Source organism: Rosa rugosa, chromosome 4, assembly GCF_958449725.1.
Source record: "Rosa rugosa chromosome 4, drRosRugo1.1, whole genome shotgun sequence".
Classification (NCBI taxonomy): Eukaryota; Viridiplantae; Streptophyta; class Magnoliopsida; order Rosales; family Rosaceae; genus Rosa; species Rosa rugosa.
This window is the reverse complement of record NC_084823.1, coordinates 45,717,710-45,787,765: the sequence shown is the minus strand read 5'-3', so window position 1 is coordinate 45,787,765 and position 70,056 is coordinate 45,717,710. Positions and strand designations below refer to the sequence as shown.

Below are 70,056 nucleotides of genomic sequence, written 5' to 3'. Positions count from 1 at the left end.
CACACACTTTTGACAAAACAGTACAGCCCAGATCATCTCTTGTAGATTCTGATGATGTGCACATATCACTTTTCTTCAGTCGAATAATATCTATTTTTAGATAGCAATTGCATACCATAAGATTCACATTTCTTGACTTTTACTATAATGTTTGGAATATATATCCATCATATTCCATGCTGGTCGATCTACTCCTACTAGAAAGTTCAGGGTACGTGGATCGGTGGATTAGAAACGTGGTTGTTTTATTTGAACACAAAGTGCTAATTCCTATAGTTTATTAGCATGGGGATTTGCTTAGTTGACTAGTTTAGATTCGGTCAAAGATCATTAGGGATTTTGAGTCGCCCAGTTCTCAACCAGCTTATGCACTAACCAACAAGTGGTACACCGTGCACTCCAAGATGCATGTGAGCTTTTCACTTTCATTCAGCAGTGAATAATATAAGAATGAGAGGAGGTGACCCTCATCCTGATCATTTAGTCTGATCTCAGAAACTGCTTCCTTCTGGGGTGATATATATATATATATATATATATATATATATATATATATATAGCCCTTCTTGGATGCGGACGTCCGCACTTTTTGCTTTGGTGCGGATTTCCAGTTTTTCCCCACTTTCCGATCATATTTTCACATCTTAGCCGTTCCGTTTTTAGGTCCTAATGTATAGATCACTTCTGTAAATTTTCAGCCAATTTGATGATCGTTAAGGCATCCAAAACTGCAATTTACCATTATAAACACGAACGGTTCCGGTTCGACAGATTCGGTTCGTTCATGTAAATTGCAGTTTTGGATGCCTTAACGATCATCAATTTGGCTGAAATTTTGTAGAGATGATCTATACATTAGGACCTAAAAATTGAACGGTTAAGATGTGAAAATATGATTGGAAAGTGGGAAAAAATGGCAAATCCGCACCTTTTTGCTTTGGTGCGGATATCCGCACCTGAGCAAGTTTCTATATATATATATATATATATATATATATCAATATCAGTACAATCTCATATGAGAATGTTTCCTTATGAGATAAGGATGACTCCTATGAATATGAGTTTGGATATCATATTAATAACTTTGTAAGTTTGAATATCATATTGACGGTCTTCAAAAGCTCAAAGTATCGAGACACTATTAGTGCAAAAAACCCTACGATTAATTCTTTGTTCTTGTGATAAGAGTGTAAAGGCATCTTGGTTCTTGAACAGTCGTTGACGGCATCTTCTTGGCTTGGGAAAAGTGCTAATGAGTGACGTGAAGTAGTCAAAAATGGTGTAGGGTTGGTCATGACCCCGAGACACAAGGCCAATGCCAGTTCTGGGCGTGTAACTATTACGTTGGATTTGCAAACGCACCAATATTTGTCTTGGCATATAGTTATAGACTTATAGCATCCTAGCTAGTATATATGGTCACATTCAAAAATGAACCGAAAGCTAGCCTGAACCGCTGAATAATTTGAAAATATAATGTTGAATGAAGAAGACAATGAAATTTGAAAAGATGGGGAACGATGTGATCCAAAGCACAGTCGGAGTCGGCTGCTAAATTTGCTAATAGCATCAGAACGGCCGGAAGATTTTTTTTTTTTTTTTTAATTTAAATTTTCAACAAAAAAACAATCCACTAATGGCAAAAATCATCCCCTAGCTCAGAAATCAATCTGCCTAACGTTGAAGTTGTATTACTCTCTCGGTACCAAAACCACTATCAAGTGCTTGCGCCACATTTACAGTCCGCTAATGCCAAAAATCATCCCCTAGATCAGAAATCAATCTGCCTAATGTTGAAGTTGTGTACTCTCTCAGTACCAACACTACTATCAAGTGTTTGCGCCACATTTACAGTATACTTTCATGTACTATCTGAAAACACCACATGCATTTACATTCACTTATTAGTACCGTGCTTCACCTTATGAGCCTGTAAAGCACCAGCAGTACCGAATTTCTTCTTGCAGAAACCGCACGGGAAAGCCTGCGAGCTGAATGTACTGCTACTGGTAGTCGCGTCCTTCTTACCCTTCTTGCTGGCTGCCAATTTTTTTTCACAGTACTCCCCTACCCCTACAACATCTTCCTTCCAGAGCGGGAAGGACAGCAGATCCTTCTCAGGCCCATCAATGTCTTGATGAAACAGGAGCTTCCCAACAAAATGGCATATATCATCCACCGCCATCGAACGCGACAATGGATCAGGAAATAGTACGAGAGACAACATTGATATGGGCACACATTCCTCCTCAGCCATGTAGCAAGCAAGCCTCCACACCACCTCGGAGTACTCCTCCAAGGTAAATTCAACATCCTGAGACTTCAGCTTGTTGTAATTGAATTTGACTTTCTGGACAAGTGCATCAACAACATTGGATACTTCATCTTTAGAAACAGAAGCTGATTCACTCTTGGAAGCAATCTCCAGCTTTTCCGGACCAACCATTTTGGCATTGACAGCAGTTTCATCTTTAAAAACAGAAGCTGATTCACTCTTAGAAGCCATCTCCAGCTTTTCCGGACCAACCATTTTGGCATTGACAGCAGTTTCATCTTTAGAAACAGAAGCTGATTCACTCTTAGAAGCCATCTCCAGCTTTTCCAGACCAACCATTTTGGCATTGACAGCAGTTTCATCTTTAGAAACAGAAGCTGATTCACTCTTAGAAGCCATCTCTTCATCTTTAGAAACAGAAGCTGATTCATTCTTAGAAGCCATCTCCTGTTTTTTCAGACCAACCATTTTGGCATTGACAGCAGACATAGCAACCAACATCTTATCAGAATAACTCTTCGATCCTGCACTTGTGGCTTTGGTGCTGGTAGAGATAGACTCCAATTTTGAAATGAATTCCTCAATGACTCCAATGTCCAATTTTGCAACAAATTGCTTAATGTCTCCAATGCTAGGAATTTCAGTATCCATGATGATCTCCGATTTAGATGCTAGGGATTTGGAGATCGGGTGAGAGCGAGAGAACTGAGAGAGATGTTCGTGAGATATTGAGAGTGTGATATTCAGAACGGCCGGAAGATCTTACAAACCATTGGCCAGTAAGTTAAAACCACATGTCATTTCACTGGTTTATGTTTTGATAAAAACAATTAAAGAAAATCTATGGGGCATCCAAGAGCTAAGCTAGGTTTATAGCTGTGGTCGTCTTTCCAGACTTCCAATATGAACTTTTGCTGCAGCCTCGGCCTAAGTTTTTTGGTGAAGAGAACTCTTTCTGAGGGTGAAAATGTGTGCATAGTGATTATATCTTAGAGCCCTATTGACGTTCTTGTAATATTTGTACTCGTCGGTAGTTCTTTTGGTATGAGTATGAGTTTTGTAATAGCTTTATGCCGTCCTTAAACAATTCTAAACAAAAAGAATATGTACGTTAGCATAACGTTCTAAACAGGAAAAATGGTCCCTACGGTACCTGAACTTTTCCTCCTTAAAATTGCCACCTGGCAACCTCCGTAACGGAGCAAACGGCCATATGTACCAATTCTCGGTTGGGCAAAGAACCTCAGGTACCGTATTGATATTTTTTAAAGTTCAAGTACCAAAAGTTATAAGGAGGAAAAGTTCGGATACCGTACGAACCATTTTCCCTTCTAAACATGCAATTTGGCCTACAATGTTAACTGCATGTCTAAGTTAAAATACTACATAATCAAATTAAGATCTCGATCAATATATGAGAAAGAGTATACAAGCAGCTAAAATTGATCAAATTGAATATTTCAAAGAGTACCGAGAGATATATAATTAATTAAGGGTAACATGACACATTTTTTGTTTGAGTTAAAAAAGTAAACCATTTTGCAATTCAGCAAACAGTACAATAACGATTTATCTAGAAGGATTGCTAGAAAAGCAGTTACATAGAGCACATTATCCTAACACACCCTTCACGCGAGTATACTACACACAGCACACCCACATTTTTTTAAATAAGTCCGAGACAAAAAAAAACCTAGAACTCCGAAGAGGAATAATTAAAAGGAAACAACGAAGCTTCTACTTTCCTCGTTGATCTTTCCCACTCAAATAGAAACAGCAAGAGATGAAGTTTTCTCAGTTGAAGTAATCACATCCCCAACTGGGTCCATAACCTCCACTGGTAACATTATCCTCCCCAATTGAAACAGTTTCAATTGTAGAAGGCTCAACCACCATAATCTCCTCAAAAGACATATCCTTTTCCACTTTTTCATTAAGCACTATCTCCTCCTTATCATCAAGTAATTTTTTTGAGACAACTTTCTCAAGTAACTTCAGAAAGTGCTTCCAACACCATTCAGGGCATGACTTCACATTCAAATCCCCCTTCTCTGTTTTGATCTTATTTTTGGAGCCTTTAGGCTTGCTAATTTTCTTCTTCTCCTTTTGAGGAGATATTGTCAACCTACCTTGTTCTTGGAGGAGAAAGAAGCACCCCCTCCGCAATAGGTAGGTCAGGGGCAGGCAGTGCCAGGAACTTATTACCTTGTCACATCAGCGCCACATCCGCTGCACGCCTTTTGCCATTTAGCTCCACCCCCATCTGCCATAAACAGGCGCATGCATAAACATTACTCTGTTTCTACATAAATTGATCCAAAAGATTACCTCCCACCAATAAAACCCTGCTTGGACTCCAGCACTGGAGGCACCAGACTTGATCACCAACTTGCACAACAACCCCATTGCTTGCAAACCTGAGTTCAGATGCTCTAAGAAGAAAACCGACTGTCCCTTGTGCAACGCAGCTAGTTGCACAACCTCATGCCCCAACAGGCCTATCCCTTTCAAAACCCTAGCACCCGCGAGAGAAAAAATGGTCAAGCCGACCATTGCTGCCATCGGAGGCATTGCTTTCAGGGTTTCCTTTTCCTTTAGAAACAATTGGTCACAACCTTCAACATCATCACCTATAAAAAATATAAAAAATAAAAAATAAAAACCTTCAACATCATGTTTAAAGAGTCCACAATCCTAACACATACCCTTCACCCTCTCGCACATAAAGGAGAGTTTAACCTCCACTGCAGCTGGCACGGAAACGTGAACTAGCAAGAAACTCTAAATCAGTGCTGAGTGTCGACCACCATCCTAATCCGCTGCTCCTCGTCCTTCCAACTCAGCGTAATGAACCGGATCACCTGCCCAATAAAAGTTCCGATGAGCAAGAGAGACAGTTTGTTACGTAAACTTGAAAGCAGTCCCTTTATTGTAAGCCAGATCTCCAACTACTTAAGAGTATTTAGGGATTCAGAGGGCTTGTTCAGGGGTGCTTTTGCACATAGAATTATTGTTTCTAGTGCAATTGAGGCAGAACTTTCGGCGGTTATGGAAGCTATAAGGGTGGCCTTGGAGAGGGGCTGGCAGCAGCTTTGGCTAGAAACAGACTCTGTTCTAGTAGTCCACTACTTCAAGGCACCTCAGTTGGTTCCTTGGAAGTTAAGAGTGGCATGGGCTAATTGTGTGCAATGTGTGCAACTCATGCAATTTAAAGTAAGTCACATCTACAGGGAAGGAAATGCTTTGGCTGACAAATTGGCTGACTTTGGAGCTACCAATATGGGTTCTATTTGGTACATTACCGTCCCTTCTTTTGTTACAGGCCTCTATGGACGTGATTTGACATCAGGCACTAACTACCGTTTTAGGTAGATGATTAGTTTCTTCTTTAACTATTGTAATTGTTCTTTTTAGTTGTTCTTTCTCTGTATTAGTAATTGGTACTTTCAGTTGTACTTGTTCAGCTTGTGTTTTCTTATGGCAAGGTATTGGCTTAGCCCCCCTTGCTATGTATCTTTTCTTTATTTATTAATAAATTCGGGTAAGAGCGCTGAGTTAGCTCTTATTCCGCTTCTATATAAAAAAAAAAAAAAAGAGGGACAAAATCAACTGCTGCAATTCCATCATATAGTGCCAGAACCAACACATAATTTCTATAAAACCACGGCCCGCCATTGAGGAAATGGTTCTGATCAGCCTCACGATCAAACTAAAATACAAAGCGTTTGCCCACCACTCTTATAGACAGGCATGCGCCATACAATAGGCATCATTCCAATGAAACAAGGAATGTTAGGCCGCCGCGTAAACAACCTTCTCACCATGTAATGGTGGTTGTCCTGCAGCGCTGCTTCCCCAGTCAAACCAACAAGGTCGACGTGCGCATTATCAAATAAGGCAAAAGCAGCCACAAGACTGCAAATTGGGTCTATCATGAAGAAGGATGGAGGTTTTTCGAAGACGGTTTTGTCAACGATAAAACCCTAACAAAGCATTTGTGCGGATAGGTCAGAAAAAAAAATTTCATGAGTTGTACCAATTGCTGCATTATACTATATTATTATAAGGACTGATTAGTTGTAAACATTAGAATTCAGTTAATTCCTGATCGCTAATTGTAACTTGTTCCCAGAAGACCAGAACCAAAAGCAAGAAAAATTGTAGCATGACTCGAAACATGACACTATTCAGACTTGATCAGAATACAAATATACAATTTAACTAATCTTATATTATTTAAACACAATACAAACTTCACTATACACCGTTTTTTACTTTTTTATGTTGGGAGTAAATTATTGTACTATATACTGTATTATTATCTCGTAGGGAGAATTCCACAAATAGTTACTCAACTATGACTCTCATTCGACGCTTTGGTAACTCAATTTTTAAATATATCACTTTAGTCATTCAACTATTAATATGTCAATCATTTTAGTTACCCAAATGGCATTTTATCTCATTTTCACTTCTCCCAATCATTCTAATACAGATTTCTCAATTTTTCACAATTGGTTAGACGAAAATATCATTAATATTGTTGCAAATTAACGAAGTGACTAAAGTGAATAACAGAGTTAAAGTTATATTTAAAAGATGAGTGACCAAAGTGTCGAATAGATAAAAATTAAGTAATCATTTGTGATATTCTCCCTATCTCGTATGAGTTTTAATTATTAAAAAAATGCACACATACTACCATCGATGTCCATTACGTCCTACCCTTTTGTCACTAAGCATTGTCCTTGACTGCAATATTAATTAAGATTCGCTCCCACTCGATCGCTCTAGAACTATCATCTATACGACGCAATTGAGAGGAAGTACGTGTTTGACTATGATATGACTGATGAAGTGATGATGCAGCTACAGTATATATATTCACATCAGACATCCTATTCTTACTGCTCAGTGATCACCAGAATCAAATCCAAGCTGCAATTAATTAAAAATAAATTTAGATTATGCACAGTAATCCAGATTTTGGGGGAAATTTTTGTACAAGGGAAAGGCGTTAGCATAATATGATAATATATAGCATCCATATTTTATTCGATGTATTTTTCTTGCCTTGTTATCTGTTTTTATCCGATGGGGTTGGGATGGCCGGCCTGGTGAATAATCCAGCCACTTTTTACCTCTTTCTCAGCATCATAACTCTGAAATTTGAAACATCGATCTTTTCAATTAACAGTTTTCCCTGCACCAAAAGCATTAGCTGTAAGTAAGAAATCTAGGTAAACAAATTCTTCCTATGGTTAACATTTGTAACACACAATAACACAATAGAACTGCATCAGATCAGTAGCGTTTATTATTGTTTCCAGCAGTACTCAGATTCACTAAATGTTGGTAGATAACATACTCACAACTTTAAAGTTTAAAAGAGCGTAAAAGATTTTTTTATTTTTTTTTGGACCTGTTTTTTGTATGGTTAGGTTGATACCATATTGCCATTCTTCTTCATATTTTTGTACTCTACAAAATGGTAAGAAACTGTTTTATTATCAAACACTTTTATATATACTTGGGAAGAAGAAAGAATAAAAAAAACCCTAGGGAACTTTTCAAAAAGGAGAGGTTCTTGCGTGGGGCCAATAAGTGCCCAAGCAGGGGGGTATTTTAAGTATTTCACATTTAAAAATCAGGACAATTTCGGAACAAAGACAAAAAATTCTGAGACTTGATTTGGCAGCCGCACCTAAGAATTAGTCTTCAAAAAGTATCCTAGCCGTTATAGCATATATATTTTTTTTTATGACAATGGGTTATAGCATATATTGGTTTTTTATCTATACAAATTCACATATTAAAGGTCAATGTATGTATCATATATAGGTGCTTTTTCAAAAACTAAAGGGAAAGTTTTTAAAGCATGGTAACAATAATATATATAATTGATAATTTTCTTAAAAATGATTTCTCTTTCGTAATTGTGATTTCTAATATGATATCCGAGTCTTAATCATGAAAGTTTAATTTTGTTAATCTAACTATTTCTCTCTTTTTTTTGTTAAGAGATGTTAACTTGATCAGTGGAAGAATCTTTTTTTCTTAGTTGGGTGAGATTTGGTTCCACCTATCATTCATAATTTTTGTAATCGGGACCGAATAGGTATGCCTAATTTTTGTTTCTGTTGATGATATAGAGATGTTTGGTATTGTTCCCTCTCTCTATAATTTATTTCTCTTTATTCAAATAAATTATCCTCATTTCGTTGAGGTTAACATAAAAAAAAATGGTAACTTGATATATTAATTAAGAGAGAGTATTCAATGCACCGAGTGCACTTGCATTAATAAAAATAGATGGTTGGATAACATCAAATGTATCTTTTATTATAAAATAAAATTGACTATAAATCTACTGAAATGCTGGATTTACTGGTTCATTTACACCATCTGTGCATAGAAGAATTTTTCATTAACCACAACCGACAATCACTATTTCTGCCTTGTTACTGTCCAATGACATAATGGCATAACGACTTTATCAAAGCCAATGTCTCAAAACAACCACTAAAGAGTAAAACAGCTAGGGTTAAATATGTGAATCGTGACGGAAATAACTTGAGCAATTTTCTTGGATTTCACCCTCCCCCCATATTTTTAATGGCTCTCCTTTTTGTCTCGTGCTCATGAATCTCGATCCTATTAAACAAACAAGAGACTAACTCACAATTTGACAATACAATCAAAAGAAGAGCAAATTTGGAAGCTCAGAGACCCCATCTATGCAAACACAAACGTGTCCCCCTTTCATCGCTAAAATTAATACACGTGAATTCTTAATTAAATAAACAAATAAATCGAAATATATCATGCAAAATCTTCATAAATTACCAAATTAATTGATTTATATGAATAATCCCATCAAAGTGTGTCTCTAGAAAACCAGCAATGACTTTTCTGGCAAGGTTGTCTCTCTCATTCAGAATATAAAATGGAAAACCAGCCTCTCACTCATTGAGAGCTACTCGTGTCCTCCTTATGCGACCAATTATATAGGACAAAGGTTGTAGATTCATGCAATAATATGGATGTATATATACGATACGCAGACGTATATACTGTACACATACAAATACCATTTTTCTTTCTATCCACACAAGCACGTACAGCTACAGGTATTTATCATATATCGTTACGTGAATATCTATACAAGGGAGTGATTAGTTGTGTGTGTGTGTGTGTATATGGCTAGCTGTTGAAATGTTGTGAACAAAAGAGAGAACTTTTCTTATATTGGAAAGACCAACCACACATTTTCTCTGGCTATAAATATCTGCTCCCCTAACCTGCTTAAGGTTTAACAATTTACAGAGAGAGAGGATGAAGATTGTTCCTTTCTTCAAATCTTTGTCAAGGTCGGTTCATGAAGAACAAAATGATCATGATGACCAGGAATCAAAAGCAGGTATCGATAGCAGTGGCCCTAGTGGGGCTTGCACATCGATATCATTAACAGTATGGAGAAAATCTCTTGTAATTAGCTGTAAAGGGTTCACAGTGATCGATTCCAATGGAGATCTGGTTTATCGGGTCGACAATTATGTCGGTCATCCTCAAGAAGTCACTCTCATGGATGGCTCTGGGAAATCGGTCCTCACAATGCGTCGTAACAAGGTAAACTAACTACTTGGTACATAGCAAAATCATGTCTTATTACATATCGAACGATTTAACATGTTATATGTTATCAAACTATGAATCGACAGTGTCTAACAAGAGGAACTTTTTACTTGGTACATCTTGAATAAAAGCAATATAAAGAGCAACGGGTCTGATCTTGACTGTTTCTATCTCATGTTTGATTGGCAGAAGTTTAGTCTGGTAGAGAGCTGGTTCGTGTACGAAGGAGACGTGGGAGACTTTTTCACAGCAAGAACAACTAGAGCAGCACCAAAGTGTTGGCCAGTTTTTTGCGTGAGGAAGAACAAGAACATGTTAAATGCCAATCCCAGTACACTTGCCCATGTATATCGTGAAGCATCGGGTAGTCATAAAAGATGTGCTTATGTGATTGAAGGGTCTTACACGCATCGATCATGCAAGGTATTGGAGGAGTTCTCGAGGAATGTGGTGGCTGAGATTAAGAGGAAGGAAGCAAATGTTGGAGGAGTTTCTTATGGGCTGGAGGTTTTCCATTTGGTTGTGCATCCTGGATTTGATCCTGGATTTGCAATGGCGCTTGTGCTATTATTAGATCAAATGTTTTAATTTATTAGGCTTTTATCATTATTATTTATATATTTTCTTGAAGAACATATTGGACTATGATTTCAGGAAAGTAATGCGTATCTAATTTATAGTGTAGCGTCTCACTCTACTGACTATACGAATACATTGTAATATGATCAAAACCATTTATCTTTTTATATACATTAAATCTTGTTAGAAACATATTAGTATACAATAAATCATTATAGAGATTCGAAGCACCATGTATTCATGAGCTAGGCTGATATGATTGTTTCATGTGGCATATAATTGTTTTTAATTGATTCAATTCACATAATTTTTTTTATCTCCCGTAATGAACAAACCCAAGTATTGATTATGTATTGGACGAGACCACCATTTGGTAATACACGTGATAGCTCGGAACTATACAATAATTCATCCACATACAATTTGTTTGCTTGATAAAGTTATAATATTGAAATTATGAAGTTGATAATTATATGTTTAAATGTCTGATTTTTTTTTTCTTCTATTTTTTTTTGGCCAAATGATCCATAAAAGGATTGCAAAATTGATGTGTAGACTTCATTAGTGGAGAATCAATTGTGTGTGTGTGTGTGTATTGTACATTCCAATGTAACATGGTTGAAATACAAACCGTTCAAAATTATTTTACCATTCGGATGATGCGGCCATTTTTGCTAAATCACAAATCCATGCTAGATATGACATATAATTTCATAACGGAATTAAATATGTCTTTGTACGTACTCCTTCTAAACAAGAATTTGTTAAATTTAAAATTTATAGTTAATTTCGATCACCATACAATTTAATTCAATAATTGAAACCAATATGTAGGTTGGTCTATAAGAACTACCTCTAAAGAAAAATTAGCAAAACTCATAACTGTTTGATCATTGAAACTAAGCAAACAAATATAGTCTCTGAAACAAGAAGGTTAATTTGAGAGTTGGAGGGGATCCACATCCACTAAATCGATCAACTTCCTATACTAAAATAAGAATGATGGTAATCAAATGACTAAACAATAATAATACGTCTAGCTTTTACAAGAATAAATGCTGGCAAATGGAACTACTGACGAATTCCGAAATTCCGTTTAAATAATTGCAATATACCCCAGGTCCAAACCCCTAGATTCCAAAACCCACACTCATAACTCGGCGCCAGAATTCTGATCGGGAACCTTGTTTTGGAATTAGTGTAATTATTAAAGATGCTGAGACTGCAATTCGGATTTTGGACTTTATCCTGCCTTGATAGACCAGATCTTTTTTTTTTGTTTTTGATAGATCAGATCTTTTAAAATCACAACAATTACCATAAGCTGTAATTCAAAAGGACCCCCTATGTTTTTAGCTGTTGTAGAGACTAGGATATTGAAAATGGGTATGATGCTAGTTTCGCGGTGTTCTCTAACAGAAGGCTCAGTATTCTCAGAAATGAACATGCTAGTTTTCAACCACAAACATTCGCAGATTGCGGAAGATTGGAAGTTTGGAACCTGTCTAAAAGAGACTTCGAAATTTGAATGCTCTTCATGGCAAAGAATTCACCACTACTGCGTTCTATCCTTTCTTACAACATAAGATTTTCTATTCATCATTTCTTACAACAATTTCATTCTGCCTAATTACCTAACCAATTGCCGCATTCCTTTCCGCCTGCAGCACATGGTGATATATACAGATCAATTTTTCCCAATAACCCAACTTTCAGAATCAATGAAAACCCTAGTCACAAGGGAATGTATTCATCAGTCTGGCCGGTCTCTTCCCCTGCTCCATTCCATTGTCAATAAATTCCTCAACTTGTCTCGCTTATGGGAAGCCTTCTCCGGAACCTTTGAAGGAGGGGGCATCATATATGAATGCTTCGCCACATCAGAAGTCGAATGTCTAATACTCCCAATTGATTCTTTACCTGATTTGCTAGGTAATGACCTACTTGATCTTGGTGTAGACCAACTTATTGGTTCTTTCCTAACGCTACTGAAGTTATTGTAATCCTTTCTATCATCACTCAAAGAGAGCTTGGGCTTCTTTGGGGGCAGCATCAGCATCCGGTCCATGCTTCTTCTTGTGAGATTGTCAGACCCAGATACTGCAATTGATGATCCATATACATCATCAGGTTTCTCAACTGCTTTCAACTTGCGAGCTTTCATGGCCTTTTGTGAAGGCTTCTTTGACCATCGTAGGATTCCATCTGGATTTCGAATGAAGGGATTTGTTGCCATGCCACAAAGTGTTTGAGCAGCATCTAATATATTTGAACTATGCTCATCTGTCACAAGCAAAAACACCTGATTGAGAAAAGTGAAATAGCACAGCTGGACAGGTAGAAAATGAAAATCAGGTGCCTGTGTATCAAGATATTGCAAAATTCATTCCTAAAAGATGCGCAATCATCATGCAAGTTTAAAATTGATAGAGTTGACATCCAGTTCCTATTTCCTAACTACATCCATTTAATCATATCCCATCACCTCTTTACAATTCCATTTTATACTGAGTCATCTGGCTCAAATTATGATCAGATTGATTAGGAATCTACAAATAAAAGGGTAAAATCTAGGCCACAACTAGATCATCTGATCCTGAGACGTGGTATAAAAAATAGTAGGCCTACATTGAATGGTTTGTAATTACCTCACCCACCACCCAAAGCATCCCAAAACACGTGCATACATATACGAAAAAGAAGTTTAAAGTAATAGGCTACTATCAGGAAGAAACTGTACCATTACTATTTCCTGAGTGATTCACCTTCCCTCCCGAGTCTGCATTACCAAACAAAATAATTATAAAAAACAATCCGTCCCAAAATGATGCTTTTAAGGAATATAATATAAAAATGGCAAAAACTCGCGTCCTAGTACTTAAATGAAATTCGTGAAAGCATTTTCAAGAAAAAGTAATAATACCTAAAACAGCATATGTTTCATTCAAACATGTTGCAGGAGCTGATGAATCCAACTCACACTGAGGTAGAACAGATATGGTTGGGGAAATTTTATCTGTTGAAGAAGCCATTTTCAGTCTTGCGGAAGGAACTAGACTCTGATCATAAGTCATTGACTCCAAGTCAGTAAAATTACTAGTGGTAATTCCCAATGAAGTAACAGTATTCCTCTCTATTTTTAGCCATCGACCTTGACATGAGCCCCTACTTGTAGACAATTTTGCTGTATCCGAACTGCTTCTACAATGCCAACTAGAAGTATTTGACCACGGGAAAGGTGGCAAACTTGCTTGCCGAGACATTTGCTTGCCTGAGCATGGATCAGGAGTACTTTTTGAAAATAAACCAGGCTTCATGGCATCCAGAAGCAAAGATTCCAAATCCTTGTGAGGAGGAAGATCCAAGCGTTCCAAAATATCATTAGGATGACTTAATGGCATATCAAGGGGATTAGCAGGACTATCAGGCCTGCTACAAGAATCATGTACCTATACAAAAGATAAGAGAAAGTACATCATCAATCATTAGTAAACTTGCAGTAGAAGACTAATTAGGCTCTTAGTCGGAAACTAACTAAAATCCCTGTCACTGGAGCCTGAGAGTCTCAACTAAATGTGCAAGCATTCATACAGGTGCCAAGACTTCAGTCAGGCCAGCAGACCCATACTGGTAACAGAAGATCTATCCAAACAACTATTACAAAGAGGCCCATGGTGAATAATTGTTTACATCTTCCATGTAAGCCATCAATGTTCTAATTTATCAAACCAGCTATCTAAAGTACAATAAATTTTCTTCAGGGGTACAATAAATTTTCTTCAGGGGTAACAAATATCTTAGATATGCACTGACTACTAACCTTTTTAGATGAAGACAGATCTGTTATGGATGATTCTCCTTTATCACCATTAACACCATTAGCTACAACAGCAGCTGTGCCTAACGGCAAAGATGACATTTTCATTTCGGAATGGCTATCTACTTCAGCATTATGTTGGGGCTGAACAGACCTCGGGCGCTGAAGGATAGAACAAGCCTTTCTAATTGAATGCAAAAAACTACCGTTAACATTCACTGGTTTCTTTCCTTTGTCCTTACCCAAACTGAGATGTTTGTATGTGCCATCAAGAAGCTCATTCAGTGGCAGATCATCTACATGCTTTGTGACATCATGATTATCTGACTTAAGGCCATGTACTCCTGCCATCCATTTCAATGAGGAATTTAGAATAATTGATGAGTACACTCCATTTAATAAAGCAAAGTCTACATCTAGAAACAGAACTTATCATTTTGAGATGTCATACCAAAGAAATTGTTCCCTCCTGCAGCCGAACTGAAGCTTGCCAAACCTGCCTTCACAGAGAAGGAATCGTTTTTAGTCTTTACAGGAAGTTTGTGATTTCTCTTATCACCTCGCTTGCTTGTAAATTTGGTCTTTTGTTTCGCCAATTGAGTCTTATCTGGAAGTGTATAATACAGAAGTGACAAAAAATGCATCTTAGCACAAAATCTTAAAGGCCATGAAGAAAAATCCAATGTATCTACGCTTGCTTTTAAAAGGGACAGTAATGTGGTTAAGTATGAAAAGTTGAAAACTATTATCTTAGCAAATCAGAACATAAATTCTTGAAGGGAACACTTCAAAACTGGTCTCTCCAATTTCCAACCACCTAACCAAAGGAACACTTTACTTACTATAGCGTAGCAAGAAAGAGATCCTCAAAGATAAATGGGCGCATAGAAACTAGCACTACAAAAGGTTGAAGAAACTAGTTGGAAGTCATTTTTCTTTTTAAGGAATATGTTCCTGAATCCTAGCACAATGAAGCTTAAAAGATAAAAAAATAAAATAGAAGAAGAGATAACCGAATTGAATGAGGAATAATAATTGCACCCAAAAAATGAATATGGACCTGAAGATGAACTTCCACAATATCTTCCAAACTGCTTGAGAATGTTAACATAGAAATTTCTGTCCCAATTGTTGGATAAATTTCTGTCTCAATTGTTGGAGAAAAGTTGGAAGTTCCTATTGGTTTGATTATCTACCAAAATTCCACTGCACAGGTTCAGTGAATTGAAAATGTTCCAGGTCAAATCTTAACAGGGGTTAAATTAATCCCCATGTATAGTAGAAAACCTTATAAGTTTACCAACTAGTATTCCTAAAAAATATCATAACTACATAAACATTGTGTACCATTAGACATTGATTGAGATCAACACATTCACGTAGACACTTAAATGTGACAATGAGGCAGTTTGTAATTTCTAGCTCAGACACTTCAGGGTTTTTAACAAATATATACATATTCATATACACAGTTGCAGTGTGACTCCCCTCTCAGTGCTGCTGAGCACAAAACATTGTAGGCTGATAGATCAAATGAATCTAAAAGTGGGTACTGAACTCAAGCCTAGTGCTTAAAGTAATTTGTTGCAATCAAATCTTGTCCATAAACAAGGTTGAGACACTTGAAGTTACTCCAGTTTTTGGGTACCATATTGGACCGAAGGGTTTCCTTATCCGGGTTTGTACAACATCAACGAAAAGTTAGAATTGTCATTGTGTTGTACCTGTTTGAGCATTGGATTATTACAAGTAATTAAATTATAAGTTTAGCTTCTTTTCTCCCTTTTTTTTTTTCTTTCTTTCTATTTTTTAGCCACTGTACAGGAACTTTTAACTTTCACCATAAGAACTGTACATAAAAAACTTTCCAGTGAGGAAGAGGTTATATACATCCACTAAACAATGGCAGACAAATTTTTAAACATATTTCCACGTTCTTGTAGGTGCTGACAGATTGCTCTTTATAGCATTTAAGTGACTAATAAATGCATACCATTTAGAGTTTTCACATAAGAGGCTAAAAAAAGACCTATAAAACATATTTCCACATTCTGGGGTTGATGACACATATGAAGAGACCACAGATAGCATTGAGCATCTTAAAAAGACTTTTCAATCATTATAAATATATTTAGACTCAATGATGGTAAGAACACATTTACATCACATAGATAATTCAAAATGACAGTAGTAAGCATTATATTACCTGCAGAATTGCACTTTGCAAGATATGAGCCGAGCTTATCTGGCATGTCCTTTATCCCATCAACTCCAGTTAAGCTATCTGAATCTTCTAGTTGACTGAGTCGTGGTCTCTTAAAAGGAAAACTACCTGTTTTCGACACCTTCACTGATTTCCGTTGTAATTGTACACTTTCAATGCCATGATTTAACAAAAACCCATTTCTGCCCCTGGCATGAAGGTGCCTGGACAAGTCTTCACCCTGATAGCTGCGATGCTGACCATCAAGCTTAGATGATTCAGACTTTGAAGAACCAATTGTTACATCTGAGAACATACCCAAATTTCTCAGCGCATAGAATCAATGTTTGAACGACAAAATGAAAAATGAGCAATGCACGTAAAATCAAGCAGTCTTTAAACAAAGTGAAGAGGATATCAGTTAAAGACCCAAATAACAAAATACCTAGACTCAGGTAACAATCTTGCAATAAATATATACTATGGTTGGACTCCATACAGCAGTAACTGATCTAATGAGGCAAATCAAAGGCAAATGCTTGAATTGGAAGATCTATAAAGCAATAATTCATTTCCTTTTCCTCCTTTTTTTTTTTTTCTTGTTTAATACAAGTTCTAGCCAAAAAAAACAATATGTTTGGAAACATCACATACTCCCTAATCAGAAATGATCAAACCAAAGTTTGCATATCAAATAACCGATAACGCGTCTAATTTGACTAATAAAAATAATTAATCAAAACAACAAAATCAAAATCGGAGGCCGGAGAAATTACCTTTATAACTTCGAGATGAGCTGCACAGCTCCGGGCTTACAAGCCGGCCGACGTCACACGGCTCCAGCTCCTTGACCGTAACTCCAGCTCTGAGAAATCCTTTCATGTGATAAGTCAATTCAACCGAATCCATCACCGGAAGACGATCCTAAAACATCAATAGTCAACAAAGTTACAATAAGAGCCGGCGAAATCGCCTCGAAGTCCAAATCATGGCCGGAGCGATCAAAGATGAGCTGAACAGGACCATGAGGGCGAATTTTGGATCGGAAACGAGGTGAGATTGGAGGATTTGGTGAGAGAGAGAGAGTGTGGGAAGAGCAGAGTGTTTGGCTGAGAAAAAATCAGGTTGCGGCTGAGTGGAGGCGATGTTGAGGTTTCTAGGGCAACGACCGCAAATGGGGAAGAAAGAGAAGTATTTATACTTTTCGGGAAAGGGTGAGGTGGGTTTGGTTACGAGTCGTTGGGTGGGGAATATTCCGGTGCGGGTTTGCGTCAACGGTGATCCAATAGCTGTTGGCTTGGACACGTTGTTTGACGTGGCATTATCCAATTACCAGGTGCATTACAAACGAAGGAACTATTATCTAAGGACCACCAATAAGAACCCAACATGTGTCGCGTTAGGTAGTCTAGCATCGCACCTCTCAAAGTATCGCTAAACGCGTTACACCTAGCTTGTCCAAACAAGGAAAAGTGAAAATCAAAGAACATGCTCGAACGGGATTGGAATCGACGGTCCGTTTAAAGTTTCTAAATTTCTTTGTTTGGGTTCGAGTTCGGGTCTTATATTCTCCTTCTCAGTGTAGTCTCAATTCCGAAATTAAAATTATTGGCTAACCTGAACAGATTTGTGAGCAAGTCAACAGTCCGAGCATATCCGGTTCACTATAGTGAATCTTCACTAGCGGATCAACCACACCACCAAAACAGGTGACTTGATTTTTACTCCGCCCTGCGCCACCTTTTGGTCCCTTCTAGCCGTTGTCTGAGCTCCACCGTCCTCTATAACCACCAACGGCGGAATCTCGAAGAAGAGAACCAAAACGGGTTGTAACCGGGTTCTTCCTCCTCTGGCCACCTCAAGCCCTGCCACCACTTGGGTTGTGTTCCTCTCTTCCTTGTGGTTCCAACGCCACCAACCATGAATATCGAATTGATCCCACGACGGTGGATCGAAGAGGAGAAACTGAAACAGGTTGTAGCTTGGTTTTTCCTCCTCCGGCCACCTCAAGCTCTGCCACCACTTGGGTTGTGTTCCTCTCTTCTTTACTGTTCCAACGCCACCAACAACGCACAACAAATAGATTTGTGGAGGGAGAAAGCATAATTGAAAACTTTTGGCCAAATACCATTCGAAGTAAAATATTCCTCATTCTTTATTCATATCTTGACTAAGATCCAATTGTGAGAGTTATATGTGAGGTGAGATGAAGCCAACGCCACCCGTTTCATCCTTTTGGACAGTGGTTGATCGGCAGTGAGCGGTCACCGTAGGTGGACTGAATAATTTTCGATATTATTTTGATAGCCTTGGCCACATATAAACAAAATTCAAACCCCACATTTTCGAACTCTCATTCTTTCTCAACCACCGTAACATGCGCAGTTCATCTTCTTCCTTCTTCATTTCATCCTCCCCTTCTTATTTATTAGCCACAACAAAAAATCAAAATCATTCGTTCTTTTCTCTTATTGCATGTTGTAGGTACAATTCTTGTACATATCGTATTGGCATTCCCATACAAAACTATGACAAAGCCCTTTACTGATCTCGGAGAGTCACATGTAAATGCATCTGCATATGCATGGGATTGCAACGTGTGTTGCAATCCCCGAGTCAGCTGTCAGTTTTATGTGAAGTCCGATTTTGGAAAGTAGGTTTTAGGTTTTATGTATTTATGTCTTTAAAAGATTTTTCTGAGTGTTAAAATCGTGGTGTTGATGCCCTAGGGTTTTTAGGACTTGTCTATTCCTAATTGATTTTCTTTAAGATTTATTGGATTTCATATATGGAAAGTTACTTTCCTAATTAAAAGACAATTAGGGTAGAATCTTTGCTGGAGATGTTTTGTCGTTGGTGCTTGATATATATTCAGAAAATATGCACGGCAGAGGTGTGGATCTTTGGAGGCAAGAATTTTGATAGAGTCTTGCATGATTGTTTGAGTTTGTGCCTTCACAAAGAGTCAAAACACTTGGTCCATGTATAAGTGTTTGTGATCATAGTTTCATATGCATAATACTCTCTCGAGATCAGTAGGGAGACTGTGAAGAAAGAAGAACAAGACTTGAAGATCGTGCAAAGCAAAAGGAGTTCAAGAAGGAAGACAAATTTTGGAGTAGACTTTGTCTTATCTTTGTAGCCAAGCTTGTGCAATTCAAGTCTGTAAAAGAACATATCCTTTATAATAAGATGATTCTTATTTTGGGCTCTCAAGAGTAAGAGCCCCGCAGTGTTTTTAATCTCAGAGGTTGAGGTTTTCACTGCGTAACCAAAATTTGTGTTCTGTTTGTCTATTTTGGTTTCTGCTGCCCAGTAAGGATTGATCCATAGCCTGCAATCCCCGTTTTCCAGAAAATGTATTCTGTCCTTGTATTTTCATTTGGCATCAGAGCGGGTTCTAAAATTTTTTTAGTTGATCCGTAGTCAAGGATGGAACGTGAATATAACAGAGCCTCTAGTTCTATAAATTGCCCGCCATTGTTTGATGGTGAAGACTATTCACAATGGAAGATTATGATGAGGGCTTTTCTCTATTCTCAGGATGAAAACATATGGAATGTTGTTGAGAATGGATGGGAACAACCAACAAAGGCAGAAGAATCAAAGAAAGTGGAACATCTGCAAGAATTCTTAAACCTAGGAAGGAGTGGACTGAAGTTGAAGTTCATGATCGAAATTGTGATTTTAAGGCTAAAAATTCACTATTCACAGCTTTGTCCAAGAAGGAAAGGATGAGAATTAGCCACTGTGACACAGCCAAACAAGCTTGGGATCTACTCCAAGTTACTTATGAGGGAAACAAGAAAGTTAGAGGTCAAAAGCTTCAAAGACTCGTATTGGAATTTGAGAACATGACCATGGGGGAAGATGAATCAATTGATGATTTTCACGCTCGACTTCTCAATGTGACAAACCAATGCCATAGCCTTGATGATCCATTTGAGGAGCACCGAATAGTCAAGAAATTTCTCAGGGCTCTTCCTTCAAAATTTCAAGCCAAGCAAATTGCCATAGAGGAGACTCAAGACCTGGACACCTATTCTCTTGACGAACTGATAGGTAATCTCAAAACCTTTGAGATGAGGATCAAGCCCGAGAAAAATGTAAAAAATATTGCTTTCTCTTCTGTTAAAAAGAAAGATGATGTTGATGATGATTATGTGGATTTATCGTTGTTGACAAAAGAGTTCAAAAATTTTCTGAAAAACAAAAAATCATTTGGAAACTCTTCGAAAATTTTGGCTAACAAACCTAAATGCTTTGAGTGTGGTGGAATTGGTCACCTTGCTGCCGATTGTGGCAATAAAAGGTATAATTTGCATGGAAACAAGGCTCTAAAATCTACTTGGAGTGATAGTGATGAAGGCTCTCAATCAGATGGTGAAGAGGTAAATCTTGCTCTTATTTCCTCTCTTAATATTGTTGTATCTGATGATTCTGACTTAGAAGATGATACCCTTGATGAAGAAACAAATGTCAAGTGTAAGCAATTATATCATGCTTCGAAAATTGTTCTTCGGAAAAATTATACACTTGAAAAAGAAATTGATTCTTTAAGAGAAGAAAAAGAGAAAATTGAGCTACATTTTGAAACTTCTGTAAAAGAATGGAATGTTGAGCGTACTAACCTTGTTGATAAGATAAAATTTTTGCAGGATGAGGTTAAGTCTGAAGTTGGGGACAAGGAACATGGTGATCTCATTAATAAAATTAAAGTTTTGCAGGTTGAAGTCAAGGCTCAATCCACTTTAAATGTTTCACTAACCCTTGAAAATGAGAAATTGCAGGATGAGTTGCTTAAAGTCAAGGAAAGCTTCAACAAGTTCTCCATAAGGTCTGAAAAGGTCTCCAAGATGATAGGATTTGGTAAAACTCACGGCAACAAAGAAGGGTTAGGGTTTGAAGGTGAGTCGTGCAAGCCTTTGACCTTTGTAAAAGGTGTGGAAGGTGAAAATTCGTTGGGTCAATCACATGCTTCAGAAGACATTGATTCTGGTCCCAAATTGCCCAAAAGACCAGAACGTAAATTGGACCTTCAAACCTATAAAAAGGTTGCTCAGGTAAGTCCTGACAAACTTTGTCAGCCCAGGTATATTCACAACTCCAAAAACTTTGTTCCTACTTGTCATTATTGTGGAAAATTAGGACACATACGTCCTAGATGCATTATACTTCGCAGAACTACTCAAAATCAGAGGAAAACGATGGGTATTAACTCACATGTCTCGCTGCAAGCTGAGTTGAAAGAAGGTCTGAATCTGATCGCCAGGATTGCAAAGCTGGCTTCAATCCCCGTGGATCTGGAAACAAAAACGAAGAAGAAACAAATCTGGATTAAAAAAGGTTCAAATAATCGTTTTTCTACTCATATGGATAATCTTGATAATATGCTTGAGCGTGCTTTTGTTCCTACTGATCACAAATTGGCTAATTCGTTTACTAGGCCTTTAGACATATCTCAATTTGAATCACTTAGAAGCACCGTTGGTGGATGCTCTAAGTATTGATACTCTCACTTCATTTGATCCATTTTGCATGCATTCATGGTGTATGTCTTCATGATAGTATAGGTGCATTTTCTTTACGTTTCTGCATTGTTGGGTTCAGTTTCTGGAAATTTAGGATTGAAAAATAGTGGTTTGTATCCCCGAGTGTCTGACAGATTATTTTGAACTTAGATTGACAAGGGCCATACTCTTTTCTTTAAATGTGTGTGCAATAAGGTGCCTAGCACGTTTTGAATTTGCTTTTGCGTCACTCTGTAATTATGAGCTTGAACAACATATTTTCTATCACCTTGAATCCTCACATGCACACATACTCTAAGTGGTGGTAAGTCTTAATTGATGGTTGGCTTGTTCTCATTGCTCAGGTACGAAATTACTCTTGTTGGTTGCTCCTTGTTATATAACAAAAAAAAAATGTGTAGTTGGTTAATGGAGCATGGCCAGACTATTCCCAAAGTAAACAGACCTCGGTCGTGACGAACGATATGAGGATTGGGAAGAAACGGGAATGGTTTGGTCACCCCGGTGGATTGTGAAACTATTGACTCAAATAGATGTGCTCTTTGGGATGTCCTTGTTACATCTAGTACCCTAAAGCCATCTGACTTGGGAGTTGCTAGCATAATACTTGTTACATGGGTCGTAGTCTTCTTGAGCAAAAATGTTACTTTGTGTGAAAGGCCAAAAGAAAAATTCAAAATCATGCCCACACGGTGTTATAAGGGGGAATAAAGTTTATGTGCTTAAATGTGTTTCGTATGTGAGCCTTGCTTTTCAGGTTTCCACAAATATTACACACCCCATCTTGAGATATGTTCACTATTCACAATAAGAGGTATAGAATACTCGATCACTCTCTATCTTACCTTGTGATTGTAGGAATCCATTCACTCGTGTGAACTTATTTTGTTGCACTCTTGTTTATGGTTAAGTGGTATTGTTCTTGTTGGAAAAGCTATGCGAATTAGATCTGTTCTTAGCATTTGGATACAACCCACTCATTGTGTGTTTGCATTTCATTCTTGCATCTCTCATCACATGATCACACTTAGGGGGAGTATTAATACTTGGACTATCTTCCTCGTGTCTACTAAGCAACATCTCTTTGTGATTCTCTTTTTACATAGCTTCCGCTACATAAGTTGCCTTTGTCATTCCTATTCAAAAGGGGGGAGAAATATGATGTTCAATGTGTTGTGTGATCTGTTGGATTTACATGCTTTGTTTAATCAGTGATATCATTACCAATTGTGTGATAAGTGTTTCAGGAAAATTATGGATGATGGATTGTGATGTCTCTCTTGTACTTGTTGAGGGGGAGTTTGCATGGATTAGATGTGTTTTGTATAGGAATGCCAAAGGGGGAGATTGTAGGTACAATTCTTGTACATATCGTATTGGTATTCCCATACAAAACTATGACAAAGCCTTTTACTGATCTCGGAGAGTCACATGTAAATGCATCTGCATATGCATGGGATTGCAACGTGTGTTGCAATCCCCGAGTCAGCTGTCAGTTTTATGTGGAGTCCGATTATGGAAAGTAGGTTTTAGGTTTTATGTATTTATGTCTTTAAAAGATTTTTCTGAGTGTTAAAATTGTGGTGTTGATGCCCTAGGGTTTTTAGGACTTGTCTATTCCTAATTGATTTTCTTTAAGATTTATTGGATTTCATATATGGAAAGTTACTTTCCTAATTAAAAGACAATTAGGGTAGAATCTTTGCTGGAGATGTTTTGCCGTTGGTGCTTGATATATATTCAGAAAATATGCACAGCAGAGGTGTGGATCTTTGGAGGTAAGAATTTTGATAGAGTCTTGCATGATTGTTTGAGTTTGTGCCTTCACAAAGAGTCAAAACACTTGGTCCATGTATAAGTGTTTGTGATCATAGTTTCATATGCATAATACTCTCTCGAGATCAGTAGGGAGACTGTGAAGAAAGAAGAACAAGACTTGAAGATCGTGCAAAGCAAAAGGAGTTCAAGAAGGAAGACAAATTTTGGAGTAGACTTTGTCTTATCTTTGTAGCCAAGCTTGTGCAATTCAAGTCTGTAAAAGAACATATCCTTTATAATAAGATGATTCTTATTTTGGGCTCTCAAGAGTAAGAGCCCCGCAGTGTTTTTAATCTCAGAAGTTGAGGTTTTCACTGCGTAACCAAAATTTGTGTTATGTTTGTCTATTTTGGTTTCTGCTGCCCAGTAAGGATTGATCCATAGCCTGCAATCCCCGTTTTCCAGAAAACGTATTCTGTCCTTGTATTTTCACATGTCTCATCGCTTAGCCAAAAATTTTGAGGCAAATTGCTTCACGATGAAGCTTTTAGGGGTGACCAGTTCAAGAATAGATTGATGTAGATCTAAGTTTTGAAGTCTAATATATAGGTTTTGAGATTGGATATGAAAAAAACTGGGTTTTTGCGAGATTTGACTTTAAAAATCCAAATTACATATGAGTTTTCACATCTTCGAAATGCACATAATTGAAACTGAAGAATCAAGAATCCCAAACTAATTATTTCGGTTTGATTTTTCTCGGTTTCATAAATTGAAAATATACAAACCGAACTGAAATTGAAGTTGTTGGTTTGGTGTCAGTCCCACCCATTTTTGAGACTGGTCCGACCCAAACTCAACCCTAGTTACTAACATCTTGTATTATCATGTATTAAGAAATGAATTTCCTGCATTTCTATGTATTATATACGCTTTTATGTAATGTACTTACATCTGATGTTCAAATTCTCATGGTAGCTAAATTATACTCTCAACCAAAATCAACTCGAGTGCCATTTTTCTTTAAACTCAAGTAATTACGTTATAACAACATTATAATTCCAACATTGTATAGGTCATGGGTTCGATTCTCACTGACATATGTAAGGGTGGGGTGGGTTAAGGGTTTTTTTGTATAAAAAAAAAAAAAAAAAAAAAAAAAAAAAAGTAATTACGTTATAACAACATCTGCTAATGAAACCTCTTTAGTCAACTATAGCACATGATGATAGTTTGAATACGGATAATATCACTCCCTCACAGGATAAAAATTGGATGCAGATTTTAATGATTTAAATTTGTTTCCATTTTTGTTATACCTATTAAAGATGTCATTCCAAAATCAAGACAATTACCGGGTTATGATCGTTCTCTAACCACACCAACTTGCTTTCCTATAACAATGAAGATTGTTTCCAATCGGATTACTGCTCTATACATAAGTGTTCTAGATCAAATGTCTTATATATAAATCTTTGTTTTTTGTTTTTAACTTATTGACACCGATCCAGAGTACCATATACTTTTGAACAAGAAGTTAGGTCTCTTGGTCCCTAATAGGGTAGTTAGTGGCTTAATGTTGGGTTGAAGCTTGTGTATTCTAGATATAAGTGCTCTTTCTAGTTTCTATCCATCATAGCTCTGTAATAACAAAGATAGGTCCATTTTGATTAGTCTCTACGCTTCACAGTAAACTTGTAGACGAAGATTTTATCTAATATTAAAATAACAATGAAAGATTAGGAGGTTTTCAACATCTAATTTTGCAAGCATAAACATCTATACCTAAAGATCGCTAAAGTCCAAAAGGAAATGCTTCTACTTAGCAAATAATCAACAACCAAGGACTAAAAGAAGTGAAACAAAAGAAATCAACAACCAAAGATTATGATTTGGGAAAACATAGTTATGTTTTTTCCCAATAGTTATGTGGATGTATTACTCCATCCTTAAGTTCAAATCATTGCCTAATCCTCTAATTCATTCCAGTATTCCACTAGTTAACAACCTTTGCTATTCGTATTTCAAGCATTGTGGCTCAATTGGGAAAATCTAAATAAATATAGAGTATGGAATTATATTTATGATTAGAAAAATCTAACAAAATGCAAATAAATTCTAAATTCTTAGGTTAGTCAACGATTTAAATTTGGTCAACATTAATATAAAATTTAAAATAATCCAATCTCAAATCTCATCAAATAAATTAATTCTCATTATTCAAAAAAAAAAATCATGGCTTTTGGCTCAATGTCTCCTCCTTGTATTCAACAGTTTCATTAATCAGTGCTTGAGGGCAGCCGCACCACCCTTTATTCAAAAAAAAAAAAAAAAAAAATCAAATAAATTCTCATTGCTAAGAAAAAATGCTCTATCTCTGGTAGGCGTCTCCTAGGGTTTCTTAGTGGCTCCTCGGTATGAAGGTGGCGGTTGTTCATACCTCTTATATCATATGCCAATAATACCAATAAAACAATACTAGTTTCGAAATACCCACCAGCGGGGTCTACCGGAACCACCGCGATGTGACAGCTCAGGTTGGCCCATCCCCAGCGTAGACATATTCCAAAGAGAGCATGTCTCTCCCACATCTGAAATGAACAGGATTCAATGTCCTCTACCGCCTATATAAGGCCAAAAACCTTCCAGAATAGGTAAGTTCTCTGATCTAATTTTTCTCTCGATATTGTCAACTTCTACTGACTTAAGCATCAGAGAGTTTTAGGTCGGCAAACCCGGTCTCTCTCTGACTTTTGTGATTGTGAGAAGAGAAAGAGTCGAGACCAGACAGACTCGTGATTCCAAACCCTGTTAGCAACCAGCTTTCGGGAGACCCAGAAACAATGGTGATGGTTCTTCACGTTGTCATCTCCAAAAATGAATGGTCCTCGGTCTCTCTCTTATTATGTGTGGCTTTGGAGCTCGTGGATCTCTGTTTGCAGTGTCTATATGGGTTGAGAACATAGGCGGTGTGGTGGCTTAGGTTGCTATGCCTTGCTGCAGTGGGGTTGACTGCGATGGTAGCGGTGATTGTCAACGTCAAATCCTGCCCTATGTTGTGGATTTGATTTCTTGTTGGGTTGTTGACTAAAGTTGGGGTTGGCGATGAAGTGATGGTGGCTACAGGGTCCTAATGTTTGGGCATGGTGGACTGGCCACCATTGGGGTGTTCATAGAGGTCTATCTCCCACGACGGTTGTTAGACCTTAATTTACATAGATATGCATTCCTTAAATATTGAATTTAGCTTGTTTTTGAGTCTATTTTAGCTTTCACTAAATAATTTTCTTATTTATCTAGGAATACTGCAAGAGTGAAGAAAACATCAATTTTGGGCTTTGAAGTGGAGAATTGGAGCTAGGAAGAATGATGATCAAATGTGGAGCAAAATGTTAAATTTCAAATTTCGGCGAACCACCACAAATGGCGGCGCACCACCACTCACGGTGGTGCCATGTATTTTCCGGCCATATTCATGGAGGAGCAAGGAGGATGAGTACCATAACATCTATTCCATTACATCAATTCACCATCATTCTATCTTAACCAAATTCCAAATATTTTGGTTCCAATTCAACCAAACACTCCCTATTACTCAAAAGTCCACAATCATCATCACTTCAATATCTATCATGTTTTAGGCTTAATTATTATCCCTCACTCATCATTTCCTACTCTAACATACACCATCACTCCCACACTCTTTTCCCTTATTTTTGGGATCTATTACCACTCTCATACTCCACCTCTTTGCTTAATTCAAAAACCTAGCTGCTATCTTGACTTCTTAACACCATTTTCACATCATTCTCCATCTATTTAAACACCTATTCTTCACAAGAAAGAGACATCACCCACACCACCCCATTACATCTTCTTTCTCTCTCAATCTCCTCCACAAAACCTCCATCTCCACCTCCCAAAATCCAAACTCATAATATCCATACTCCTCAACCTCCATTACTACCACTCAAAATTGGCCAAATGAGCATCATATATATCTTCATCACCATTCAATTCATCATTACCATCAAGAAGTTTATCATCCATCCATTCCACCATCAAGGAGGATTCAAGGAGCATTGAATGAGGAAAACGAAGGAGAAGCTATCCATTGATTTGTCAAGCTTCAACTAGTTCATTCTTTCCTCAACTCTTTAATTTACCTTGATGTACTTTATAGGTTTGATTATGAGTGAGTAGTTACTTTGTGGGAGTTGGGGTTGAAAGCTCTAGCCAAACTTGTATGAATTGATGTTTTAATTGACATTTGATGTTATTTGTGATTTTCATCTTCATATGCTAATTCAAGAAGTGAATGCATTCATTCAAACTTAACTACTTTGAATGTGTTGTGTTTGTCATCTCATGAAAAAATGTTTAGGGAGTAATTAACCTTAAGCATTGATAGCATGATAGCATCCTCTATGTGCATATGAAGGTTATGAGTTAAAATCACCTAGATCTAGGATTGGCTTGCTTGCATGATTATCTAAACTCAAAGCTTTATGCATCTATAGGAACAATGAATTGAGACTTAACCGGTAATATGATTTGTTCTTAGGTAGTTAATTATAGACTTATCCAGTTGGAATTGATAACATTAAAGGAGTTTAAGCTAGACCCCTAACTTCATCCATTATATTACTAGTTTAGTTTAGAGTAATTTATGTTACATTTGAGCATTTATTTTAATTTGGTTCACCACTCTATCCAACAAACAATTTCACTACCACCACAATGCACATACTCACCATGAGCCTATATTTCCTTGTGAATTTAGGTTTGTAATTGGATTAATTCCAGTTTACCTACCTCAACTTATAGTCATTCTTCATGTTAGTCCCTAAACTTTCAATTTCATCAAGAACACCCCTGGACTCCCAATTTTCATCAGCCGTGTCCAATTCTTCAAACTCCGTCCAAAATTTCCGTCAACTGATGACGTGGCAGACGACAGAAAGGTGAAATTCCGATAATAACCCTATTTGATTATAATTATAAATAAATAATAATTAAAAGCCAATGTTTTTAAAATGAAAATAAGGACTTATAGGAATAATATCTTCCACGTTATTAAGTCTTGTATTCATACATAATCACAATTTCTTGACAGATTCTTTCTTCTATATGAACACAACATCTCCTCCAAGATTTTGAGACTCTGAGCCACAATATCAAGTCTTGTTCAGTTTTTTTTTCCAGCAGTCTGCGATCTAACTCTCTCCCAGACTGAGAGTCTCAGTAGCTCACACTCCCAAACCCAGTCCTTCAGTCTTTAATTCAAAATTCAGTCGACCACCGCGCGCTTCTCTATCCCCTTCCCCACCGATTTTCTATATCCAACTCATAGACATGATTTATTTCAATTCCTCATTCTACCAACGGAAACAGAGATTTCAGATTAAAGATTGTGAATTTGATCCTAGAAATAAACAAATCGAGTTAAACAAAGGCGTATATAGTTATATACCTGGAAAATGAACCTCGACCAGTCAGTCCCTTCGATCTGAAGCAAAATGACTCTGACGGCTTCCAAGTTCGGTTTTTCTGCCAAGTTTAGCTTGCCCAGACCTAGTGTACGGACAGCTCCGCATCTCGCACTCGATCGAATCGGAAATTGAAAAGTGCTAGATTTGGCAGCCTCTTCAAGTTATATATTACGGTCAATCTATCTAATCCCATGGCCTTATCTCAAGCCTATCACTCCCAAGCATGCATTCTTCTTCTACAGATTCTTAAATTCAGAACTGCAACAGGTTTCTAAACCCATATGTTTTCCTCAATCTCTCATCTCCACTACCAAATTGGAAACCACAACACCAAAAATTCACAGATAATTGAAGCCATCTAGCTAGAAGAAAACCCATCAATTGAATCCAGATTGCAACAATTGAATCAATCAATTCTACATATTTATGTTCTTGAACCCAGCAACAAAATAGAAAAGGAAAATCCCAACCAACGAAATTCAAATACCGGCGACCCAAGTCGTCCATGAACCCACTGCCACCATCAAAGCCGCTCGAGCACTTCCACCACCGCGACTCTGACGCCAGCTTCACAAGCAGATCGCCGTGAGGCCTTCCTGTGGTTGCCGAAGGGAGGACCTTCTCGTCGTACTTGATCCCTAGGGTTTTGAAGATCTGATGGAGGCGATTCACCTTAGGGTGATAGAGAACCGTAAGAGTGAGGTTCACGATCTGGAGATCCTTGGTGTCGGAGACAGAGAAGAAGATGTGGAGCTTGGTCTTGATATAAAAAAGAAAATGAAAATGATCCCCTTCAAATAAAAATAAATAAATAAATAAATAAAAATAAAAAAATAAAAAGGCAAATGAAATGTAAATTGACTGTAGACCCCGTGAAATTCCAAACGTCACTTTTTGACGGGAAAATTTTTCGCGACCTTTGTTCGGCTAAATACTTTTGGAAATAGTTTGGGCCTTGGGCCCGAGAATAGCGTAAGGTTAGAGTCCAAAATTTACTCTGGACACCCAACCGACGGGTATGCTAGTGAACCTAGCCCAATAAGTTAGTCAACCTTTGACCCAAACCTCTTCCTTGATCCAATATGGTCCTTGTAGCTCATAATGACATCTTTGCATAATTTTGAAATATACTTGTGCGTGCGTTTACGATTTTCTTATTTTACCTTTCTTAATAATTGGCGAAATTTCTGCTCGCCTTACCCGAAGCTTACTCGTCAAGCATCTCACCGACTTTCAAAAGCACAATTTATTTACTCCTTATGTTTTTCAAACTCGAGCAAAACTCCGACAAAAACTTGCTTGCCATTTCTCTATCTAAAAATAAGTTTTGTGAGACCCGATCCTTATTTGGCATTGTCAACACCTTATTCTTTTACCCCAAATTTATCTGCCCAAAGCTGAGCCTTCTCCTTCACACGCAAAACTCAGCTTTTCCTCTTTCCTTGTTCACGTCAGAGTTGGACAGAGAGAAAGGGAGCCTCGTTCAGCTCTTCCCCTCCACGTTTCCATCATGCAAAGGGCAACTCCTCCAAGAACATCATCTCAGACCTTCAAAAGAGAGAACCCAGGCCATAAATCGTCATTCACCCTTCTCTTCTCACCTTTCCTCTCGTCCCTGGACACATCAGTCCGTTTACGAGCCCAAAAACACCTAGTTAGAGACCTCCGATGAAAAAACTTTCTTCATCAAAGTTGTTCGCCTATGTCTCCTCTATCTAGCCTCCAAATATCAGCTCCATCGGAATTGATTTGAGACCTGTACACCCCTCGAAGCGGAAGCTGTTCCGGAGCAAGCCTGTTCCGGATTTCTGCTTAAACTTCCTCTCTTGCTCTACCCGAATCCCCAACACCTTGCTTGAGACTGATACCAACAGTTGGTAAGATTCTTAAACCATCAAGTTCCCCTTTGTTTCCTCGATTTTAGACTCAATACGTTCAAAACACCTCATTTACATATTGAGCAGTCTCTGTTTCACTTTGCATGTTCGAGATTGAGCAAACTTCTTGGCCTGTGGCTGGACTCGATCCAATCAGCTCCTTCAGCTCTCTTTCCTGTTGAAATCCTCAAGAGAAGCTCATCTTTTTTTGTTAGTTTTTGGTGAGTATCATCCTTTCCTTAACACTATGTATTTTTTGTTGTTGTTACAAACTCTTGCAGATTACAACTTGTCACTATTGTGGTGGGAACCTTGTTGTTTTAGCTTAGAACCTTTCATTCTTTCTGATGTGTTGGGGGTATGCTAAACCATGGTTATTTTGAACATTGAAATCATGCTTGATCAAAGAGTTTATTTGTGTTACTGTTGTCCAAACACCATGTCTTCAAAACATCATGTTAGTGAGCTACAAGACCTTCCCCTTATAGTATTGAAGGGTGACTGAGACTTTAAGCCTTTAGAAGCTTTAGATACTTTTTGTAGGTGTCTTAGAGTCTACTTAACCAGCCATTTTGGGTACCAAAAGAGCTTTACACAAAAGAACCAGTTTCTGCAGATTTTCAGTTTTCAGTAAAATCTGACCCAGTTGCATTCATTTCAAAACTGGAGCTAAACCGTTGAGAATTTGGGGTCAGTTTCTTCTAGAGAAATATATTAGACAAATATATGAACGTTCCAGAATTTGAATCACCCCAAAAGCATTTTTCTGGAATTAGTTATGTAATTTTGAAATAGGGGGACAGAAGCTTATATTTCTGGAAAGAATCTGCACATTGTTTTACTTCAGCCTTTAAAACCTTTACTCTTTGTTTGGTTTCACTTGAAATTCAATAGCCATTTCAATCGTACTGAGTTGGTTGACAAGCCATCCTTCTTTCAAAATTTCTCAAGAATTTACCTCAAGTATTTTGAACAATTCCGTGACCCTTGACAGCTCCTTTAAAACTCTGTTTTCGGTTTTCAGCAACCTGTCTTTTAAAAAGTGTTCTTACCCCCTCTTCCTAACAACAAACCCCTTATTAGAACCCAAATGGTCTGGTTATTAGTTAGTAATTAGGTTAAAGGAAATATTTTATTCGGAGAGTTATGTGAGTGAATAGCTAGCCTAGTTTATCGTGATTACTGTCACTTATTTGGTCTAGGCTTGATATCTTGGTAGGATCTTGTGAAGTGGTGGTTGCTACAAGGTTGCATTGAGGCCAAGTGCTGCAAGAGAAAGCTCGAGTTCCAGGTAGGGGATGCCTTTAACTCTATCTATGCTTTTCTTGCATATACTATGTTTTATATGAGGCCTCTTGCATGGTTTTTGGAAATTTTACAATTGAAATGGTTTGCGTGGATTGAATTGATGTGTTGGCAATTGATGGGGATGTAAGGAGAGGTCAGTTCCTCCTTGAGCCACCGGTGGTGGGCAGTGTGCACCATGCCCTTGTTATCTCCCCTTTGTCTCTAGCCTTGTGATTAATGAATTCCGGAAAGTGATTGGCTAGATGGACGGTTGTGATGGAAGTGTGAAAGATGATCAATTGCCGTGGGATTGTAGTTACGTGGTGACGATCACGTGGAAGCGCAAACCGGTTTTATCTACTTCTTTTATTCAAAACAATAACTCATGTTTTTAAACTTAGATATGGGGGCGGGCATGGGCAATGACTGGATGTAGGAGCCTAACCCCTACTTTAGTTTGTTTTGCAGGCTGTTGTTGTTGAAGCTTGGGCACGGAGGATAATCCTTGGAGGACACAATTTGTTTTACTATATTTAAAGTTTATTTCCTTTCGGCTTGCTTGATTTCACTAAAGTTTTGTAACACTATGTATGGTTGATGATGTGTGTGATTGCTTACCACCAAAGTGGAACCCTAGGGTTAGAACCTCCATTTGAATTTAGGTCCTAGTGGGCTAGACCTAGAAGACTCACATAAATTACCATTTAATGAACTTAATGCAAACTTGGGGCTAAGAATTAAAAATTGACATAGGTTCTAAAACTCAACTCAACACCACCTTCCTTTCCTCTTATTCGCCTAGTTCGTAATCTTGTGATTACGAGCCAAGCCCACTATACAAGCCCAAGAATTTCGGGCTTATAGATTTCTTGCTTTCCAACCTAAAGGCCTTGTCTCTTTGAGGAATTCTAGGCCCAAAACACTTACTCCAAGTGTCGCGGGAGTAGGGTTCCTTGGGGAGGCGGCGCTGTGGTAATCCGGTCTCCGGGTCGCCACAGAAAAGATGGTATCAGAGCATAACGGTTCTGACAGACCTTGAACTTAAAACCTTTTCGTTGTGTGAAGTTTGAAGGATTGTCTTTAATCCTTGTTAATATTATCAACCATTCTAAAAGAGTTTAAAAAAAAAAAAAAAAAAAAAAAAAAAGAAGTGTTTTTTTCAGATTTGAAAGAAAAGAAAAATGTCCGACTCCTCCATGGACTCCTCCGGCACCGACAACACAGCCGAATCCTGTGTGACCGTTGAATTGGAACCCTCCGCCCGGATTGATGTTCCTCCACCCTTATCTTCTAGTACTCTTCCCTCTTCCTCCACTCCGCGTCCGAACCCGAAGGTGGTTGAGATGAGGAACCTGATTGCCGAAATTGATAGGGATCTTGAAAGTGTAACAAGGGCAATGATCGGACCTGTCTACCCTCGACAAAAGATCAATACCTTACAGGGGTATATTCGGGAATTCTTGGCGGTGAGAGCTAGGCATCCCGACGTATACGAAAGCTTAGAGGACCGTAATTATCGATTCATACACGGTCTGAATTCAAGGATGCGGGAAAGGATGACGATGAACTACTCCCGACCATGGCACGAGGTTGTTGAGGAGGCCGAGAGAGTTGACGCATTCTTGGATGAGATATACGCGGTGCTCGATGCAGAAGGTGACGGACGACCACTTCCTCCGGAAATTCAAGCAATCAAAGACCGTATCGATCCTATAGACTATAATAGGGAGCTAGTATTTTATCCCTACGATCCGGAAGATTCGGACTAGAACTTTTGTTAGTAGGACGTTTGTGGTCACTTTGGTAGACCCCCCTCGTCTTTTGTTGCTTTTCAAACTCTTTAAGCTTTCCTTTGCTTGTTAAACACCCCTAGTTCTCATCTCTAATTGCTTGGTAATATTCCTATGTTTGAACTTCGATTTTCGTTTTCTAAAGCAAAATTCGACCTTGCTGAAAATTCCTGAGTCAATTACTAGACTGCCCACTTCGAGCCTTGTCTTGCCCAACCTATTGATCTTCAAAATTCGTGAATTTTTGATATATTTCAGTTTGGTTAGTTAACTATGGATCTGGAAATTTTCACCTCTTTCTATTGTGAAATAAATTCGGGGTGATTTTTCAAAGTTCAGTCTGCAGTTGACAAAAATCTGGCAGCATTAATTCGCGAAACGTTGTTGAGATTTGAATCTTATTTTGAAACAAAGACACCCACTCTCCTATACTTCCCATTCTTTCCTTTCTCGGGCTCAAACCATACCCATCCTCTAACTCTTTTAGTTATATGTTGCCTTATTCAATTCCTTTTAGGAAACACACCATTCGTTCATCGAGACCGACTTCCTTTTTGTTTGACATTCACATAGTTGAGGTTTCCCTCACTCTTTCTTTCTCCAACTCTTGTTCCCGGAACACTTTCTCGTACTTAGTAGGAGTGCCTTCAAGGTAGAAAATGGACTCTATACCCAATGAAGATCTAATGGCGAATAGGATAGTCCTCGATAGTTTAAATGCCTTCTTCCCTTCCAAATTGTTACGCTGCCTATTACCACTTGGTTTCAGCTGGTGGTACTAGACCTGGTATTAGGTAAACTATAGGCTATTTACGGAGGACTCTTGGCAATCAGAAATGAAATTTTAGGATGTCTTGATGTTACCCACTCGAATGGTCAACCTATGACTTCTCGCGGCTCGTGGAGAATTTCGACACTTGGGATCATAAATGAGGTTGGATCTGCGTGGTACTCACAATGCTTCAATTGTTATATGATGGTTAAATTGACCTGAGTTTTTACAAGTAACACATTCTTTTCCTTTTTCACTCCTTGCTGCGATCCCTTTCTCACACTCTATCTTCCACATTAGTCGTCATCGTCGTTAATTGTTCGTCCAATAGCTCTGTTTCTAGGATGAAGACTCCACTTTTAACCACTTCAAGGGAATACACAAGCAACTAATATGAAGCGTCACTGTAGCTGAGGAGTACTTTTGGGAAGTTCAAGAAGAAAATATTGTTAGCGAGACGAAGCGAAGTTAACCGCTTACTACGAAAGACCGTGAAACAATAGCCACTTGAGTAAGGAGCCTACATTTGCCATCGCACATCGCATTTATGTGAGGTATAGACGGATCTCCAAGACTTACGTATTGGGCGCCAAAATTGTGCTTCTAGTTATCGCTTGACTACACGGTGTTACAGCTATACCGCTTACTACGTACTCGATAGTTATGTCTACAACTTTAGTACTTGTTCGTGGCTAATGGCGAAAAATGCGTGTTCTATACTCTAGGATAGTACGTGAGTAGATGATTTCCTCGCCAATGTTATTGGTAACGAAAGGCGCGACGAAAGTGTGCTACTTCGAAGTTAGAATTCTAGTGAGCAAAGTGTAAAGACAAGTGCAGCGATTCAGAAATGCGTTCTCCAACCCGAGTTATTCCAGTTAGGTACTTCAGTTGAGAAGTTTTGGAAACACTTCCATATCTTAGTTTTGTACTTAGTTTGTAGTAGCTTATACTAAAGACCAGTCAGACTAGATTGATCATGTCGATAATAGGTCGTTCACCGACCCACATAGTCCACCGATTTCACCATTCTATATCTATGTCGTTCAAAACCGATCACCTCAAACTTAGTGTTGAGATTTTCGTCCCCGTGATATTACCGCTTATGTGCAATCATTACATTGAGTCTACCAGCTGCTATGGAGAATGGACGCGTACAAATTCAGATTTTTCGGGGAATTCTTACCGACATTTCCTACCAGTTTTTGGGTTGATTGAGGTATCAATCTTCCTCCTTTTCCTCGACATCTACGTTTTCAACAAAAGCGTGCATTATGATTTTAGACTATGGTGCATGAGAATGCTACTATAGTAGTTTTTCAACGCAAGTTCATCTTCGAAAATGGGAATTCTGTTCTCTACTAGAATTGCTTCTGTCAGCAACTTTGATGGCCGATAACTATGAGTTTGAGCCTTCATACCTGTACCACTCCTTCATGAAAGTTTCTCGGAATTGCGTCTACTATGCTGTGTTAGAAATTGACGATAATCCAACGGTTAGATTATTCTCAATCAAGGTAAAACCATGCACTGTTCCAGGAAAATCCTGGACTGGTATATATACATATATATAGTTGCAATTTTGATACTAATTCAAATTCTACGACCTCTTTCCTTCAAGTTCAGTTTCTCTTTGTTATGGGACATGTTCCACCTTGTCATTGAGTTCTTTTGATGGAGTCTCTACTCTGTCTTTGAGCCTGTGATCACAACATTTATAATTGGTAAGTTAAACCAAACTGATTGGGTTTCTCCTTGTTCAATTTGAGGTGACGGTGACAAGTCACATTGCTATGAAGTCTCGGCAATAAAAGAAGTGCTTGCTTCCTAGAATCTTGGCATGATATGTTTCGTGCATGGGAAGGTATACCCATGTGATGGGCTGAATTCTTCTTTAGCTTGCTTTTTCAAAGCGATTGTTTTTGGAGACTGAAATTTCTTGTGAAAAAATTGCAAACCATTTCATGGGGGCCATTACCCAAATATTGGAATATCTTGATGGATTGAAAGATTAAATGGCAAATTTGTTTTCTCTCATCAGTTATTTGGACGAGTGGTATCATACCCTCTTTCCGGTATCCTCTTCTCTACACGAGTGATGGCCCGACCGGCCGGCGGATCCCCATCGATACTTTTATGGAGAAGGTATGAATCAACGGATATGGATGGCACCCGAATAAATAAACTTGAAGTGATGGACTGATGGAGAGACTTGTAGCACCACCACAAGACCTCTTTGGAGTTACGACGATATGACACTTTCTAGCCATGTTAGTCTGAATTTCGAGGGCGAAATTCTTTTAAGGGGGGTAGAATGTAGACCCCGTGAAATTCCAAACGTCACTTTTTGACGGGAAAATTTTTCGCGACCTTTGTTCGGCTAAATACTTTTGGAAATAGTTTGGGCCTTGGGCCCGAGAATAGCGTAAGGTTAGAGTCCAAAATTTACTCTGGACACCCAACCGACGGGTATGCTAGTGAACCTAGCCCAATAAGTTAGTCAACCTTTGACCCAAACCTCTTCCTTGATCCAATATGGTCCTTGTAGCTCATAATGACATCTTTGCATAATTTTGAAATATACTTGTGCGTGCGTTTACGATTTTCTTATTTTACCTTTCTTAATAATTGGCGAAATTTCTGCTCGCCTTACCCGAAGCTTACTCGTCAAGCATCTCACCGACTTTCAAAAGCACAATTTATTTACTCCTTATGTTTTTCAAACTCGAGCAAAACTCCGACAAAAACTTGCTTGCCATTTCTCTATCTAAAAATAAGTTTTGTGAGACCCGATCCTTATTTGGCATTGTCAACACCTTATTCTTTTACCCCAAATTTATCTGCCCAAAGCTGAGCCTTCTCCTTCACACGCAAAACTCAGCTTTTCCTCTTTCCTTGTTCACGTCAGAGTTGGACAGAGAGAAAGGGAGCCTCGTTCAGCTCTTCCCCTCCACGTTTCCATCATGCAAAGGGCAACTCCTCCAAGAACATCATCTCAGACCTTCAAAAGAGAGAACCCAGGCCATAAATCGTCATTCACCCTTCTCTTCTCACCTTTCCTCTCGTCCCTGGACACATCAGTCCGTTTACGAGCCCAAAAACACCTAGTTAGAGACCTCCGATGAAAAAACTTTCTTCATCAAAGTTGTTCGCCTATGTCTCCTCTATCTAGCCTCCAAATATCAGCTCCATCGGAATTGATTTGAGACCTGTACACCCCTCGAAGCGGAAGCTGTTCCGGAGCAAGCCTGTTCCGGATTTCTGCTTAAACTTCCTCTCTTGCTCTACCCGAATCCCCAACACCTTGCTTGAGACTGATACCAACAGTTGGTAAGATTCTTAAACCATCAAGTTCCCCTTTGTTTCCTCGATTTTAGACTCAATACGTTCAAAACACCTCATTTACATATTGAGCAGTCTCTGTTTCACTTTGCATGTTCGAGATTGAGCAAACTTCTTGGCCTGTGGCTGGACTCGATCCAATCAGCTCCTTCAGCTCTCTTTCCTGTTGAAATCCTCAAGAGAAGCTCATCTTTTTTTGTTAGTTTTTGGTGAGTATCATCCTTTCCTTAACACTATGTATTTTTGGTTGTTGTTACAAACTCTTGCAGATTACAACTTGTCACTATTGTGGTGGGAACCTTGTTGTTTTAGCTTAGAACCTTTCATTCTTTCTGATGTGTTGGGGGTATGCTAAACCATGGTTATTTTGAACATTGAAATCATGCTTGATCAAATAGTTTATTTGTGTTACTGTTGTCCAAACACCATGTCTTCAAAACATCATGTTAGTGAGCTACAAGACCTTCCCCTTATAGTATTGAAGGGTGACTGAGACTTTAAGCCTTTAGAAGCTTTAGATACTTTTTGTAGGTGTCTTAGAGTCTACTTAACCAGCCATTTTGGGTACCAAAAGAGCTTTACACAAAAGAACCAGTTTCTGCAGATTTTCAGTTTTCAGTAAAATCTGACCCAGTTGCATTCATTTCAAAACTGGAGCTAAACCGTTGAGAATTTGGGGTCAGTTTCTTCTAGAGAAATATATTAGACAAATATATGAACGTTCCAGAATTTGAATCACCCCAAAAGCATTTTTCTGGAATTAGTTATGTAATTTTGAAATAGGGGGACAGAAGCTTATATTTCTGGAAAGAATCTGCACATTGTTTTACTTCAGCCTTTAAAACCTTTACTCTTTGTTTGGTTTCACTTGAAATTCAATAGCCATTTCAATCGTACTGAGTTGGTTGACAAGCCATCCTTCTTTCAAAATTTCTCAAGAATTTACCTCAAGTATTTTGAACAATTCCGTGACCCTTGACAGCTCCTTTAAAACTCTGTTTTCGGTTTTCAGCAACCTGTCTTTTAAAAAGTGTTCTTACCCCCTCTTCCTAACAACAAACCCCTTATTAGAACCCAAATGGTCTGGTTATTAGTTAGTAATTAGGTTAAAGGAAATATTTTATTCGGAGAGTTATGTGAGTGAATAGCTAGCCTAGTTTATCGTGATTACTGTCACTTATTTGGTCTAGGCTTGATATCTTGGTAGGATCTTGTGAAGTGGTGGTTGCTACAAGGTTGCATTGAGGCCAAGTGCTGCAAGAGAAAGCTCGAGTTCCAGGTAGGGGATGCCTTTAACTCTATCTATGCTTTTCTTGCATATACTATGTTTTATATGAGGCCTCTTGCATGGTTTTTGGAAATTTTACAATTGAAATGGTTTGCGTGGATTGAATTGATGTGTTGGCAATTGATGGGGATGTAAGGAGAGGTCAGTTCCTCCTTGAGCCACCGGTGGTGGGCAGTGTGCACCATGCCCTTGTTATCTCCCCTTTGTCTCTAGCCTTGTGATTAATGAATTCCGGAAAGTGATTGGCTAGATGGACGGTTGTGATGGAAGTGTGAAAGATGATCAATTGCCGTGGGATTGTAGTTACGTGGTGACGATCACGTGGAAGCGCAAACCGGTTTTATCTACTTCTTTTATTCAAAACAATAACTCATGTTTTTAAACTTAGATATGGGGGCGGGCATGGGCAATGACTGGATGTAGGAGCCTAACCCCTACTTTAGTTTGTTTTGCAGGCTGTTGTTGTTGAAGCTTGGGCACGGAGGATAATCCTTGGAGGACACAATTTGTTTTACTATATTTAAAGTTTATTTCCTTTCGGCTTGCTTGATTTCACTAAAGTTTTGTAACACTATGTATGGTTGATGATGTGTGTGATTGCTTACCACCAAAGTGGAACCCTAGGGTTAGAACCTCCATTTGAATTTAGGTCCTAGTGGGCTAGACCTAGAAGACTCACATAAATTACCATTTAATGAACTTAATGCAAACTTGGGGCTAAGAATTAAAAATTGACATAGGTTCTAAAACTCAACTCAACACCACCTTCCTTTCCTCTTATTCGCCTAGTTCGTAATCTTGTGATTACGAGCCAAGCCCACTATACAAGCCCAAGAATTTCGGGCTTATAGATTTCTTGCTTTCCAACCTAAAGGCCTTGTCTCTTTGAGGAATTCTAGGCCCAAAACACTTACTCCAAGTGTCGCGGGAGTAGGGTTCCTTGGGGAGGCGGCGCTGTGGTAATCCGGTCTCCGGGTCGCCACATTGACCATTTTAGCCTTTCTGTCTCCTGCCACGTCATCAATTGACGGAAATTTTGGATGGAGTTTGAAGAATTGGACATGGCTGATGAAAATTAGGAGTCCAGGGGTATTCTTGATGAAATTAAAAGTTTAGGGACTAACATGAAGAATGACCATAAGTTCAGGTAGGTAAACTGAAATTAATCCTTTGTAATTATACATTTGCATATTCTAGCTTTCCTTAGGTTAACACCCTAGCTAGTGAAAGGAATCTAATCATCGTGGGTTCGACAACCTTTCTTAAATCCCTATACTATTACTTGTACCCCTTTATACTTGAGGGTGACTATTTGGCTAACAACGGTGTAGATGGTGGAGGTTTACAGTTCTACGTGTCATCCTCTCAGGATTGCGGATTGGATTGATAGATTTAGCGATGGCCTTGGTGCTGGCAGTTTCAGGGCTAGTGACGGCTGCTACAGGAAAAGGCAAAGAACCCCTAAATGTTCTTCGCGACTGTTGGGGTTTGGTATTGGGCCCGCATATTGTGCCTTCTTTGTTTGGTTCACTAGGCCTTATGGTCACAAGGTGCAGGTTACTTAGTTGGTAGACATCTTCGGGTATATCCCTTTTTCATAGGGCTGTTCTTTAGGAGTATGAATAAATTAGGGTTTAACCATAATATTGTCAGGTTACTGGTTACTTAGTGCTTCATCTCATGATGTACTGTTACCTACATTTCACTTTTAATGGATTAACACCCACTCCCTTTCAAATAAATAAATAATCCCACCAAATCAAAGAAGAAGAAGAAAAAACACATAGATAATAACAAAACCCTCTTTCTAAAATCTTAGAACTTAAAACCCCGAACGATATGCCCTAAAAACCTAAATATCAAAACCCTTTCAAAAATTAAAGGATTTTTTCTGGAAAAGAAATTAAAGGATTAATTACACTCAATTGTTTTGATCTTTATCGGATATACTCACTTATATCCATTTCTAATTAATGAACTCAATCGTGAGACAAAAAGCCTCAATTATTTTTCTGCTTCGTGCATGTATTTATTAACGTATAACATAATTCTCTATAGATAAAATCCAATCTAAAATAATCTAAAATAAAGAAGCCTTTTATTCAAAAAATAAAAATAAAAAAATAAAGAAGCCTTTATTGCAACGTACGTTAAAGACTCTCAATTTACAAAACCCCCACTCACAATTTCAAATTCAAACTTCTTCTCTCATGATGGATTCATGATAACCATCATCAAATTCAAACTCATAAGTCATAACGAGTCCATGACCAAGCCGGCCATCCACGTGCCACACGCATGCTCACCAAGTTTCCAGATAGGGTTCGCACGAACCTTTTCTTTTTTCTTTAGGGGCCCCTTGAACGCAAAGCGGAAAAGAGCCCCTCCCCCAAAAACCAAAATCCCAACACACTCGTTTTTCAACTCTCTCTCTCTTTCTGTCCTCGCGAGCCGAAAATGGCCGCCACGCACTCCTCCACCACATCTTCATAAACAATTCTACCCTAAAGATATTTTGCTTCTGATTTCGATTTCCATATTATTCTGATTCTCGCTTCGCCTCGCCCTTATAGTCGGATCTTTTCTTTTTTGTTTTTCTCTCTCTGACTTTTGAGCAACCGAGGCTTAGAGAAGGCTAGGGTTTGGGTATTGTTGTGCTGTGATGGAAGACACAGTTGTGGACGATCTTATACGGAGGCTTGTGTCGGCGAAGAGCGGCCGGACGACGAAGCAGGTCCAGCTGACGGAGGCGGAGATACGGCATCTTTGCACCACCTCCAAGGAGATCTTTCTCAGTCAGCCCAACCTTCTCGAACTCGAAGCTCCCATAAAGATTTGCGGTAAATATATATGAGTTTGAATTGTTTTGGTTTTAGCTTCGGCTGAATTGCAAGCTAGTTTCTTTGACTGTGTTTACATGTGTATTTGTTGAATTGGGATGTAGTTCATGAAATGGGATATTTTTGTGACTATTTTGTGTAGTTAAACAGATTTTATGTGGAAAATGCTTTGGTTTTCTTCTGGTTCAATGTAGTATGTGAGTAGCAAGAAGAGCAGTTAAATGTAGATTGATAGAACAGCCGGCCGACTTGTAAAGACGAAAACAGAAAGAGCAATTGCAAGTTAAGAGGAGCATAAAGCAAAGTTTTTGTAAGAGGCTCTTAAATGGATTAATTATTTAGCAAAATCAGTGGTGTACTATGTAGAATCGTAGTGCTCAAGTGTTACTTGGTTTGTCCAATCAACCAAATTTTGATCACAAAGGGATGTTGTGTTGTTTTTCACTGGCAAGGTTTGCAACATTGGCAGGATTATGTGCCAGGACTTGATAGCATTACTGGAACCAAAGGAACTTAACCTTTAGTTCCTTTATAATGATGAATTTGATTTTAATATGTAGATCTAACTAAATGTCAAGGGCCAATTTGTAGTTGCGTTTGGAATTAATTTGATTGTCATCGTTTTTGTTTAATTTCCTGAGTGGAATAGATATAAACTTTCTGTTATTTAGTGCGATAACAAATTTCACTTTTCTGTACCACAGGAGATGTTCATGGTCAGTTTTCTGATCTCTTACGTTTGTTTGAGTATGGTGGGTACCCACCTGAAGCCAACTATTTATTCCTAGGGGACTATGTTGATCGTGGGAAGCAAAGCATAGAGACAATATGCCTTCTCCTTGCATATAAGATTAAATACAAGGAGAACTTCTTCCTCCTCAGAGGCAACCATGAATGTGCTTCCATCAACCGCATATATGGGTTCTATGATGAGTGCAAGAGAAGATTTAATGTTCGTATTTGGAAGGTATTTACTGACTGCTTCAACTGTCTGCCTGTCGCTGCCCTTGTTGATGAGAAGATCCTTTGCATGCATGGTGGTCTATCCCCTGATTTGAAAAACTTAGATCAGATTAGGAATATTGCCCGCCCAGTGGACGTACCAGATCAAGGCCTTCTCTGTGATCTATTATGGGCTGATCCTGATAAAGATGTTGAAGGTTGGGGAGAGAATGATCGTGGTGTGTCATATACATTTGGGGCTGACAAGGTTGCTGAATTTCTCCAAAAACATGACCTTGATCTTGTCTGCCGTGCTCACCAGGTAAATTTTCTTTTTTAGTTACTCTCCATTTTGTTTATGTATGTACATGTATGTGTAAATTTAAGGGGGGAGCATAGAAGAAGAATTTTGTAGGATTATAAGGTAGTGGGAGTGGAAGAGCTTTGGGGTTGAGTGTGATTCTTCTCTGCTATGTGTGCTTCGATTCTATTGACTTTATGGATTACTCACTATCTTCTATTATGCAAAAGTTTATTAAATGATGAAGTGAGTTTGTATATTCTTTGTGTCAGCTCCATTCTGTGAATTCTATCCACCTTTTGTATATAGCTCTATTAATCTAATATTATCACCATTCCTTTTTTGATTGAGATTTAGTTCTATCATCATGGACTTGTATGCTCTACTCTATTATGCATCACCAAGAAACTTCATATCAACCTGTAATGTACCTTCAGACAATTATCTCTTTATTTGCAGTTATACTTGTCTTGAGATTTGTATGGATTTTGAGTAAATCTTATCTTCCGTATGTTGGTGAACTTGTAAAATGAATAGCAAAGATTTTGTGTGAGCCAACTGCATCTGTTTGTCAAGGTGTTTCTGTTCCCCATGCTCTCCCTTCCGCTATTGGTGTCCACCTTTGTTATTGGGTATAATAAGTTAATCACAGTTGGTCCCTTGTGCTTGTTGGCACAGATAATAGAGATTGGCACCCCTTGCTAGAGCTTAGCTGTGCAGATTGTAGGCTCCCATGATAGTTTCTTCATGGTTTAGACCTGAAAAATATTTCTATAGCGGCGAAATTTCTTGCATCCACCTAGATGCTTTTTTTAAAAAAAAAAATTCTGAAGTGATGGTATACATAAGAGTCTGTTATTGTTTCTTTATTTGACTTTATTGGGTTTGTTTAATCAGGTTGTGGAAGATGGATATGAGTTTTTCGGAAAGAGGAAGCTGGTGACAATATTTTCAGCACCAAATTACTGTGGTGAGTTTGATAATGCTGGTGCCATGATGAGTGTGGATGATACATTGACATGTTCCTTCCAGATCTTGAAAGCATCTGAGAAGAAAGGAAAGCATGGTGTAGGCAGCAACATGTTAAGACCAGGAACTCCACCTCATAAGGTACATAAAATTTAGAAGTACAGATTACTTACAGAGGAGCACCATAGAAGTTAAAATGATACTGAAGGCTCTTTGAAATTTAGTTTTATCATCATCGGAGTAATAGATGGTTTTGAGGAATGAAACTATAATGAGTTACTCACCCATTTCCACCTGCCTTTCTGTCTTGCAGGGTAAGGGCTGATTGATTGCAGAAGCGTTCACTGTAATTCTGAGAACAATATCTTCTGCATCATCTGTGCTGCGTGGCATGATATCAGTTGCAAGGTTGATAATTCAACAATGCCTTCGTTTGCAAGTATGAAGATGCAAACCTACATCTACAGTGTGTCAAAAGAGCCTTTAGTGTCCGGGATTGATGCACCTTTCTTCGGCAAAGAAAATGAAAAATCAGATTGAACTGTATAATTGAGATTCTGACTTTGTTTTGTTGAATTTTAGAAGTTTTTGTTTGAGGGAAAAACCTGATTTTATGTTGCTTACAATTTGAGTTAACTCATGCTCTAGTGATAATCCACTATTGCCTGATACTATAGCAGGGCGGTTCCATTTGATCTCTTAGTCTCTTAGTCTCCTTTGACACGGATAATATCGGATGGTAGGCTAGGGCATAATACTTGGCTTTGAGTTTTGAATTTTTGATAGTTAGGATCTGATATTCTGATATTTGTTGGTTAGGATTTGATATTTTGTTGCTAGTCTTTTTCCTTAATGAAGACATAGAATTGTTCTTCCTGGTCCTCTAAAACACCCACTATCCACCACTGGCCAAGTTTGGGACCTTTTTGGAAATGCAATATGAGAATGAGTTTTTACATTACGCTTGAATAGATGAATTTGGTAAATAAGCCATTCCCAAATGTCAAAATGAATGCAGCCTCACCAATTGATGTAGGAACATGAAACCATTTTGTTTCAATAAAAGGTCCGAGATACTTAAGCCAAGGCTAAGCGGGGCAAAAAGTACTCTATATGCCTGAGTAGTCCGAATTACAATCTGGCCTCCACTTTTGCACCGATAAGTATTACCTAGCCCCCTTTGAGTATTCAAATAAAAATTGTTTGAAAAGAGAAATCAAGGACTTTGTTGAAAGAAGCAAAGACATTATAAAATAGATTCAATCGTCTTTCTCTGTCCTCTTTTCGTTTAACTCGTGTTTCCCGCCATGTTTTAAACATTACAACATGACAATCAAAGTTCGAGCTACACAGTAAAAAAGAAGGTAAAAAGCCTAAAATATACTTCATTGAAAAAGATGTTAGTTCCTTGGGATCCCCAAGGTGCTTGCTGCCTAAACTCTAACAAAGCTTAAGGGAGAGAGACACACTTTTTTGTTTGTTTATTTTCTATTAAGGAGCCTTTTATTTATTCTACTAACTCCACATACATTATGTGCTTTCAATTTTAGGGATGCAAATAGCATTCTTCACATTTTTGGTCTTTCAAGAAAACTTTTCATCTTAACAATCTCTCAACTTCCTATTTCAATTCATCTCACCATCTATTTTAATAAGCGTTTAATTTGAAGGGTGCCAGTTGTCTTCTTTATTTACTTTCTTCATTCTATATAACATGTGTACTCCATTAACTTTTAAAAAGATACTCGCCCCGAGATACATTTATTTTTCAAGAAGATTTTTCACATTTGCCCTCACATTTTTGGTCTTTGGAGAAAACTTTTCATCTTAACAATCTCTCATCTTCCTACTTTAATTCGTCCCACCATCTATTTTAATGAGCGTTTAATTTAAAGGATGTTAGTTGTTTTCTTTATTTATTATGTGCAACATGTGCACTCCATTAACTTTTAAAAAAATGTACAATTCATGAGAAGCATTTACTTTTTTTTTAAATGTACACATCCCGAGATACATTTACTTTTTGAAAAAAAAAAAAAAATCTTTCTTCCGCTCTCACTTACCACATGACGAGACTGCTATACCCAATATATCTTCCCATTTAGGACTTTTTTAGGGTAAATTCCACTCGCGACTTTTACTTACCACACTAATACCGGACTTCACCAATTGATGAAGGAACATGAAACCATTTTGTTTCAATAAAGGTACGAGAAACATGGAGGTATTTTTTGGTATCCTGTACTTAAGCTAAGCGGGGCAAAAAGTTCTCTATGTGCCTAGGTAGTTCGAATCACAATTTCACCTCCACTTCTGCCTCGATAAGTATTGCCCAGCCCCCTTTGAGTATTCAAACAAAAAATGTTTGATCATTCAATGAGTCTTGATTTCTATTTTCAAATCAAGGACTTTGTTGAGAGAGGCAAAGACATGAGAAATTAGACTCGATCGTCTTTCTCTATCATCTTTTCGTTTAACCTGTGTCCCCCGCCCTGTTTTAAGAATTACAACATGACAATCAAAGTTCGAGCTAGGTAGCCAAAGAGAAGGTAAAAAGCCTTGAAAAAACTTCGTTGGAAAAGACGTTAGCTTCTTGGGATCGCCAACGTGCTTGCTACCTAAACCCTAACAAAGCTTAAGGGAGAGAGAGACACTACTTTATTTGTTTATTTTCTAATAAGGAGCCTTTAATTTATTCTACAAACTCCACACATTATGTGCTTTCAATTCTCGGGATGCAAATAGCATTCTTCACATATTTGGTCTTTTAAGCAAACTTTTCATCTTAACAATCTCTCCCCTTCCTACTTCAATTCATCGCCCCATTTATTTTAATGAGTGTTTAATTTGAAGGATGTCAATGGTCTTCTTTATTTACTTTCTTCATTTTGTATTACATATGTACTTCATTAACTTTTTAAAAAGATATACGCTCTGAGATACATTTACTTTTAAAAAAGATAAAAATTCATCTTCCACATTCACCCTCACATTTTTAGTATTTCGAGAAAACTTTTCATCTCAACAATCTCTCCCTACTTTAAATCATCTCACCATCTATTTTAATAAGTGCTTAATTTAAAGGATGTTCATTGTCTTCTTTATTTACTTTATTCATTCTGTATCACATGTGCACTCTCCATTAACTTTCAAAAATGTACACATCCAGATACATTTACTTTAAAAAATAAAAAAACAAAAATCTATCTTCTGCCTTCATTTATAACGTGACAAGACCACTATATCTAAAATATATTCCCATTCAAGACTTTTTGAGTCGGATCCACTCAAGACTTTTACTTACCACACCAACGCTGGGCTTCCTCTATGAGTTGTGAGTTCAGAGATTTGGGCGGTGGAATTGTGAGAGGGTGGTTAAGGGCGGTGAAGGGGGTGAGTAAGTTTTGATTTTTGATTTTCAATCTACTTTTTAAATTATCTTAAAATAAATAACAAAATCTGTGAAAATCTAAAAAAGGAAAAGAAAAGTTCACGGGGGGAAGTTACAGCGAGCCATAAAAAGTTACAGGGGATCATGGAAGAAAGACCAGAGAACTTCCTGTCGTGAGGGTCCCACACATTGATTTCATTTTTTATATTAATTAATTGCCCCTCAACCTTTTTCCTCTTCCTTCTTTCGCCTGAAATTTTTTTTCCACTCAAAAAGCCCCAGAAATAGCCACACTCACAGAGAGAGAGAGAGAGAGAGCCGATTCAGAAAAGGGCGAGTGAGGAAGCTTAGTCGCTTGAGGAGCGAATGACCGGAACGACGCTTACACCGCAGGCGGCGAGTAACTTAGTCAGTCTCAATATTGGTGGCGGCGCCGGGCAGCAGGTCTCGGCTTCGTTCGTCAACTCCTTCCGAGTCACCGCCGTCGCCGACCGGCTGCTCGCTCACGTCCAGTCTGGTTATCGCGGCGATGCCATGGAGTTCTTCAATCTCTGCCTCTCTCTTTCCAGGTAAGGATTCCTTGTTCAGAGCTGTAGCTTCGAAAATCCTTTTTTGGTGTTGAATATGTGCGCTTAAGTTTTGTTGGAACCGTTTTTCAGAGGAATTGACTATGCCGTTGCGAACAATGAGGTTCCGGCGAAGGCGTCCGATTTGCCTGTTCTGTTGAGACAGGTAGGTTGTTCTTCATAGCTTATGGAATTTTTGATTTTTTGTTAGGAGATTTAGAATTGTTTCGTTGTTTTGGTTTGTGCAGATATGCCAAAGGAAAAACAATGACGTTTTGCTAGCTGCTATCATGGTGCTGATGATATCTGTGAAGGTATATTTACTCAAAAATTCCGAAATCGGCTTGTTTTGTGACTGAATATGTGTTACTCTTGGTAGAATGCTTGTAGTACTGGATGGTTTTCGGAGAAGGAGAATGAAGAGCTATTTTCTTTAGCTAATGAGGTTTGCTTTTGAATTAGTTTATTATTACTGTTCGGTGTTGCTGAAGTTCATCTTTTTGTTGAGGCTTACATTTGAACTTGTTTTTGTGGTTGATGTAAATGTTGCTGTTGTTCATCTTTTGCAATTGTAGATCGCCAGTAGGTTCTGTGGCTCGGGGGATATTACAACCGGACCTAGCTGTTCTCTTTCTAATGTTGAAAAAGTTATGGAGAGGTGGGGAGACTCTTATCATATATGTACACGCATGATATAAGTAGATTTTGTCTTTCCTTGTGATTTTACCATATCAGCCCAGTGAGCCCCTTGATAATAAAAAAAGAAGCATAATGATTCTGAACCATGTCATATTAGAAATGACAGATTTGATATCAATTGGTAGTAACTTTGCAGTACAATACAAGAATATGTTCTTACTTAACTATTATGTGGATGTAAGCAATTAAATGTAATCCTCTCTACACTCCGGTAGCTCTGTTCTTAGTTTCTGCTCAATATTTATTAATCGCTTTTCATGTTCATAGGAATTTAAAATACCCCTGTTCTCTTTCTGTAATAGCCATGTTGGTCGAATCAACAGCTGTTTTTGTTAATTATACTAGTTATACATTTTTTAAACACTGAAAATGTGTGTATGTCGGTGTGTTTGATGCAGATATTATCCAACGATGAAGATGGGCCACATTCTTGCCTCTCTCGAAGTTAAGGTAGCCCTTTGTTCCTCTTTTGATTTTGTTTTTGTTTTGTTTTGTTTGTTTTTTTTTTCCTTTTTAGTTTGTTCTGAATCATGTATTTGTTATGTTTGAGTACATTTAGCCTGGATATGGAACGTACGTGCTTGATTTCCATATTTCAAAGAGTACTGCGTATTCTCCTCAAGAAAAAATTGTAAGCTTCTTCTTGACTTAGCTGCAATGTTAGTCGTGTTTGTAAGTGCTCGTAAATTACACATGCTTCATTGTTCAATGTCATCCAACACGCACATGAATAAACATATTATCCATATTACCTGTAGATACGTACACGGCGTTGATCTAATAAGCATGTATGGTTTGCATACACAACTAATGTATTAGGTTAGATATGGATGATTCAATGATTATGATTCATCTGTCCATATCTGATCTAACAGTTGAAATATAAATCTGTAACTTAGGTGTACATACATACACCTCTATGATATGGATGACTGAGATCTCACCCAATTGTCTATGATGTAACCACAACAAAACCCATCATTATTAAAGGATGTTATGAGAAAATAACTATACAATGGGCTTGCGGTTAATCATCAGAATTTCAGGGTTTAATTCTCCAACTGACCTGTATCTGTAGGAAACACATTTATAATCCTAGACATTAAATCTCATGCTGCCTACTTCATGTATAGATTTGTGCATGCATACAATGGTTAAAATTTTTAATCTGTAGTTTGAAACATAATATTTTATGTAGAACAGTGGACAAGGCTACCTATATCTTTGATTCTAGAAATCGTTAATTACCGATTTTTGTTATGTCCTATAAGTAGTCAATAATTTGCATTTGTCCCCTTAATTCTCATAGGAAGTTTTACTGACGAATAGATGATTATCACTTGATCATATTCTTGTGGTGGGTTCTTCCTTTTATAATTTGCACCTTATACTGCTATTTTTTTATACATAGAGCTTGAACTGTCATTTATAAAAGTCATCATTGTTCTTAGCCTCTGTATTTTCCTGCAGCGGTTATTTGTTGCACAAACAGATAATATGGAGACATCTTCTTGTATTATAAGTCCCCAACAAGTGAAGTATGGCTCATTTACCATTCTACCTTTTAGTTTAGCAGGAGCTACCCCTTCTTTATTCTGATGACCTTGATTTTTTGTTTTTTGGCAGCTTTCTTCTCAATGGAAAGGGAGTAGATAAAAGGATCACTTGTTCAATGGTATGTGTGGCTTTATCTTCCAGACTTGATTTATATGACAGCATTTGGATTGTAGCATAGTATTCATTTAGTAACATTCTGTGACAATTATTTCCTTTGTCAGGATACTGGATCACAGTTGCCTTCAAATGTGACTGGAATGCTTAAATATGGAACAAATCTTCTTCAAGCTGTGGGCCAGTTCAATGGTAAGCTTCTGCCTGTTTTTAATGTCTCAAGTGTTATAGTTTGGCCTACCATATTCATCCAATTCTGACAGTGCTATAACCATTTTTAGGTCACTATATCATAGTGGTTGCCTTTATGAGCATCGCATCATCACTTGACACCCCGGTACTGAAAGATTATGTTCAGCCCATCGTACCTTCCTCATCAGGTGTTTTAAATAGGACGACTAACCACTATATTGATATACATTTTAATACCTAAAGTTTGGCCATGTGCTAGACTATTTTATAATGTAACTGTCTTTTCTTGATTATTAGATACTGATATAGTTGAGGGGCGATCAAAAATATCACTTAATTGTCCCATAAGGTATGTCTTAATATTAGTTATTTGTAGCTTTCATGATAGATATTTTTCAGTGTATTTTAGTTGCAATATTATTAGTTAACTTGTTACTCTTTAGTTTGGAGGCATATTATTTGGAGATTTTGACTGGACCACATTATTAAAATTTTCTTCAGGACAGTTGTCAAGGCTAGCTAGCATTTTGGTTGCCTCCTTTTGTGTTTATTTTTTATTTTTATTTTTTTCGGTGAATGGCGCGGGTAATCTGCTCAAGTTCCATCTTGTCATCATCTGTTTCTTTTGTCTATTTTACTGCAGTAAGATAGATGAGTGTAATTTTTCTATTATTCTATATAAAATTTATGTTGGTTGTTTTATTTTGCTTTCATGTGCAAAACAGCTCTAGGCGTATCAAAACTCCTGTTAAAGGATATTTGTGCAAACATCTTCAGGTGAGTGTTCTGTGCCGTATAAACATATATATATATATATATATATATATATATATATATATGTATATTTTTCTTCTATATATGTCTTTGCTCCAAATTTATGTTCATCATCAAGATGCTTTTGAGTCGTGTAAAATTTTTTCTTGAGCTTTATGATCTTTACTTGCATAGTTAATTTTATATGACCTCCGCTTTTTTGGTCTTGTAACACTAGAGGTATCCTGGATTCTGTTTACAGTGGTGATTGCCACTTTTAAATTATGCGCAAGCGTTTTAGAAGAATCAGCTGCGTGGTATTCAAATTTTATCGAGAGATTAGGGTCATACTTTGTTTTTTTGAAGTCTCTGTTTTTATTATTATTATTATTTTCCCATTTAGCCTTGGAGAAAACAAAAAGGAAAAATCACTCTTTATTTTGGTTGTAGAAAGGAGAGGAAAGGCTAGTTTTATGTTGAGGAAAATTTCAGAGTTATAGACAAAGACCCTAGTTTACTGTAACTTCTGTTCTCCTGATATCACTCTGTTCAATTATACTAGGTAACCTAGCTGTGGTTATCAACACAATTTTCTGTTTTTTTTTTCGTTGCTGGAACTTGAAATCCAAATTCTGTTCAACTTTGAAGGCTGATGAAATTTATCATTATTTCTAAATGGAAGCATCTAGCTTTTCATGTTTCTATAGTTTGAAATTTTCTTCTAATTCCATTATGGTTGTTTAACATTTTTCTTCTAATTTTATTTTATGTTACTATTATGAGCCGTAGTGCTTCGACTTCGATAACTTTGTGGTTATGAATATAAGACGACCAAGGTGGCGCTGCCCCCATTGTAATCAGTATGTCTGCTATTTAGACATTCGGATCGATCAAAATATGGTTAAGGCAAGTAGCTATTTGTTTGGTCTTCTTGTTCTTGTCTGTGTTCCTTCCATATTAATTATGTTTGTTGATTTTCTTTCCCAGGTCCTGAGAGAGGTAGGAGAGAAATTTTCTCAAGTAATTATCTCTGAAGATGGATCATGGAAGGTTGAGTTGGAAAAAAATGATGATCTAGATGTGGCAGACAAACTGAAAGAAACATCTGAGAAGGATGATAGTACTCCAGGTCTTAGTGTTATGGATCTTACCAATGATGATGATATTGAGATGGAAACGGCTAGTGCTTGTGGACCTGAAGATGTGAAACCTTTGAGCAATACAAACACTGCTCAACTAGAGGATGACTTTTGGTCTGGAGTTTACTTGGCTAATAGCGGGCTCACCCCTGGCACACAATTGGCTAATTGTATCTCTCCCGGTCCCAGTTCTTTACAACCTTCCTTGTTGTCTGATGCTGTTTCTCTTGCACTTAATCGAGAAGCTGGGAGTCATAGGAACACAGATTTTTTGGTGTCTGCAATGCATAATCAATTTTCTACTCCCAATAATGTGAACTCACAACAGTTGCAATCTGCAAATCCGATTGCTAGCAATGAGTATGGGATATCACAAATATTACCCAGAGAACTGGGCTCCGGGCTGCCAATAGTCAGGAATCCAATAGCAGTTCAGGCCCTTCCAGCATCGTCCCCAACAATGGGCTCGCAACAAAGACCCAGAACTAGTTTCAATAATTCAGCTCCCAATATTGCCTCCCTCACTTCGCAGGCCGGCCAGTCTATCACTTCCCCAGCAAATGTTCTCAATGCAGTATGTAGCGACTTGGAAAGGCAACAGCACTTCTCTAGGCCCCGAATGAATCCAGTTCAAGTGTCAGACATTGCTTCATCTTCATTGCATCATGGCTCAAGAACAACACAGGTTGGTGCCTCCCCCTTTTCTTGATGCCCATTTAATTATGCACTTATGCAGGGGGTCACTCGTATGTATGCCAGTGTAAAACCTCTGACCTTAAACTGTCGTGGCTTGATCACTACTATCCATTTCTGTTAAGTTGGTCAAAACTTTCCACAGAAAACATTTCTTGTGTATCCGCAAAATATTTATAAATTTTCAGTGTTATAAGATTTCCTTTTCTTAACCCTTTTAATGATGCTAGCGAGTTTCATTTCATTGATCTTACAGAATCGGGTTCCCCTAGATCGGTCCTTTACTCATGGTCAATCTGCTGTTGGCATTCCGGTTCCAAGCCAATTGCAAAGTGCTAGCAGAGTATCTTCTGGGCTCCAGGGGTTCACAAATGCACACCTACAGCAAGCTTTTAATCCGAGGGCTCACCCAACTGTGGGCCAGTTTTCAAGTGCACATTCCTCGCGGTCCCATGTGATGCAGGGGAGTGCACAAGTTGGAATTGGTCAAACACCAAGTTCTTTAAACAACCAACAGAGTTTCATAATGGCTGCTCAGCGAGCTGCTCAGGCCAGGCAGTCTTCACCAATGACAGCACAAAATCAAACTCCCAGAACCAGGCCATCTTTGTCTGTAAATGCTGCAGGGTTTAGAGGATCGGCAGGGGATCAGCGTGGAAACATTGGAGGAACTGTCCAAGCAGTTTCAGGGGCTGATGGGTTGGGGAATTCACCATCTGAACAGAATTGGCAACCAACAGGTCGAATGCGTGGAAGTCTCTCAGGTCAGGCTTATAGTGCTGCTTTGAACCAGTTCATAATTCGGCCAACCCAACCAACTGAAACTGCGAGACCTGCGCCACACCTGACCCCTCCTCCGCCACACCTGACCCCTCCCCCACACCTGACCCGTCCTCCACACCTGACCCGTTCCTCACACCTGACCTCTCCACCATCTGTTGTTCCATCCCAGCTGCCTACTAATATGAGCGCTCAGGTTCCTCAACTACCTAATAGTCATCCTCAATAGATTGTTCTTGTCTGAGTGGTTTCATATGAGTATTCTGCACGGGTTGACTTGGAGTTGTTTATGCTGTTGTATATATTATAATAGTTGGTCAATTTTGTATTCCATGGTCAACCGGGTAAGTTGATTTAGGCATTAGGAGTTTGTTCTGTAGAGTATCATTACATATTAGCCCCTAATTATAGTACAAGGTTTGTCTGTTGTAGTTGTGATGTTATCTATATATCTATTTATATCTAATCGTTTTCTCTTCAACAACAATTATATCGGTTTATCTAGATTTGTTCAACCGTGACCATTACCAGGCTGATGAGTTTGCCCTCAAGTGATCTTCCTGAGGAGACTTTTGATACAGCCTAGTAGAGGCATAAAATATAGAACTGAAGCCACTTAATGCAAGGACTTCGATTTTTTTATTAGTTGTTTTTGTTCAAAAAGTTTTCCGTGCAGTTCTAATGCAAGGTCATTATTATTATTTTGCGTGATTTTCTTGCCAAGGTCCTGTAATTATTTTTTGTTACATGGGGGTCTGAAAAGATCCTGAAACAACAAAGAAACAGCTTAACTAAGAGCCGAGATATTTCTGTTTCCTGTAACTGCACACAAATCATCAAGGTAAACTTTAGTGACTTGTGGAGGAGATTCAAGAAAATGTATCCCAACATTAGTAGCTTGGAAAGACCATCCGTAAGTTCATTTCACAGTAAACATGATGAATTGTACATTGCCGAAAAAGTTACTTCAGAAGGTCCTATAATTTTTTAGTATTAGAACTATTATTATAAGTTTCTGAAGTCAGAAAATTTAAAAATTATTAGCCCAAGTTATGAAAATACTTTACCACCTTGATAAAACACTTAAAATGTGTTTTTTTCAAAATACAGTTGAAATTTTTGATCAGCGGAAGCACCACATAGATAAACAGAAGCATTTCTTTGCCAAAAAAAAAAAAAAAAACAGAAGCATTTAAAATAAGCTCCTAAACAGAGGAGCCAGTAATTAGAAAATAACACAACGACATGTCGCTTGTTATGTGATTATTAACAACGATCAAAGTGAGGCAGAGCCTCACTGGGCTGAAGTCTACAACCACTTCTAGTCCGTCGCAACAGTAACAACCGCTCTGAACGTTTCGAATGGTGATCCGACTCGCTTCAACTCACTGAGCCATGAAGTGCCGATCAGTCGCGTGTATATGGTCCGCAACGCCTCCCTCTCACCGAGTCACCGCCGCCGCAGTCCTCCACCACCCCCCGACTCTGTACACCGGCGGATCCGATGGCTCCCTCATCTGGTGGAACCTCCACTCCTCTCATTCCACCTCGGTAATTTCACTTCTTCACTCACATCACATCTCCCTGTTAAAATTACCCTCCAACTTTGCCTCTGTAAATTTCTTGCTTCCTTAGCTGAATTTGAATGCGTTTGTATAAATAAATTCTTGTAGGAACTTGTGCCAATTGCTATGTTGTGTGGCCATGCTGCGCCCATAGCCGACCTGGCCATCTGCGACCCCCTTGCGGTTTCGGAGAGTGAAAAGAGGGACTCTTTGAGCAATGCTGAGCTGAACTCCAGCTGCGGCGCGTTGATAAGTGCTTGTGTTGATGGCATGCTGTGTGTGTGGAGTAGGAGCAGCGGGCATTGCCGGCGGAGGAGGAAGTTGCCGCCTTGGGTGGGCAGTCCTTCCATGGTCAGGACGTTGCCTTCGAATCCGCGGTACGTGTGTGTTGCGTGCTGTTTTGTTGATACTGTCCATTCGGTTGAGTCGAGTGAGGTTTTAGTTGATAGGGAGGCTCAGCATAAGAAGCCTTCCAAATGCACTGTGGTTGTTGTTGATTCGTATACTCTTAGCATTGTGCAAACTATTTTTCATGGAAACCTGTCCATCGGGTCATTGAAGTTTATGGATGTAGTTTCGTTGACCGAGGTTCAGGAGAAACATTCTGTAGTTATGGCTGATTCATTTGGTCGGTTACAGTTGGTTTCACTACCAAAGGAGCCGTACCAAGATAGGGAGGGAGGGACTGGTTCGCATACAGGTTCTCAGATGGAAAACACGGTTTGTGCTGAGGGATTAAGTGAGGGAGGACAGGTAATGTCAATAGCGACCTGTGAGAATGTAATAGCCTTTGTGTTAAAAAGGCGCTGCATATTTAGGCTATTGCCTACTGGTACTACAATAGGAGAGATTTCTTTCGTGGACAATAATCTCGTTTGTAAAGAAAGTAACTCCACTCGGTCACATTTTGTGGGAGGGATCTTTCTTAAAACTGAAGATGCTGCTGACCTAGAAGTCCAAGAACCCCATGGAATCTTTTTAAGAACTTTTGCTGTTTGGAATAACACAGGTCTTTCAATTGTCTACTTGATATCCTATGTCAGAGATACTTTCAAGTGTGAGCGTCTTTGTGAGATCCCTGCTTCCTCTTATCCCCTAGATGTGAGACTATCAGTCAGCTTCATTCAGTTGAGCCATTATATTCTTCGGATTGAATCAGTTTGCTTAATTGGCGAAGAACATTTGCAGTGGAAACCCCACATCACGATATGGTCTACATGTTGGAAACATGATGACCATGGTAAATTCTGCCTATCATTTAAACTGCTTGGAGTAGGCCGTTCTTTTGTTGACTGGACTGCAAATTCTATGCCAAGTAATCAATCTGAGGTTATGCAGACCAAACTGCCTTCCTCACACCCTTTTGTTTCAAGCTCCGGAAGTTTAAATAATTTACATGCAGAAAATGACAATCTTGGCTTAGTTAATAAGCGAGGGATAGTGTCTTCTTCCATGGTTATCTCAGAAACTTTCTTTGTTCCTTATGCTGTTGTGTATGGCTTCTCTAGTGGAGAAATAGAAATGGTACGGTTTGATTTGTTGGAGGGCCTGGCTTCTCTTGGTGGAAGTTCACGTCATGAGGCGAAGTCATATATGTCCAGACAGCTCTTTTTGGGGCACACAGGTGCTGTGCTCTGCTTGGCAGCACACAGGATGGTAGGTGTTGCCAAAGGATGGAGTTTCAATCAGGTTTTGGTGTCTGGAAGCATGGATTGCACAGTTCGCATATGGGATCTTGACACTGGGAATCTTATCACAGTAATGCACCAGCATGTGGGCCCAGTTCGCCAAATAATTCTTCCCCCAGCTCGTACTTACCGTCCTTGGAGCGACTGTTTTCTCTCAGTTGGGGAGGACTCATGTGTAGCACTTGCTTCTCTCGAGACTTTGCGAGCAGAGAGAATTTTTCCTGGACATCCCAGCTATCCTGCAAAAGTTGTATGGGACAGTGGAAGAGGTTATATTGCATGCTTGTGCCGAAACCATTCAGTAACATCTGATACCGTTGATATTTTGTACATATGGGATGTAAAGACAGGTGCTCGAGAGCGGGTCCTTCGAGGGACGGCATCTCATTCAATGTTTGACCATTTCTGTCAAGGCATCAGCATGAATTCCATTTCTGGCAGTGCATTGAATGGAAATACCTCGGTTTCTTCATTACTTCTTCCAGTAATTGAAGATGGGGCTTCTACGCACTCTCATTTCAATAGTTCGGACAAATTGGCCACTTCATCAAATGTGGTGCCTGGTGATACTGCTGAGTCCAACACTTCCAGAGTCAGTAAAGGTGATTCTGAAAAATTATTTTCAGCCCCTCAAATGGCCATTCAGAGCCGCAAGCATCCAATCACATGCTCTTGCCCTTTCCCTGGAATTGCTGCTCTCAGTTTTGACCTTGCATCATTAGTGTTTCCTTATCAGAAGGATGACCTTATACCAAATAGCCGTGATAAGAAAGAGGATAATGGTGGCAAGGGACAGGGATTTGAGACACCAAGTCCCCAGCACAAGCCTGTAGATAATGGTTCTGGTGTGCATTCGACCTCAAATGATACTGTTCAAGAGATTGAATGGATTAGAACACTTGAAGAATGTTTACTTCGATTTAGCTTGGGATTCTTGCACTTGTGGAATGTAGATTCTGAGCTTGATAACTTGCTTATAACTGATCTAAATTTGAAGAGACCAGATAATTTTTTTCTCGCTTCTGGTTTTCAAGGTGACAAAGGGTCTTTGACGTTGACATTTCCTAATTTGAGTGCTATTCTTGAGGTACTTTTAAGGATCTGCACTGATTGTTGAGACATGTTTTCTTGTTTAGCTCTTTTTAATTTTTTTCTGAGACATTGAACAACATTTCAGCTCTGGAGAATGTCATCGGAGTTTTGTGCAATCAGGTCACTGACAATGGTGTCTCTTGCCCAACGCATGATTAGCTTGTCGCATGCCAGTTCAAATGCCAGCAGGTGATCCCAAAAATATGTTTTTGCATGTGAAGTGTAATAGTGTGTGCGTGTGTATTATATATATATATATATATATATATATATATATATATATATATATATATATAATTATTTTTTTTTCTAGATTCTCCCATTATCATGCACACCAGCTGTATTTGTGTTTCTTAGTATGATCTTCTTTTTTTTTTTGCAGAACTTTAGCAGCATTTTATACTAGGAACTTTGCAGAGAAAATTCCAGATATAAAGCCGCCTTTACTTCAGGTTGCATCTTGTGCTTATGGTTTGGTTTATTATTAATTTCAATGCATTTTACTTTAAATTTCCTCTTGTTCCCCTGGTGGGCAATGTAAAGGAGAACTACTTTTGCTGGAAGTCACTCCCTCTTTTCTTTTGCCAGAGTAGTGGTCCAGAGTAATTTTAGCAGTGATGAAGAAGTAATTACTCATGTCATTTGCTTAACTTGATAATCAATCACATAATTCAAAAATCTTACCTAGTCTATATTACGTCTAAAGTATGGGGCCAGTTTAAATAATGTTAGATGGTTAGTATAAATAATGTTAGTTGACTAGATTCATTACGGATATCAGTTAAAAGTACCCGACATCTTCTGTTAAGTAATATATATTTCTAAACTCCAATTCTGGGTTACTTTTTCTGCTTAGAATCTCTGTTCAACTGGTTGTTTTACAAAGGAGACAGAGCAATCAGTTTCTTCAAAACTATTGACATACACTGTTTTTGAAGAAAACCATACTGTGGAATGGCCTATGTACACATGATATTTTATTAGTCATTGAGAGGAGGGTAGAATCAACGAAATTGGAGACCTTGGAATATCAATTCCCAGCCCAAGATTGAAAAAATAATAATAATAAAATAAAAAATTCTTGTCTTTTTGAACACTTATTTTTTCTCTCTCCCTCTCCCTCTCTCCTTTTCTTATTTTTTCGTTTTTGGTGTTCACGTAATTTTAGCTGTTTGGCTTTTCATAAAACTAGCAAAGGTGTTGGTTGTAAAAAAGTGAAGTAAGGTTTGTAAGGACAATGCTAAACAGACCACATTTTCTTATACCACAATTAAAACACATGATGTGGCCTTAAAACATGGTTCAAAATCATGTGGTCTTTTGGGCAATGCCTTTGTTTAAATGCCACATCACGTGGCTTAAATGCGTACAAGTATGTGGTCTCTTAGCTATCTGGCCATAAACAGATTTTGTATGTTTGATAAATTTTCTTGTTTATTGTTCAGCAATAACATCACAATATGCACTTCCAGATTGTAATTTTAGGGATTTATGATTGACAGTTAAGCCCATCATATTTTATGTTGATATTATATTCTTACTGTGTTTTACAGCTTTTGGTGAGTTTTTGGCAAGACGAAAGTGAACATGTACGTATGGCTGCACGCTCTTTATTCCACTGTGCTGCTTCTCGAGCAATTCCGCTTCCCCTATGCAGTCAAAAAGCTAATGGCCACTTGAATCTGAGCTCTATAAGTGGTCCTGGAGAGACTGAACATGTAAATTCAAACATAGAAGAAGCATCTACCAACTTATTGTCTTTTGAGTCTGAAGAATCGAATATACATGCATGGCTGGAATCATTTGAAATGCAAGATTGGATTTCTTGTGTTGGGGGGACAAGCCAAGATGCGATGACATCTCATATTATTGTTGCAGCAGCATTGGCTATCTGGTACCCTAGTCTTGTAAAGCCATGTCTTGCCATGCGAGTAGTTCATCCATTGATGAAGCTGGTTATGGCCATGAATGAGAAATATAGTTCAACTGCTGCAGAGCTCCTTGCTGAAGGTATGGAGAGTACATGGAAAGAATGCATCAGTTCTGAAATACTTCGTCTGATTGGGGATATATTTTTCCAGATAGAGTGTGTAAGTGGCCCATCTGCCAATTCATCTGCACAAAATTTGGCTGTTCCAGTTGGCCTTCGAGACACATTGGTTGGTGTTCTTCTTCCAAGTTTAGCTATGGCTGATGTCCCAGGGTTTTTAGCTGTTATGGAAAGCCAAATCTGGTCTACTGCATCTGATTCACCTGTTCATTTAGTATCTCTAATGACTCTGATGAGGGTTGTGCGTGGTTCTCCAAGACACCTGGCTCAATACCTAGATAAGGTTCGTATTGCCAGTTCTTAGCGGGCGAGAGTCCATCTTCAATTTGAACAGAAAATTTAAAAAAAGTGTTAAATTGCAAGGATATACCTTATAGACATCATGAAACACACCTAGTTCACAGTATCTACCTATGTTGTACCATTGATGAATGGTTTCTTTATGATGTATTTAGCATGCAAGTATGATTTCTAGTGGGGATTTTGCTTATAATGTGTCTCATCTCTAGACGCTTAAACCTTTGTTATTAGTCATTATTGTCATGATCCATTCCTGTTTATTCCCAGTTATATAGGTTTGTTTTTGTTATAAATCATCGAAAGTGCATAATTACTTTATGATTTATGATAACATAATAGCTTTTTTCAAGAGCTAGTCTTTTCATTTCATCATGCAAATTGTGTCGTATGAACAAACCTTGTTTTGCAAGCTTGATTTCTATTTTAAGCAACTGGAAATGGCAGACGAGGGATCTGTTTTAGTAGCAGATATTAGCTTAAGTTGGACCTTTGTCTTTCTAGTTTAGTTAGTTTAATGCTCAGGCTTTTATTTTATTGACATTTGGACAGACTTGCAGGTTATTGACTTCATATTACTAACTGTCGACCCTAGCAACTCAGTCATGCGCAAAACTTGCTTTCAAAGTTCAATGTCTGCTTTAAAGGAAGTTGCACGTGCATTCCCTATGGTAGCGCTGAATGATACATGGACCAAGTTGGCTGTTGGTGATGTGATTGGAGAGAAAAACAATGCTAGCATTCGGGTGTATGACATGCAAAGGTATTCAAAGAATTTAAGAAAAGGGTGACTTTCTCTTGTTTTTTGCTAGTTTAGTTAGTATGGGTTGGTCTATTGGTCACTGTTGTGCTGTGTTTTGTATATTATTTTGTGACATATGAAGGTAATAAAAAGATCGATCAGAAAATTCTATTAGATGTTTTAAAGTCCTTGGTTATAGTTTAAACAAAATTTTATACTTCTTTGGGCTTTGCGCTTATCTCTTGAAATAGTACTTGACCAAATTTGATATATTTGCTTATTGTCTCTATTTTCTTAGCTGTTGACATTTGTGTATTGTTCTCAATGTAGTATTGTGAAGATAAAAATTTTGGATGCAAGCGGACCTCCCGGACTTCCAAATTTGCTTGCGGCCAGTTCAGAAATGAAACTAGTTACTGCAATTTCAGCTTTGAACTTCTCCCCAGATGGAGAGGTACGTTTTATTGATTGCCAAAGCGAAAGCAATATTATGTAGCCAGATTGCAACCAATAGCACCATTCAAACATAATGAACTATTTTTTTTTTTGGCTAGAAACATAATGAACTGTTTGATAATATAAGACGTCATTATGAGAATTAGCCGTAATTGACGTGCCCTCTGTATGGAAACCTGGCTCCTCAGGTCATGACCCAACTGTTTTTATTTATCTATTCATTGAATACTAATATTGTGATTCGAAACGATCATTGGCAGTTTCACTTAATTAACCCAACTCAAAACTTTGTACTGAAGACAGCGTACAGAATCGGTTAAAGCCATTTAGAACTGTTTGGTATGCAATAAACAGGACTCTGTTCGAGTGCACTTTTCTAGTTGTAACACATACAATTGCAGGGGTTGATTGCTTTTTCGGAGCATGGGTTGATGATCAGATGGTGGTCATTGGGATCTGTGTGGTGGGAGAAACTGAGTCGAAATTTAGTTCCTGTCCAGTGCACAAAATTAATCTTTGTTCCCCCTTGGGAGGGATTCTCACCTAATTCTACGAGGTCAAGCATAATGGCAAGCATTATGGGACATGATGGGCAAGCCAATATCCAGGTAACTCTCCCACATATCTGCATACATACAAAGTTTATTTTATTTTTTATGTTTAATCCCATGTTGGCATTTATCACATCTGCATGACCATGTGGCACACTCCAAATTTTCTGAACAACTGCTTATCATTCCTTTTTCTTTTTGGGTGGTAGGAGAATGCAAAAGGTTTGAGTCAGGCGGACAATTTGAAACTATTGATTCATAATCTCGAACTATCTTATCGACTAGAATGGGTTGGTGAACGAAAAGTACATCTTACGAGGCATGGCCATGAGTTAGGCACTTTCCAGTTGTAAGTGTCATGCCAATTCTAATGGACAAGCTAGACAAAGTTTTCATGGACAGACCAAGTTTGACAGCCATTGACCATAGCAAGTTCTTTAGCGGGAGTTTTCTCGATGAGAATTAAGTTCACCTGCCTGGACCTCATTCTTCTCACAAGTACTTCAAGCACCTTCTCTTCTGCAGTTTGAATCATGTTGGAAAGGTGTCTTATTCTATATACCATATGTGAGAACATCACAGTTGCAGAAAGAACATCAACACAATACGGTTACCCAGCAGCGTAGATTTGCTTAGGCAATGAAGTGGGTGTACATTTATTCATATATTTGTAGGGTCAGAAAAGGGAAAGCAGAGGAGTACTCAAAATTGTTTTGGTATAGGAAACTTTCTATTGTATAGTTTGCTGAGATGCTTCAGCAGAAAGGATGAGAAACTGTAGCTTATACTGCAACTGTAAAACAGGATCTAGATTTATTTCAAAGATCATAGTCTTTTTCGTATAGAATGAATTATGGAACAAGAACAGTAACTGTAGCTAACCTCCTTTTTCCCTTTTTTTTTTTTTTTTTTTTTTTTTTTTTTTTAAGAAAAAGATTTTTTTATCTCTGAATTAGAAAAAGAAACTTGTGGACATTGAAAGCTTGGAGAGGATGTGGCAGCAACAGTAGAGTGACGGACACTCCTAAAGATCAAGCTCTGGGTTTTGAGCAAAGATGGGGGGTGTCATAATATTCAGAGTCTAATTATTTTCTGGGCAAAAGAAGAGAATTTTTTTTTTCTTCCAAGATACAAAGAAGAATCAAATTTGTAACCACTTCTACCAACCAAATCCAACATACAAGAGAGCAAGAAAGAGTGTAGGCAATAATTTGAGACCTATTTATTCTTGAAAAAATATATATATAAATTACGAAAGAGCAATAGGATGAGACAAAAGAAGATAAGGCTCTAGTTTTAAGAAGTTCAAATTACATTTTAAACAATCTAAATTTTGAATTTTGAGTTCGCCTCTTATATTATGATTGATGAAGTATCATTGACGTGTATAACTAGGTTTATCAAAGACAAATCCTAAGCATTTTTATTCAATCGATCAAAGCTATGTGTTGAACACAAACTTCACCACACCAAACTATATGCTTCACTTCTTTGTTTTTACGGTTTTTCTAAGGGTCCTAGTTCGCCACATAAATTCTTGTTAAAGTAGGGTGAGTTACCCGTCATCCCTCTTTTAGCATTTCTAATATAATACGTATAACTAGCAGTAACCCTTTATTAAGCTGTTATAAATATACATGGACCTTACTACTTGACATATTACATAACTTGGATGAGAAATTTTTATTTAGTTATACTAGTCACACTACTCGGTTTCAGTAATTTACACGAACTAGAATTATTCTGAGTTCTTGAAGTAGGAACAATTAGAAGGCCGTGTCTTTTGCCTTTAAGCAAGTAAAGCAGCTGCTGATCCCACAAAAGCTGCATTGATATAAGTTGTAGGTTCAGAATGAGAATAGTCAGATCTTGCATTCTGGAACTGGTCATTCACATCAGGACCCCCAACAATTGCACCCACATGAGTATTTGGATTTGGACTCCCAAAATTGTAATAGGTATAGCCACCATTGCAGTCCACCTTGGTGTTGAGGGTCTTGATTGAAGGGATGGATGAACCTCTATGGTGCAATTTTGTTGGGTATGTAGTACCAAAACCCACCATGTATGACATCTGCTTGGGGTTGGCTCCAAGGATGTAGTCCACCTGATCATATATGAAAAAGTTGTCACGTAGGTCTACAATCGACAGTCTCACAACATAACATATCAAATTGTTTTTTGTAAAATTTTCCAGAAAATCGAATACCTGAGCTTTAGCAAAGGCTTTGATTTTCGCAGCAGAGAAAAACGTGGAGCCACATTGAACTCCACCAGTTTGTGTACTACTTATGGTTTTTGAGTAGATGAATAGCACCAAGGTAGAGCTTGTAACATACTGCAAGTTACTACTGTCTCTAATAAACAGAAGTCCACCTGCAAACGGAGCAACCAGAACTTCAAATTAACCTTTAACTAAGAGTTTAGTTATTTGGTCATTAATACCGTAAGATGATCATACCGGGTGTTCTTTGAACTTGTGTAGAGCTACTCCCTGGCATCACTGCACATATAAATGACTCCGCATTGGTCTTGTACTTGAGCAAATTAGTCTTTCCAGCATGGTATTCCTGTGACAAAATCCAGATGATTAATTTACATATTCATCTTTGATTCGAAGATAATAGGGCATTATATAATTGCAGTGTACATACCTTGGCTAGTAAAGTCTGAGCTCCAACAAATTTGTTATCCCAACTGAACTCAGACATTGCCTGACTCCATCCTTGGTTGTTTACCACATAACTAAAATAGCTTCTGTTTCCACTTGCCTTGTATAGCCAAGCCGCAGCCCATAACAGCTCATCCTTATATAGATATCAAGTTCCGGAACCATAAGTTCATACTGAATCTATTTTAGTATATATTCATTGTTAAAAATTTAAGTAGCTGTTTTGAGTTTTTACCTGGTAGCCAGAGTAGGAGCAGTAGAAAGGGCAAGAGACTTGGTAAGACCCTCTATACTTGTCAGCCAAGTCAAACAGCTGTATATGGAGAAATTGTATTATTTATATAGCTTGGTTGAGAAAATTGAGCTAAAAGGATATATGATTCTTACAGATTGGGAATGACTTGAGAGCTTTGCCGAATAGGTGGAGTCAACTGTCTTAAAGACAATTGAGGCTGCAGCGAGGGCAGCAGCAGCCTCAGCTGCAGCCTCACTGCCTGGAGAACTCGAAGTGATCTTGTAGAGCTTTCGTGATGTGTCCATATCTTCGGGACGCTCCCAGCACTGGTGATCCACATTTCCATCTCCTACCTATGAATTAGAGAATTCTCAAAGTGTAAATTACTTAGAAATCAAGCCACCCCTATATATATGATTTTTTTTAAAAATTTGGTCATTGTTTCTTGTTTTCTTTCTTTTCAAGCATGTATAATTAATTCTAATTTTAAACCCCATAATAAAATTTCTGGCTGTACCACGGCTGGGGATGTCTATATATGTTCGTACGTATATACTATAATATCCAAAAGGCACTCAAATGGCTAGTCACTAAATACAACCTCTCCACACGAAGCAATGGCGGAGCTAAGATTTTGAAATGAGGTGGGCTAAAAAAATATTTTTTAATAAAAGTTTATTAATGCTTAAATTCTTTTTTAACTTTTACAAGTAACATGTTTTATTCCTTCCTAAATTAAACCTCATCATATATTATGGAAATTCTACAATGTGTTAATGTATGACATGCACATAATTACCTTAAAGTCATAAAATGAGTCCTCAAAATAATAATATTAGTCCTCAAAGTGGTAACATGAATCCTTAAAGTGGTAAATTTTCTTAGTTAGCACATGAATTCTCAAGTGGTAAAAATGAGTCCTTAAAGTGGTAAAATGAGTTCTCATAGTGGTAAAAATAGTTGATGTATGAGAAAGGTTAACATACCATAGTCTTATCCCATATATTAAATACATACCAAATAATCAAATAGCTAACTGATAAAAAAAATCAACATTAAAACATTTGATAGAATTTCGATAACAAAAGTCTAAGACAAAAAAAACATACCTATTCATATTTTATCATGCGCTCTTAAATAGAACTGAAAATCTTTAATTATTGAATCTGTATCATAATTTTCAACCAACTCTTCTTTTGACCTAATTTACACAAAAAAAAAAAACAAGATTTTGATGTGAGTATGCCTTTTAAAGCAGAATAGAAAAAAAAAAATACAATAAAATACTTCAAGCAAAACATATATATAACCAAAAAAAAAATTAATATATGGGCTAAGTTTAGAAATTTGGAGTGAGCTACTTTTTAATATTTAATTTTTTAAACTAAAATTAAGCTAAAAATTAACGTTTTTTCAAAATTTGAGGTGGGCTATAGCCCACCGGAGCCCGTGTGTAGCTACGCCTTTGACAAGAAGGTACGTTGGAGTAACAATTCTGACTACCTTCAAGTACACATGCTCTGATACTGTATTACACAATCACAAGTACCTGAGTATAGAAGGTGGTGGGCGAAAGGTGAGCTTTTATTATGAAGTCTGTGCCCCAGCGGATTGCTCTCTGGAGATATGCAAGCTGGTTTGCTGAAGATATCTGCTGCTGGTACTCAATGAGACTCCAACTCAACAAGGTCACACTATATGCCATTGGCCACACGAATTTCACGTTGTCGCCTGCATCATAGTATCCTCCAGTCAAATTTACCTGCATGCACAACACATACCCACGTTAACGTACATAAATAAGATCATATTATTTAATACAAGTGTTCATGAAGCATATATGAGTGTGTACGTGTGTGTACGTACTCCTTCAAGCTGGCCATCGGAAAGTGCAGAGTCTCCTCTCCAAATTACTCGCTGGGTGGTCGGCAACTTCCCGGAGCGTTGGCCTTCGAAGAACAATATAGATTTGCCAAGTGCATCTTCATAGTCAATGGCTGAGACTACACCATTCAAAAAACACCACAACACCAAAACACATGCAACAACTCTACCATGCCCCATAATGATTAATTGATTTCAAGAACCCAAAGCTAGCACTTTTTCACAGAAATACAAGCGCCCTAGGAGCCAAATTCTTGCTCACCAAATAAAAAGATGAAAGAGATTGATAGAGCCAAGGATTTTGTACTCCAATGGCTTAAGACACACACTTATATAGAGAGCTAGAGCCAAGTCAAGGCATACGATCAGTGGCGGAGCCAGAAATTTAAGTTAACTGGGGCACAGATGTATACACCAAAAACATACAAAATCTCTAAATAAAATTTCTATCTATTAAAATGGTTATTGTCATCGACGTGATTTTATATTTGAAAATCGTTTCAAAACAATTTCCTTATCTATATTAGTAAAATATTTTTCTCAATAGATTAAATTAAACAATCATTTAACAAGTCGCAACAATATTTAATTTTCTTTTAAATGAATGTATTAATTAAAGAAAAATATATAAAATTATTTAATAAAAAACTCTTATAATTAACTAACCACAAAAAAAATAAAATCGTTTCAAAATAATTTCCTTATCTATATTAGTTAAATATTTTTCTCAATGAATTAAATTAAACAATCATTTAACAAGTCGCAACAATATTTAATTTTCTTTTAAATGAATATATTAAGTAAAGAAAAACATATAAAATTACTTAATAAAAAAACTCTCATAATTAACTAACCACAAAAAAAAAAGTACAAGAAAAAAATATAACCATCACTGTTACAGAGAATTGAACCATGAACCACTATAGTAGCATGTAGCATAAGATAGCCCCAATCAACCATCCATGGTAACTATAATATATTTGTAGTGAAAAAGTCAATGGATCACGGGACCCACTATGGCCCTATGTGGCTCCGTCACTGCATGCAATGAATCCATGCATGCAACAGTTGAGTAAAAACAATAATATTAACCAAATAACTGAATATTAATTTGTATGCACATGAAGGGTGACGCAAATGAATATAAACAAGGAATTTATGGAGATTGAGCAAATTAGGTACAACACGGTACCCATGCACTCCTCAACGTCATTAACTTCTAACCTTGTCGTTCTAGCTTGTTTTTTGACCTTAGTTAAGCTTAGCTTCGATGTTTTCTAATGTCCATTGTACCGTTAATTTGAGTTGGAGAAGTTTTTAGACCAGAAGGAAATCAAGTGCACCCATAGAAAAAAAGATGGTGGAGAAAGAAATCAAGTGCACCCGTAGAAAGAAAGATGGTGGAGAAGGAAATCAAGTGTGGAGAAGGAAATCAAGTGTACCCGTAGAAAAAAAGATGGTGGAGAAGGAAATCAAGTGTACCCGTAGAAAAAAAGATGGTGGATATCATAATCAATCGCCTGTGACAGCTGATATATGACGTGCAAAGTAACAATAATCATGAATCGGAGACAACTGAAATGGGAGAAGAAAGCAATCGGTATTGATTCCGGAGGAGTTGATTCATAAACCCACTCCCCCATTCGTAATCAAATTCCTGAATACTCAAGAATCAATTCCTTATAAAGAGGTGGGACCTACATCCATTCCGATTCCTTCATGTGTTAGTAAACGCAGGAATACTTTTATTCGGAATCATTCCGATTCATTTATGTGTTAGTAAACGTAGGAATATTTTTACCCCGTAATCCTTCCCTCCCATTCCAAGTAAGTAAACGTACCCGAAGGTAAGTCTCTTCGTGTACCCTTTTCCCTCTTGATCACCCATACCTACCTAAGTAGTTTGAGTAGCGAAGCCGATTTGGTAAGTTGGGTAAAAGACCACATAGAGGAGATGAGAAGAATCTAGAAAATATATTTGCCAAGTGTTAGTAAAGCTACGGGTCTTTTCTCGAACAAGTTTGCGTATAAGAGCATCTCCAATGGAGTAGTTAAAATGCTTGTGTCAAATTCAAATTTGAAGGTTGACGTGGCAGTGTTATTTTTGCTACACTCCTTCTCTAATGGATTGATCAAATAATAAGAGTATTTTATTTTTTTAATTGTTTTAACTACTTGTTAAAAAAAAAAATTATATTATTTACAAACACATGCTTTCTCTCTCCTCAACTTCTCCTTCT

The 70,056-nt window shown here is 37.9% G+C and overlaps 6 protein-coding genes and 1 long non-coding RNA gene across 10 annotated transcripts; 5 read left to right on the top strand and 2 right to left on the bottom strand.

Moving 5' to 3' along the window:
• Positions 1–9,498: 9,498 nt before the first annotated feature.
• Positions 9,499–10,714, top strand: LOC133706402 (protein LURP-one-related 17). Its single transcript, XM_062131933.1, has 2 exons — positions 9,499–9,907; positions 10,103–10,714. Exons 1-2 carry the CDS (start codon positions 9,614–9,616, stop codon positions 10,499–10,501), a joined length of 693 nt encoding a protein of 230 aa, XP_061987917.1. The 5' UTR covers positions 9,499–9,613; the 3' UTR covers positions 10,502–10,714.
• Positions 10,715–11,978: 1,264 nt separating this feature from the next.
• LOC133743707 (uncharacterized) lies at positions 11,979–17,804 on the bottom strand. Its single transcript, XM_062171740.1, has 7 exons — positions 17,289–17,804; positions 16,516–16,818; positions 14,761–14,916; positions 14,313–14,653; positions 13,416–13,941; positions 13,233–13,271; positions 11,979–12,775 (listed from the first exon to the last, which is right to left on the bottom strand). The coding sequence occupies exons 1-7, from the start codon at positions 17,419–17,421 to the stop codon at positions 12,246–12,248; spliced, it is 2,028 nt and encodes a 675-aa protein (XP_062027724.1). The 5' UTR covers positions 17,422–17,804; the 3' UTR covers positions 11,979–12,245.
• A 12,401-nt stretch (positions 17,805–30,205) lies between these two features.
• Positions 30,206–33,041, top strand: LOC133746213 (uncharacterized). Its single transcript, XR_009864028.1, has 4 exons — positions 30,206–31,170; positions 31,258–31,391; positions 32,390–32,461; positions 32,607–33,041. It is a non-coding gene; the product is annotated as an uncharacterized LOC133746213 (long non-coding RNA).
• An 8,977-nt stretch (positions 33,042–42,018) lies between these two features.
• Positions 42,019–45,403, top strand: LOC133743428 (serine/threonine-protein phosphatase PP1). The gene is made up of 4 exons (XM_062171368.1): positions 42,019–42,489; positions 43,194–43,753; positions 44,630–44,842; positions 45,015–45,403. Exons 1-4 carry the CDS (start codon positions 42,312–42,314, stop codon positions 45,024–45,026), a joined length of 963 nt encoding a protein of 320 aa, XP_062027352.1. The 5' UTR covers positions 42,019–42,311; the 3' UTR covers positions 45,027–45,403.
• A 2,941-nt stretch (positions 45,404–48,344) lies between these two features.
• LOC133742937 (E4 SUMO-protein ligase PIAL2-like) lies at positions 48,345–55,072 on the top strand. Of its 2 annotated transcripts, XM_062170642.1 has the most exons (16): positions 48,345–48,661; positions 48,752–48,824; positions 48,907–48,972; positions 49,038–49,103; positions 49,234–49,316; positions 49,756–49,807; positions 49,917–49,988; positions 50,828–50,895; positions 50,984–51,032; positions 51,136–51,220; positions 51,310–51,408; positions 51,518–51,569; positions 51,946–51,997; positions 52,763–52,879; positions 52,961–53,797; positions 54,062–55,072. In XM_062170642.1, the coding sequence occupies exons 1-16, from the start codon at positions 48,459–48,461 to the stop codon at positions 54,812–54,814; spliced, it is 2,727 nt and encodes a 908-aa protein (XP_062026626.1). In that variant the 5' UTR covers positions 48,345–48,458; the 3' UTR covers positions 54,815–55,072. The 2 variants fall into 2 exon arrangements, with proteins under 2 accessions (XP_062026626.1, XP_062026627.1); XM_062170643.1 differs by lacking the exon at positions 49,038–49,103.
• A 778-nt stretch (positions 55,073–55,850) lies between these two features.
• On the top strand, positions 55,851–63,891 carry LOC133742501 (uncharacterized). Of its 3 annotated transcripts, XM_062170181.1 has the most exons (9): positions 55,853–56,136; positions 56,259–58,925; positions 59,016–59,119; positions 59,313–59,382; positions 60,484–61,263; positions 61,838–62,040; positions 62,350–62,473; positions 62,877–63,083; positions 63,236–63,891. In XM_062170181.1, exons 1-9 carry the CDS (start codon positions 55,981–55,983, stop codon positions 63,377–63,379), a joined length of 4,455 nt encoding a protein of 1,484 aa, XP_062026165.1. In that variant the 5' UTR covers positions 55,853–55,980; the 3' UTR covers positions 63,380–63,891. The 3 variants fall into 3 exon arrangements, with proteins under 3 accessions (XP_062026166.1, XP_062026167.1, XP_062026165.1); XM_062170182.1 differs by lacking the exons at positions 62,350–62,473; positions 62,877–63,083; positions 63,236–63,891 and having other exon boundaries at positions 55,851–56,136; positions 61,830–61,992; XM_062170183.1 differs by lacking the exons at positions 61,838–62,040; positions 62,350–62,473; positions 62,877–63,083; positions 63,236–63,891 and having other exon boundaries at positions 55,851–56,136; positions 60,484–60,940; positions 61,012–61,257.
• Positions 63,892–64,685: 794 nt separating this feature from the next.
• LOC133706711 (endoglucanase 20-like) lies at positions 64,686–68,094 on the bottom strand. Its single transcript, XM_062132255.1, has 8 exons — positions 67,799–68,094; positions 67,482–67,694; positions 66,085–66,285; positions 65,933–66,010; positions 65,681–65,833; positions 65,488–65,596; positions 65,236–65,402; positions 64,686–65,133 (listed from the first exon to the last, which is right to left on the bottom strand). Exons 1-8 carry the CDS (start codon positions 67,994–67,996, stop codon positions 64,816–64,818), a joined length of 1,437 nt encoding a protein of 478 aa, XP_061988239.1. The 5' UTR covers positions 67,997–68,094; the 3' UTR covers positions 64,686–64,815.
• Positions 68,095–70,056: the final 1,962 nt, after the last annotated feature.

What these genes read in the sequence shown, in the direction of transcription:
- LOC133706711 (XM_062132255.1), bottom strand. Translation starts at nt 67,996, where the DNA reads ATGGGGCATGGTAGAGTTGTTGCATGTGTTTTGGTGTTGTGGTGTTTT. An exon ending in CCGATGGCCAGCTTGAAGGA is followed by an intron (nt 67,695 to 67,798) that starts GTACGTACACAC and finishes TTGTGCATGCAG; the next exon opens with GTAAATTTGACTGGAGGATA. An exon ending in AAGCCTTTGCTAAAGCTCAG is followed by an intron (nt 65,134 to 65,235) that starts GTATTCGATTTT and finishes ATATATGATCAG; the next exon opens with GTGGACTACATCCTTGGAGC.
- LOC133743707 (XM_062171740.1), bottom strand. Translation starts at nt 17,421, where the DNA reads ATGGATTCGGTTGAATTGACTTATCACATGAAAGGATTTCTCAGAGCT. An exon ending in AGGAGGGAACAATTTCTTTG is followed by an intron (nt 14,654 to 14,760) that starts GTATGACATCTC and finishes AATGGATGGCAG; the next exon opens with GAGTACATGGCCTTAAGTCA. An exon ending in ATCTGTCTTCATCTAAAAAG is followed by an intron (nt 13,942 to 14,312) that starts GTTAGTAGTCAG and finishes TCTTTTGTATAG; the next exon opens with GTACATGATTCTTGTAGCAG.
- LOC133742501 (XM_062170181.1), top strand. Translation starts at nt 55,981, where the DNA reads ATGAAGTGCCGATCAGTCGCGTGTATATGGTCCGCAACGCCTCCCTCT. An exon ending in ATTTGAGTGCTATTCTTGAG is followed by an intron (nt 58,926 to 59,015) that starts GTACTTTTAAGG and finishes ACAACATTTCAG; the next exon opens with CTCTGGAGAATGTCATCGGA. An exon ending in ACTTCTCCCCAGATGGAGAG is followed by an intron (nt 62,474 to 62,876) that starts GTACGTTTTATT and finishes ATACAATTGCAG; the next exon opens with GGGTTGATTGCTTTTTCGGA.
- LOC133743428 (XM_062171368.1), top strand. Translation starts at nt 42,312, where the DNA reads ATGGAAGACACAGTTGTGGACGATCTTATACGGAGGCTTGTGTCGGCG. An exon ending in AGCTCCCATAAAGATTTGCG is followed by an intron (nt 42,490 to 43,193) that starts GTAAATATATAT and finishes TCTGTACCACAG; the next exon opens with GAGATGTTCATGGTCAGTTT. An exon ending in TTGTCTGCCGTGCTCACCAG is followed by an intron (nt 43,754 to 44,629) that starts GTAAATTTTCTT and finishes TTGTTTAATCAG; the next exon opens with GTTGTGGAAGATGGATATGA.
- LOC133706402 (XM_062131933.1), top strand. Translation starts at nt 9,614, where the DNA reads ATGAAGATTGTTCCTTTCTTCAAATCTTTGTCAAGGTCGGTTCATGAA. An exon ending in TCACAATGCGTCGTAACAAG is followed by an intron (nt 9,908 to 10,102) that starts GTAAACTAACTA and finishes TTTGATTGGCAG; the next exon opens with AAGTTTAGTCTGGTAGAGAG.
- LOC133742937 (XM_062170642.1), top strand. Translation starts at nt 48,459, where the DNA reads ATGACCGGAACGACGCTTACACCGCAGGCGGCGAGTAACTTAGTCAGT. An exon ending in AGCTGTGGGCCAGTTCAATG is followed by an intron (nt 51,221 to 51,309) that starts GTAAGCTTCTGC and finishes AACCATTTTTAG; the next exon opens with GTCACTATATCATAGTGGTT. An exon ending in ATGGCTCAAGAACAACACAG is followed by an intron (nt 53,798 to 54,061) that starts GTTGGTGCCTCC and finishes TTGATCTTACAG; the next exon opens with AATCGGGTTCCCCTAGATCG.